At 39.7% G+C, this 71,057-nt stretch overlaps 6 protein-coding genes and 3 pseudogenes across 6 annotated transcripts; 4 read left to right on the top strand and 5 right to left on the bottom strand.

Moving 5' to 3' along the window:
• Positions 1-4,340: 4,340 nt before the first annotated feature.
• On the bottom strand, positions 4,341-11,886 carry LOC145492162 (alpha-(1,3)-fucosyltransferase fut-3-like). The gene is made up of 2 exons (XM_081471504.1): positions 8,179-11,886; positions 4,341-7,679 (listed from the first exon to the last, which is right to left on the bottom strand). Exon 1 carries the CDS (start codon positions 11,460-11,462, stop codon positions 10,266-10,268), a length of 1,197 nt encoding a protein of 398 aa, XP_081327630.1. The 5' UTR covers positions 11,463-11,886; the 3' UTR covers positions 4,341-7,679; positions 8,179-10,265.
• Positions 11,887-13,626: 1,740 nt separating this feature from the next.
• Positions 13,627-14,929, top strand: LOC145492580 (alpha-(1,3)-fucosyltransferase fut-3-like). Its single transcript, XM_081472013.1, has one exon. It carries the CDS (start codon positions 13,695-13,697, stop codon positions 14,883-14,885), a length of 1,191 nt encoding a protein of 396 aa, XP_081328139.1. The 5' UTR covers positions 13,627-13,694; the 3' UTR covers positions 14,886-14,929.
• Positions 14,930-17,281: 2,352 nt separating this feature from the next.
• On the bottom strand, positions 17,282-19,133 carry LOC145492810 (RYamide receptor-like; annotated as a pseudogene).
• Positions 19,134-25,373: 6,240 nt separating this feature from the next.
• On the bottom strand, positions 25,374-27,430 carry LOC145492784 (neuropeptide FF receptor 2-like; annotated as a pseudogene).
• A 3,678-nt stretch (positions 27,431-31,108) lies between these two features.
• Positions 31,109-32,862, bottom strand: LOC145493102 (RYamide receptor-like; annotated as a pseudogene).
• Positions 32,863-37,275: 4,413 nt separating this feature from the next.
• Positions 37,276-39,837, top strand: LOC145493203 (histamine H2 receptor-like). Its single transcript, XM_081472619.1, has one exon. The coding sequence runs from the start codon at positions 38,863-38,865 to the stop codon at positions 39,757-39,759; it is 897 nt and encodes a 298-aa protein (XP_081328745.1). The 5' UTR covers positions 37,276-38,862; the 3' UTR covers positions 39,760-39,837.
• A 1,870-nt stretch (positions 39,838-41,707) lies between these two features.
• LOC145493465 (adrenocorticotropic hormone receptor-like) lies at positions 41,708-43,068 on the top strand. Its single transcript, XM_081472937.1, has one exon. The coding sequence runs from the start codon at positions 41,838-41,840 to the stop codon at positions 42,858-42,860; it is 1,023 nt and encodes a 340-aa protein (XP_081329063.1). The 5' UTR covers positions 41,708-41,837; the 3' UTR covers positions 42,861-43,068.
• Positions 43,069-46,176: 3,108 nt separating this feature from the next.
• LOC145491860 (importin-5-like) lies at positions 46,177-64,922 on the top strand. Its single transcript, XM_081471143.1, has 27 exons — positions 46,177-46,885; positions 48,605-48,682; positions 48,875-49,064; positions 49,380-49,482; positions 50,083-50,179; positions 50,761-50,862; positions 51,440-51,565; positions 52,055-52,130; positions 52,297-52,341; positions 52,668-52,755; positions 53,351-53,457; positions 53,844-54,058; positions 54,718-54,891; positions 55,603-55,818; positions 56,277-56,360; positions 56,491-56,623; positions 57,024-57,091; positions 57,632-58,073; positions 58,542-58,597; positions 58,702-58,731; positions 58,812-58,907; positions 59,282-59,356; positions 59,804-59,881; positions 59,982-60,048; positions 60,599-60,827; positions 61,636-61,777; positions 62,253-64,922. The coding sequence occupies exons 1-27, from the start codon at positions 46,586-46,588 to the stop codon at positions 62,340-62,342; spliced, it is 3,507 nt and encodes a 1,168-aa protein (XP_081327269.1). The 5' UTR covers positions 46,177-46,585; the 3' UTR covers positions 62,343-64,922.
• Positions 64,923-66,805: 1,883 nt separating this feature from the next.
• On the bottom strand, positions 66,806-69,185 carry LOC145492783 (uncharacterized). The gene has a single exon (XM_081472168.1). It carries the CDS (start codon positions 69,183-69,185, stop codon positions 68,199-68,201), a length of 987 nt encoding a protein of 328 aa, XP_081328294.1. The 3' UTR covers positions 66,806-68,198.
• Between the last annotated feature and the right edge of the window lie 1,872 nt (positions 69,186-71,057).

Below are 71,057 nucleotides of genomic sequence, written 5' to 3'. Positions count from 1 at the left end.
CCTAGGGCCCAGTTCATACGTCGCATTTCTGCCGTGTCGAATTCAATTCAATTAAGTGCGGCAGAAATGTGACTGTAGATTCAAGGCTGGTTTTCACTAGCGACGGAGTCGTAGTCGGAGACGTAAGAGCGCTTATGACCTAGTGAAAATCGAAGAGCAGGATCTGGGTACGAGATCCGGCTGCCATAGTAACGCGCTAGAGTCATAAGCTCGACGGAATCGGAGTCGGAAGAATCAGAACGTTTCCATTTCTTCCGATTCCGTTTACGACTCCGTCGCTTATGATCCAGTGAAAACTAGACTGTTGGAGTCGGAAGCAGAAGCGGAAGAACCAACCAATCACAAGGCCCAGAATGGACCAAAAATCTTTTCGAGAACTCGCATTCAAGGCATTTAAGAATCATCAGCAGGTCAAATCGATTGACCGAAATTTATTTTTCTCGTTTTCTCATTTTAAAACGATGATGACAACTGTGAATGAACTCGACAACGATGAAACAAAGGTACCAAATGAATTTATTTTTCATAGTGTTTCAAACACGAACACGATGAGTGAATTGTTTCACAATCGATGTACTGTTAAAGAACAAAAGTTGATTATTTTTGGAAAAAACTGCTGTTTGGAAAGGTCTTGACGGAAAAACTCGGTAAACAGTTAATTTGCTAATTTTCGTAAATGATGTCATTTCAATTGGAATGGTTATCTTTATTTAGGCTCGTTGTAATGACCAGACGAAATGCTCAAATGTATTTTTACCTGATTACTTTTCCTGGAATAATTTATGGTTATTGATGGTATGTTTTATTCTTTATGCAAAGATATATTTTCTGTGATTTAAAAACACAGCAAGTGTTATTTCCTTAGTGGAGGTTGCAGGTGGACAATTTCAGCTCATGCTAAATATTTCCTAGCTAGTAACGCTCTAATTAAAACGAAAAGGGGTTATTCGCGGAAACCCGTTTAGAGGTTGGTTTTATTCAAATTAAAAGAACATGTAGAACGTACGTTAACACCTAGTTGAATTAATTTCTGTTATCAAAAACTACTGATTACTTAAATATTAAAATATGGAAAAGGCATAACTAGCACGGCCGCCCCTCTTCTTCAGTAAGTAAGCCTGAGTGAAATTAAAAAACAAACAAACAAACAAAAAAAAGAAAAAAAAAAAGTAAGCCTGAGTTGTTGTTTGATAACGATTGCACATTGACAACAACCTTTATTTGACTTTTCTACACATTGCTGTAACGTGTCTTTTAATTCAATTCTGTAAAGACCATTCTTGTAATTTTTACATTGCTCTCGTTGTTTTATTTTGGCCAGACATCTCTTGGAATCATAAAGAAAATGTGAAATGAAAACGATTTTGACTCTGGTATTCGGTCGAAGAAAAATATGGTAATAATTCTCGTGCGCAAGCCTAGTGCTGCTATGCGTGGGCTGCGCAAGTCCTTACGCAAACCTACAACCTTGGTCACAAGGGTTGGACAAAAATCATTCTACACACATTTTGCCCCTCCCCACCCCTGAGCAAAGTTAACAAAACACTTCCATCCTAACACAAGTTTGCATTTTACCATTTTCCAACATTGAATGGGGCAATGGGGTTGTTGACACTGATTCTGTTAGTATTACGATTATGATTTCATGAATTTGGCATTTTCCGGCAACACAATTTGTCCGTGATTGTAGATGTCAGTTTGCCGGTGTGACGCTTGATTGACAAGTATCGACGTGGTCAACAACAAAGAGCGAGACCATGCAGAGTCTTAGGTTTTGAGAAGTGTAAGCCGTTGAGAAGTGTGAGAGCTGTATAAGGTAACTTTGCACCAGAAGTGATAGAGAAGGAGCTTTTAAAAGAGCAGAAGGTGTGTTCGTCCATTGTAAAAGAGGTCGTTCCCCCCGACAATCACTCTTTTACTGATATAGTCTAGATATGTATGCTTATTATTAAAACTACAGAAACTACGGCTGCATACGTGTATGCAAACGAACAATTTCGTCTTTTAGTCTGTTATTTTGTAGTCCATGATATTCACCTCTGAAAATTATACTAAAGCAATTATTCGGGCTCAGTGAGCATTGGTGAGTATTCACCTAGCCTCGATTCGTCTCCGTGAATATTCACCAATGTTCACATCGCCTTCGGCGAATAATAGTTAAATACATACAGTATATGACTCATACATAATATCAGTGATCCTCTATTGTTTACCAAAATCCTGATTTCTATACCCGAGTACAGTCCAGTGGAACCTCGATTTTATAAAAACCGCTATATAATCAACTCCTTGGTATAACGAACGTTATTCTTCGGCTCGGCCAAAGTTGCAGTAAAATGATATCATAACGAACCTCGATATGACTAAAGCTTTGTTATAGCGAACACAATCCAGAAGCCCAAAAGTATAATATACCTCGATAAAACGAAGAAATGTCAACACATGACAAAAGATAAATACGAAACAGTTCAACAAGGATGAAAATACTTTAATCCTTTGATAGGACCGAGGCGTGACGGCCTCTTGGTTAGTGCGCTCGTCTCCGGATCGAGCGGTCCGGGTTCGAACCCTGGCTGGGGAAATTGTGCTGTGTTCTTGAGCAAAATACTTTACTCTCACAGTGTCTCTCTCCACCCAGGTGTATAAATGGGTACCGGCGAACTTAATACTGGGGGTAACCCTGCGATGGATTAGCATCCCATCCAGGGGCGAGTAGAAATACTCCAAGTAGCTTCATGCAACAGAAACCGGGATAAGCCCCGGTGATAACAATGGGGTGACAGGCCTACACAACTCCTATCCACGTGTAATAGCCGCTTTGAGAGTTTTGCTCGAACTAGTATATTTTTGAGGATCTGCCCCTTTAGTATGGTACGATAGGGGGATCTTTGAATATTTCGCTAAACAATAATCCTGTTTTTAGGAGGACATTTCACCAGAGTAGAGCCGTTAGAGGTCATAGGTCTACGTGGTTTCCGCTGTTATCCGCGTGTAATTTGTAGAGTTCGACTCCTCTGGTTTTTGCCACTTGCTAATTTTTATTGGCTCATCTGTATTGTGAGATATGTTTTAAACTCTCTAAATATTAGCTCTGGAGGGACAAAGTTTGAAACATTCCGTGAACATGTTGGTTACTTGCAATTTGCATTATTACGCCGGGCCCGGCTGTTTGATTAACTGTGGCAAGTTATGCTGCTTGTTATCACGGGTGTCATATTTATCTTTGTCCGGCTTCGCCAGAGATAGCTGTAGCTTTCCTTGTTGAAAGCTATGAGTCTGTCTTAGCGAGACGTTCTTATGCTTCTTGCATCGATTTCATCGAGCTTTTTGTCCTTCCAGTTTGTTCGTTCTGGAGCTGCAAATGTAGATGTTCACGCGCAAGTCTGTGGACTGTTATGCGTGTTGTTTATGATATTGTGTGGTTTTGCTCAGGCAAAAGCTCTGAATTTAGGAGTTCTTCCTATGATTGCTCGTCCAGCTCCACGTTGTGGTTGTCATTTGCTTTTATTTGCTATGTTGTCAGGTTTTCTTGAGGCTGTTAATAGTCCCTCTTTTGTTAGGAGGCTCGTAGCCTTGTAGATCAGGCAATACCGCGGTTTCTATCCTTCTGGATCTCATCAGTTGCCGATAACAGGGAGTGGTAGAGACCAATGCTCGGTAACACTCCGCACCTGGCATATTTTTTTTGGTATTATATACTTGTTCGGCGGATCGAGAATTCTTGATTGCGATTGGTAGTTTTGCCACCAGCGAATGGTGAGCATAGAGTCTTCGATCCTATGGTACACAGCTTGAAACTGTGTTTTCTATGATGGCTTTAACGCTTATTTTCTCCAGCATGTGGGATTTGAATTTAAGGATAAAGCGTAAGATGCGTTGTAATATATTAGCAAAAGGTCGGACAGATACACATTGCAAGATAAAAGAGTCTCTGCTAATAAGGGAATTAAAACCCGTCCTAAATGATAATGTAAGAAGCGAAAAGCTTTATCTTTATTAGTTTGCATTGTTTATATGCAAATTTTTCTCAGCTTCTGTCATTGTAATTGTTAAGTAGTTACTTATTCTAAATTGAAATTTAGTTGTTACTTCTATTCCTAACGGTCACTTCTGAAGATGTATGTTGAAACATACGAAACGTCAAGTAAATGAACTTTGTTTTTTAACATGTGTTTTATTGTCATGTTTATCACCGCAGTTTGCGTGTTACTTCTTATCGTGTTAAAAGTCGCCCTGCGCGCCAATTGTTACACGACATCGTTTTTAACTCGGCTCGTGTAACATCACCTTAAAAGATTTCTCACAAATTTATCAGTACAACCACCATAATCCTCCCTTGCAGGGGCTGGGGAAAAGGAGGTCTGCTGAAATATTTGTGAAAAGAAAAGTGTAATAAACGGGGTGAGGAGGACAATGAATCATTCCCAAGCAGTTAAAAGAAAAGCTTTATTTCTTTCCAAGAAAAAAATTATTGTCCATAGTTCTTGCATGATTACGTATAAAACAGAATCAGGGTGGCAAAGTTCAGTGTCTACATTATGGGGTTAAATTTGTAATAGAGTGGTTTCGTTTTGCCGTAAAAGTTGTCCAAGGACGAGCGAAAGAGCAAGTGTAATATAGGCCCCAGTTGTTTGAAGGCCGGATAACGTTATCCACTAGATAAATCGCTATCCAGTGAATTAAACCACGTTATCCACTGGATAGTGATTTAACTGGTGGATAGCGTTATCCATCTTTCGAACAACCCTATCCAGATTGTCAAACATACATACATACATAAAACTTTAACATTTAGGTAAGAGGAAACACCCCTCTACTAATTGGGGACACTTAATATAATTAAAAACCTACTAACAAAAAAGTATAGAAGGTCAAAGGGTCGTAAATAGGTTGAAATTTTATGTGTTGTGGAGGGTCACTTGAATTTTTTTTATTTTTGGCTCCTTCATTGTAACTTAACTGTGTATTGTTTGAAAATGAGGGTAAATTATTTGAATACTTTTGAACTTTTACACATGTTTAAAAACATGTGTAAATGTGAAATCCATGTAATATGGTTTGTGATTAATGCAATATATATATTTGACTTTGACCCCAGGAACCAAACAGAATAGCGCCTCAGTAAACTCTCTGTATTTGCTCGAGAAATTGGGACACAAAACTAATCGTTCCGATGTATTTTGGGACTAAAACGTCCAAGTTTTGTCTCAGAATCATTTCTTTCTCGTCACTGGAGTCAGAGTTAAGTTTCGATAAGGAAGACTCCGAAATAAACTTCGATCGAGCACGTTCGACAACTGTGAACTCACTGCTTAGAGCTTTGAGAGCAATTTACAATATTAATTCAAGCGACGAAGGGGAAGACTTCTTTGCGGACGAGCTGCTTGTATATTAGGAATGGAAAGCTAGATACGAAGTGGAGGAGCAGGCAAACGAAAAGCAGGAAAGAAAACTCAAGGACTGCTTTGGATGGTAATTTCGTCAACTAAACATAAGATTCCCACGCGTGTTTATAGCCCGTTTACATTTGTCCTTAGCGAGAATGTATTTTGTCAAGGTGTGATTGTTCTGTTAAATCCAGTCTGTGTTCTACTTTCAGTTGAATGCTTCATGTTTATAAGAGCGACGTACGTGTTGCAGTTTTCGAGACTTGATGACCTCCAAAACATTGGCTTCGATCGATTGAAAATCGTATTGTTTGGACCTGTATTTTTGAAGCTGCGGGAAGCAGTAACTCCAAATAACCGATGTAAATTGTTCTCAAAGTTTGCAGTGATATTCGTCGGATAAGCGAAAAGGATGTGTTCCCTAAGCGGTCCGCAGATAATGTAGTCTCCTCCGCAGCCGTTATTAGACCCCAATGATGCTTTAAGTGCACCTAACCCCAAAATTGTTTTTTCGCTAAAAGGAATCTGGACCTCTATTAAGCAGTCACCTCTATATTTAAGAGGTCGCAGTCACCATTTGCGAAGTCCCAACAGGACTTTTTCTATTGTCTTGACCTGTGTTAAATGGTCACACAGTGTCAATTACTTGCTCAAACAGTTTCAAATAATGTAACACACTAGTAGGGGAGAAGCGTTGCGTGACGACCCTAATAACGGCTGCGGAGGAGACTACAGATAATGTTACTCGGTCATATTTTCGACGCTATTGCACAGAATCTTTGTCGCACTGCTGATTTCCAAACCTTCGAAAAACTCTGTGAGTCTAACAATTTTGTTATCATGTAGTTCTAAAGGATTAATCTTCGACTTTCATCCAAATCGAAAGAGAAATAAGTGTTGGTTAGCGGCGTACAGTAGCGATCTATCTACATATCAGTATAACGCTTCTTGATCACGATCGGATCACACAACTTTGCCGGTTATGTTATAAATACTGCGGGATTGGAAGATATAGGTTGTCGGTAATATTTCTATACATTGCTGGTTAGCTTTAAGCAGAAAATTTATGAAAATAGCGTTCGAAAGTCTGCGGAACAAATTCCAGTGAGAGTTCTTCAATGGTTCTCACAGATTCAGCTCGCTTGTTTCGGTTCGACAAAATCAACCATCGTTTACGTCTTTATTGCACCATTAGCCGATCATCGTCAGTAAATTGTACAGTATATCTTTCTTTAAATCTGGGATATTGCTGCAATAGCCGATAGCACCTCTGAAAGGCGTTTCTGCGCACTTTCAAATGTGTGTTGCACCATCCTGAAGGAAATGAGAGGACATGAGATATCCAACCTTCCTGGGTAGACGTCACAACAGCCGCTAGACCCATTCTCCTCACTCGGTCGTGAAACAAAATGGCGGTGTTTTGGAGTTATTTTCGAGATTTCGTCGGGGCACTGAAAATCGAGGATTTAACGGAATCCAAAAAATTTTTCGCAGAACTATTTCAAGTAACAAGTAGATTCGTTTTAGCGAAAAAAAATTTTTGGGATTAGGCGCACTTTAACCATATTATTATTATGTTATGCAAAATGGTATTTTGGAACCTTTGGCCACAAAATATGAGGTTTCGTGAGAAAAGTTTAATGGGAGTGTAGCCTTCCACCATGCTCCCACGCAGATGCTCTTTGGGCTTGTCACCCAATCTTCCTCCCACGTGGGGCAGGAAGATTGCGTGACGAGTCCAGGTAGGTGGCTATTGGAAATGCATTTGAAACCTATATTCTTGATATTTAATGTTTGGTTATATGTGCTCAAGAAAAGAAACTCTACAGCAATGCAATGTTTAAACTTAAAGGACCCACTTGACTAAATGTAAACTAACTCTGCATCTTTTTTGTTGTGGTTAGCTAATATACAAATATGGTATTTGTTTCGTTGATCAAATAGGCGTTGCCTCTTAATTGACAGATTTATTTGATGACAAGAATCGTGATTGACATAAATTATATACATTAATTTAAAGGCGTTAGGTTATTGTGTTTCAAACCAGTTTTTCAGTAGAATCGAAGTGAGAAAGAAGTTATTTTAGTCTGTCTGTTAAACCCGCTTACCTGGAAAATCTGTTTGTTAAACCCGCTCACCTGGAGAATCTGTTAAAGACTCAGTGCTAACCCGTAAAGTGCGACTGCTGTAACTACTCGCCACAGAAGTAAGTTGAAATTCAAGTTTTCTGAATTTAGCTTTGAGATAAAGATTTATTTGTGTTTGTTCTGATTGCGAATTATAAATGTATTTCTTTTAGATTTAGCTCTTATTAACCAAGCTGGAGGTCTGTATGGGAGAATCTTGACCGAGGTCGTGAGTACAGATCTAGACCGAACGCAGTGACGTCTGTACACATGACCGACGTCAAGATTCTCCCATACAGACCGACTTAGCTCGGTTAATAAGATGTTTATTATATGGCAAAGATGAAAACTTTAATTCTTTTAATGTAACTGATTTGCTGACATTTTGCTTGCGAACGGCGATGAGCTTAACTTAAACCTGCCGAAATTTGCTCGTCCTCTTTACTTTTTTTTTGTCATCAGGCTTTTTGGCCCTTCCATAAATGATTGAGAAGAAAATAAAAGAAAATGGTGAACATTTTTGTATTTTAGTTTGTTACTTTGTCAACGCAAAATGAAACCGGTCTAGATGGGAAAATCTAGACCGCGGTCAATATCGATTTCAGCCGATCAAATTCGTGAATTCGGTAGTTCCCAGTCCTTGTGAGACACAGCCATATAATAACGAATAATAATTATTTATTATTAAACCTTTGCTTGATATTATGTGGTTTGTGGTGGTCTTTTGAGCTAGCCAGTTCCATGTGCAACAGTATTTATGGGCATTTTTCGTTTTTCCCATATCCCCTGTGCCTTCAAGTGCAATAATGACATTGCCATTAACATTCTGTAATTTCAGTAAAAATGATATCTTAATAACCAGAGATATGATACCCATCAGTCTCCATTTTTTGCCTGGTTGTACCAAGTTCTGAGCTTCTTGCTATGAAAGTTTATGCCCGAGAAATTGAGTCAGCAGGGTAAAGACACAAAATTGGTGAAAAAAGAGTATTATGGTTTAATCATTCCTTTTTCTAGATTTTTAGTGTTCATACCCCCAGAAATTGACTGGGCAAATCTCTGAAACAAGACCCAAATGCTCCGAGATACTTTAAGAGAAGTAATGAAGGGATGCACTTGCAAGCCATGCATGAAGATATTATAAGGGTGATATTGTTTACCTAACTTGACCCTACTTTGCCACCCTGATTGTGTTTTAGCAATTAACAAGTCCTCAAATGACAGCTTAAATATATTCAAACGACAGGATTTTGGTTTTTGTTAACCAGTCTTCACACCACAACATGATAAATTTATTGGAATGTGTCAAAATCACAAATCATGATGGAATGGCACAATAGCCGTCAAGCTATAAAACAATTTACAGTGGCCACTGAGGTAAACAACTTGGTAATTTATATTGTGGCACAATGGCCGCCAAGTTAATTTGCTGAACAAATTTTGGGGCACAATGGTGGCTGAGCTAGACAACTCTGTTCATTTATTTTGTGACAACAAGCCATGGTCATGTTGTGCAATGACTGCTGAAAACAGACTTCTCAATTCCTGTTTACTTTGATTCACCCAAAGCTGATTTGCTGACCAGTTGAGCCATACTGATTTCATTTACCAAGAGTATCTAGAAAGAATAGCCAGAACTTTTGAAATACAGTCGAACCTGTATTAAGTGGTACCATATTAATCGGTTACCCTCTATTAAGCGGTCAGTTTTCGAAGTCCCGAAAATTACCTCCCTAAATTACTGTAATTTTGACCTCTATTAAGTGGTCACCTCTATATTTAAGAGGTTGCGGTCACCATTTCCAAAGTCCCAACGGGACTTTTTCTATTGTCTTGACCTGTATTAAATGGTCACATGGTTTCAATTACTTGTTCATACAGTTTCAAATAATGTAACACAAGGTACAACAGATGATTACCTTGTTTATTTTCGCAAATCATTAGAACGCTGGAAATGAATGTTTCTAATTTGAGGTCAAATGTCTTTCCAGCACTGATTGTATTTGAAATGTTTTTCTTGCAACCTGTATTAGGTGGTCACCCTGTATTAAGCGGTTACTTCGCCTTTCCCCGAGGGTGACTGCTGAATACAGGTTTGACTGTACACTGAAATGCACAGCCCAATAGGCCACTTCTGAGTTACCTTGTGTCAAAACAAGTCTTCATGCAAAACCATTCATATGAAAATGTGTTCCCCCTAGAGGTTCATTTTCATGTAATTCAAACTCATTTTCATATGAAAGGTTTTAAATGAGGACTCGTTTTGAAACAGAGGCACAAGGTAACTCAGAAATGGCCCGTTTCTCAATTACATGACAGACAAATTTCAACATGAATATGATGCGTCTAAGTGAGGTCGGCATAATGAAAATAAAAAAATCTTTGGCCCCATCATTAGTGCACTCATCTCTGGATCGAGTGGTCTGGGTTCAAGCCCTGGCCGGGGACATTGCATTGTGTTCCTGGGCAAGACACTACTCCCACATTGCCTCTCTCCACCCAGGTGTATAAATGGAAGTCGGCAAATTGAATGCAGGGTATAACCCTGCGATGGGCTAGCATTCCATCCAGGGGGGAGAAGAAATACTCCTAGTTGCTTCATGCTACAGAAACTGGGAATAAGCTCCAGCCCAATGGGCCACTTGAACCATATGCAGACTTTACACAGGACACCCTCCATGTAAACTGGACACCAACACAAAATTAGAATGCCTTCTCCCTTTGCTCGAATGCAAAAAAATTTCTTGCTTTGTCACTCTTTATCAAGGAGTTCTGACAGTGTTTGCTCCCATTCTTTGCAGTCAACATCTTCATTCCAAAAAGTCTTGAATATATTATGGTAAACTTTGGGTTCAAGGCATTCATTATGCAGTGCTTCGCAGATATCACAAGCCGCATACCGAAATCTAAGCCTCTGTTGGTCTGCAAATTTCTGTTTCCAAGAAAAGTATTCGTTGTATGCAGTGTCATTTTTATCAAGGTACAGTAGGTATTCTGCCAAAGCTTTCACGGATGGAAAGTCTTGCACACTGATAAATGAGCCTGGTGGAACCACATCAGCACTGTAATAATCTTTGGCAAGTACAACAGGCACTGAATTCCTTCTTAGCGCTGTCCAGAATTTCTCGGTGATATAATCAGTACAAACTCCATTTTCAAACGCCAGAGTAAATTTGTAAGGCTTGAAAACACCATCACAGTTTCTTGATCTCGAACACTGGTTGTCTTGTCCATAGATACGTGAACATTCACCATAAATATCAACACTGATGTAGTTCAGAAGCTTTTTGACATACTTTTCTCGAATCCTGCCGCACCGGGAAACAGCCCACACCACAAGTTTATTTTTCTCTGCTGCATAATTGGTGAATTTTGATGGCTTTGCAGCAGATGGCAAACGAAAATAGTTGCCGAAAGGAAGATGAAAATCTGAGTCCCTTTTGAAAGTTATCGTCCAGTTAAAAAATCCTTCCGGTAATGAAATGTCAGACTCTAGCGGATCATTCATGATATTTTCCTGGCTTAGAAACGCCATTCGTTGAGTTGTGCATCGGTATTTGTGTATCGCGTGGAGTTCCTTAGTCCTGACAAATCGTGGAATATCTGGAGCGTGAAATATAATCAGATCACTTTTCCCTACATCGTCTACATTGTAGGTAATTTTACATTTCTTTGTGGGACAATCAGATAGATATAGTTTCGTGGTGGCAATGTCTGGCCATGGTTTGCGTCCAAACCAAGGGGTGTAAAATAAGATCGTCTTTGTGTCGTTATCGTGGCATCCTGCATTTCGCATCCTTGCCGTCACGTTACAAATCCAAGGCTCTAACTGTCTAAAATATGTTTCTTTCTTGAACAGTGTGATGGAGTACATCAGTAAAACAAGAAATAAATCTGCCAAGACAGTTGAGCGTATTGTCTGGTAGATTCTCAGCCTTCTGACACACATGCGGTGTTTGTTGGTCGAGTTCACAGTAAGGGATTTTAACGTCCTTCGACAGGATGATGCTTCATACAACCTCGTTCCCAGGATCTCTCTCTCCTCGGCATCATGTCGAATGTCTGCATTTCTGCGCCATTTTGAATGACGTCATATGCGCAAAGACATATGTTTTTTGAAAAAGGCATATTTTCAGACGCAGACTTTCGACTGCAGGCCAGGTATTAAAGTGTTACCATGTGTTAACAGAACAACCTTATTCAGGCTAAGAGTCTGCCCCCTAGTTGGGTTCGGCTGGTTCGGTCGAAACCCCTAAATTAAAAAAAAAAAATAGATAAAGGTCCGGTAACACGGGCAGCATTTTTCTTCAACTTGTCTCGCAACATTGTTGCATTGCAAGTTCCTCTGTTGCGCGTATTACCACGTTTGTGACCAGCTTGTCTCGCAGCAAAATACAGTGTTGCAAGTTGAGGCAACATGTTGCACAAAGTAGACTCAAGTTCTACTTTCTGCAACAAATTTTTGTTTTGCTTCTCGTATTACCACTGAAGCTACAACTTGTTTCGCAACAAATTTGAATTCAACGCTTCTAATTGGCTGTCACGAAGCGCGGGAAATAAAAAAATAACATGGTGGAGTGTGAAGACGAGCCTGAATTCGAAGTAGACCAGTAACTCTCGGAAAGTCATAAATTTGCCCTGTACAAAGACCTCGAGGGCTATCATAGTCTTTGGGACACCTCGTTTGTCCCTTCAAAACAAGCAGCAAAAAAAACAGAAGGCTTGGAAGAACTGTCGCAAAAATACAACTTTTCGCCTAGCTTCATACTGAGAGAACTTCGCTGGCACTGAAAATTAAGAATAAAATGACGGCCAGAAGTCGAAGTGGATGTTCGTCGAAACGCTAAATTATATGGAAGAAGGAGCCATCTCCATATATTTACACACGATTGACCAATTATACGTGTAGAATTGCGCAGACTTGCAACACTATACTTTGCTGCGAGACAAGTTGGTCACAAACTTGGTAATACGTGCAACAGAGGTTTTCAACTTGCAATGCAACAAGTTGCGAGACAAGTTGAAGAAAAATGTTGCCTGTATTACCGGACCTTAAAATAAAACGTAACATGCTAACTTGGCCTCAGAATGACGGAAATCTCATTTCCAAGGACCACAATTTCAAAAACTTTCCAGGGGAGAATGCCACCGGTACCCAGCCCTACAGGGGACCGCCTTTAGCAGTCCGTATCTCGAAACCCCTTCTCTGTATCCGCCCCAGGGTTAGCCTGAATATATTCTCCAGCTAGCCTCTTTAAGGTTAGCTCTCGATAAAATACGATTCAGTTATAACAATGTCTGCAGTATGTATTTTACCCTCCATTTGCAGTCTGCAGTGCACAGTCTGCGTTTAACACTGACCGAATTCCGATGCACCTACAATTAGCCTTCACAGAAACGAATGTTCCCCCAGTTAGTGGAACAAGAACCCCTTTTGATGGATTGCTCTTTTCGTTAACACAACAGAGAAATGTTTGCAATAACGAAGCCCACAGCTGAGGGGAAAGCTGCTTAGCCAAGGAACAAGAATTGTAGTAAGTACGAAGTAGCATAAGCCATAAAATATCAAACACGGGCTAAAATAAACAAAGAGCAATTTATTTCAGTTATCCTTCAAACTGTATTACATGTACAATACAACTTTCCACAATGCCATATCAAACCGCTATAAGCAAACTACAAATTTTCAGCTCATGGCAGTACATGGCATGTACTAAAGCTGCAAAACAAGGTACGAATGAATACAAGCGAAAGACGGAACAAATTTGGGCATTAGTGTGTACTATTTACGAATTCGTCCTCCACTTCATTCTTCAGGCAACGAGGCAGAAGTCCGATGAACAAATAGCATTTAAAAATTCTCATCAGCACGAAAAAAAGTATTTTATAAACTTAAGCTTATGTTCCGGCGTAAAAATAAACAAGCTACAAAAATTGCGGTTCAAAACCTTAGTGAACTTGGTAACTTGGGTGAATTTGGAAAAGCTGAAAATTTCCTCTCGGAAGCGCTGTCTTTTATCGCCTGAGAAAACTGAAAACAATGACGTGTTCGTTTTTGATTCGTTGTCCGCCATTTTGAAACTGGAAAGGCGGGAAGACGAACCGAAATCTACAGCACATGAGCAGCGGTTTTTCCGCGGTCGGTGACGTGTGCTAAAATTGGAGAGCGAAGCTCACAAATATGAAAAGAATCAGCAAACGGAAGACACTGGCAATTTTGGTTAGCTTAATTCTTCTTTTACTACTCTATCTCATCATCAAGTTCCAATATGAAAAGAATTTTCCACATTTCGAGCCTTGGAATTGCACTAACGCTACCGAGTCTGAACTGATGTCAAATGTTGAGTGCCATAATAACAACACAAAGATCATCTTGTTTTACACACCTTGGTTTGGACTGAAACCGTGGCCAGCCGATTTCGCTTCCACAGATCTGTTTCACGCCAACTGCCCAGAATGGAAATGTAAAATTACCTACAACTTTTACGATATGGGAAAGAGTGATCTGATTATTTTTCACGCTCCAGATATGCCACGATTCGTCAGTCCCAAAGAACTTCAACAAATTCACAAATATCGGTGTCCGAGTCAACGAATGGCCTTTCTTTCTAGTGAAAGTCCTCAGACTGAGCCTCTCGACGATATTGTAATACCGGATGGCTTTTTTAACTGGACGATAACTTTCAAAACGGACTCAGATTTTCATATCCCCTATGGAAGTTACGTTCGATTGTCATCGGCTGAAAATCCACCGACATTAATTGATTACGCAGCAAGCAAGAGCAAATTTGTGATGTGGGCTGTTTCACACTGCGGCACTATTCGAGAGAAGTATGTCAAAAAGCTTCTGAACTACATCAATGTTGATATTTATGGTGAATGTTCACGTATCTATGGACAAGACAACCAGTGTTCGAGATCAAGAAACTGTGATGGTGTTTTCAAGCCTTACAAATTTACTCTGGCGTTTGAAAATGGAGTTTGTACTGATTATATCACCGAGAAATTCTGGACATCACTAAGTAGGAATTCAGTACCTGTTGTACTTGCCAAGGATTATTACAGTGCTGATGTGGTTCCACCAGGTTCGTTTATTAGTGTGCAAGACTTTCCATCCGTGAAAGCCTTGGCAGAATACCTACTGTACCTTGATAAAAATAACACTGCATACAATGAATACTTCTCTTGGAAAAAGACATTTGCAGACCAACAGAGCGATTTTAATTTTGCAGCTTGTGATGTTTGCGATGCGCTGCACGATGAATGCCTTAAACCCAAAGTTTATTCTGATATGTTCAAGACGTTTTGGAATGAAGATGTTGATTGCAAAAAACGTGAACAAACGCTATCAAGACTTATTGAGAAAGAGTAGGAGAAATCAAAGATTATGACATGCGTTCGACACATTTAGTTTAATAGCTTGAATGATTTCATTCGCCGACTTTCAACTCCTGTCTAAAGCAAAAATCAACATTCTAGTATTTTCCTGTAGATTTGATTTCCTTGTTTTATGCATGGTTAGCAATTAGAGGTCCCATCACTGATAAAGAACTGATATTTGTTATTTAATATGTTTCAGGACAGCGTTAGCTCACAAGTTAATAGAACCATAAATATTTACATTTGCCTTCAAACTCCATGTGAAACGTTTATACTTTTACTGGTATTATTCTTAGCTGGAAGCTAGCATATTAGCTAAACGTGCGCGTTTATGATAAGCAAACTCTCGTCAAACTCGTAAGCTAATATCAGCCATGATCTCTTCAACGCCCAACTAAAATACAACAGTATTTACATTGCCGTTCCTTGGTTTATGCTTATTCTTATAGATCTTGGCTTCAGAGTACTTTTCCATCGTTTCCAAACAATTTCGAACTTGGCTGGATAAACACTGGCTGTTGCTTATCGTCACTGAAACTACACTATTTAGACTAACCCTAAACAGAGAGAGTTATTTTGCTGGCTGTTAGGTCCATATAGTGAAAAACAGCGACCGAGGTCTTGAAAATGCTGCCCCAGGCTAGGCCGCAGGCCAAGGGCAGCATTTTTAAGGCCGAGGTCACGGTCTTTCACTACACGTACCGACCCTAAGCCGGCAAATAACATTTTTTTTTCTTCGCTGCGGTAAATTGGTCTTTTAAAATTACAAACGGCTTTTTTTACGCAACTTTGTCATTGAATCGGCTTACGTGCCATCTACTAACGATTTGTAAAAAAATCTTCGCAAGCGAGTAACACCGATACTAGACAAAGAAAGATATATTAAAGAACAGATTTATTTCGAACTACTTTATGTTAGTTGCTTTTATTTCACCATTTAAGTTCTCCAAAATTGTTTTAGTTTCGTGCAAAGTTTGAAGTCTTACCGCAAAAACAATTTCTGTCAGTCGTTGCTATTAAAATCATTTGAAATCAGACTTTTCTACCGTAAATTGAATAGCAGAAAGCGAGGAAGTTCGTTAAGTGTATTGTGTATTCGTTAAGGTCGTTAAGTCTACGGTATTGTTGTAGCGGAGGTTTGACTGTATTCCGCAGAAATTTTCTTAAATACAGCAACGATCAGAAAGGTAAACTCGACTGCAATTGACTCATTTTTAGGGAGAGAGAAACACAGGATTATGCGCCATCGAAACCGCCAAGCTAGAAACAACCAAACAAACTCTTACAACTTCAAAACACTCAATTGAATTCACTTACAGTGATTTTCCTGGCCATTTAAAAGTGAGTAGAGATGAACTTGCGTTGATTAATCGTAGATGGAAGTGTAAAAAGTTCAAAAGATTAACGATTACCGCTAAGTTTTAGGAGCGAAATTTAGGAGCGGTCCGTACCTTGGGGTCCGGATGGGAAAATCCGGACCGTTGCAACGCGCGCGATTAGCCAATCAGATTCAAGTATTTAGAATTCTGGACCGCTGAGAAGCTGGAGAAACACTTAAGGTTTATTCTTTCTCTATTTTACTAAATTATTGCACAAACTGGCTAAGATATGAGTGTCTAAATACCCACTCCTGACTTCAGAAATCCCAGACGGGTGTAGAAATAACTGATCTTGTGACGCGAATTCTACTCACATGGACAGCAAGCCCGAGGCCATCTTTACAAGCATTTTCATCCTCTGCGGAAACATCCATGCAACTTTGACACTTTTGCGTGCTATTTACTAGTTCTCTTCACTGTGTCGAAATTACGGACTTACGAAAATACAGTCGAACCTCTACTAACGCGTCGTTGACCTCTGTTTCTGTTTGGTTCCTGTGCTATTGATATATTTTGATTGTGTTAGGTATGAATATAACAATGGTGTACCCCCGAAAAAAACAGGTGTCATACTACACCCCAACCAATGGTCAGTGGAATTATGTAGGCAGTTGTAAATAAAAATGTATTGTAGGTTGTTCGTGACATCGGCCTCCAGTTCTCTCTGCAACTAAAATACTCCATTCCCCCAGCTGTGTATTCTTGACCGCTATCATGAGTGGAACAGTTAACGCCAGCGCGCCTAGCCACGTCATGGCGATCGCGAAACGCACAACGTTTTTCAAATAAGAAATATAGTTGACTAACCTATGACTTAATTCCTTCAACTTAACACAATAGTTAATATCGTCTTCAGCTTCATTAATTTCAATCTTTATCTCACCGAGATCTGGATCTTAAAGAGTACTTAAGTGTAGTGCTATCCGTTGTTACTTCTTTGAGTTCGAAGTTACCATCGTACTTCGACTGAATATGATGCAAAAAATGTGAAAGAGTGCATCAGCGAAGTGTTTAGCTCAATACATGAACAAGATTCTAACCGGCTGCTATTTAATATTTTACAAATCCTTACACTTGTAAAAGAGCTCACCACAGTAGAATTGCTTTCAAACTGATGAAGGCTGATCATGGGATGAGAGCAAAGTTTTGAAAATCTCAGGAAATCTCTAATCATAACTGTCTCCAGTACACTAATTAAGTGAAAAGCGTTAAAATATGCTTTACCACCATCTCCTCATTACGGCTAACTTCTGGTTCTAACGAACAACGATATCTGTCGGTCTAAGTCAGTCAGGCCGTGGATCGTGTTTCTGTGTGTCTTTCTGTCTACCTGTCAGTTTGTCTGTCTCGCTGTCAGTCTGTCTGTCTGCCAGTTTGTCTGTCTGTCAGTTTGCCTGCCTCTATCAGTCTGTCAGTGTGTCTGTCTGCCAGTTTGTCTGTCTCTCTGTCAGTCTGTCTGTCTGCCTGTCTGTCTGCCCCTCTGTCAGTCAGTCGTCAAGTCATTCAACAAGCCAGCCAGTCAGCCAGTCAGTCTGCCTTCCTGCTTGTGCACACCAGCCTGTCTGTCTGTCTGTCTGTTTGTCTGTCAGTTTATCAGTCAATCATTCAGTCAACCAGTCATTCAGTAAACTAGGCAATCAGCCAGTCAGTCTTCTTGCCTCCCTGCGAGCCTGTCTTTCGGTTGGTCGGTCGGTCGGTTGCTTGGTTAGCTGGCCTGTCTGTTTGCTTTTAGCAGCCCAGATCTCTTGCCACAAACTGGTTAAAGGCGAGTGTCCCACTCAAGGTTGCTTGTTTCTCCACTCGCACGATGTCTTCCCTGACGCGAAGTGTATCCGCCAACAACAGCCACCTTGGAACGGCTTTGCTGACTTGTCCCCCTGCAGAGAATTCGATAAAACTCGCGGCGATAATTGCCTGAGAATATCACATAAAGAATTGGATTAATAGCGCTGTTACAATAACCAAACCACGGGATGACAAAGCTGACTTCCATGGGGATTTCGAGCATAAGGGTTTGCTTGTAAATTCTTATCATCTCCAAAGCTTGAAACGGAAGCCACGACAGAGCGAAAATGATAGCCACTGTTATCAACATTGTAGTCGCGCGTCTGTTCGAGTCCTGGACTTTTTTGTGTGCTGTCGGATTTTGATGTCCAGGGAGCTTTCTGCTGCAAAGACGTAACCCAGCCAGACAGTAGACTAGAGCGATGATTATCAGTGGAATGATGTAAGCAGTAACAAAAAGGGCTGTGATGTAGACTTTGGATGACATTGTTTGCCAATACTCTCGGCAAATCATACCGTCCCCTCCCTCCAGCTGTATATTCTTGGTGGCTATCATTAGTGGAAGCACTAACGCCAGCGCACCTAGCCACGTCATGGCGATCGCGAAACGGACAATGCTTCGAGTCATTATCGTTTTCATGGGAAGTAGGATGGCAAAACTGCGATCGAGGGAAATTGTCACTAGACTGAACACTGAGGCTGCAAGGGATCCCACCTGTGCAGCGTGAAAGAACTTACATAACACAGTGCCCATGAACGTGCCAAACCACTTATTCCACACGTAGACCCATTTGAGTACGTACGGGATATCTATGGTCATAAGCAGATCAGCAAAGGCCATGTTGGCGATGAGAGTGTTTGTTGAGCTGCGCATGTGGTTTACTGTGAACACGATGTAAATCACCAGAGTATTACCGATCATTGCCAGGATGATAACAATGACGGCAAGGATTGTGACTCCGATCTGAATGTTGCGCGGGACCTGGAATCCCACAGGAAGCGCATCTGTGGCATTATTCGTCATGTTAGCAGGCATGGAATATCCTGATAATAAAAATAGTAACCATCAGGGCTTCTGCCTTTTGATGGAGGTGTTTACTCTATTTCAAAAAGTAGTACACGGCTCTAACCCATGATCGTAGCTAACCAGAAATGGCTTTCTTTTGCATAAACATTTGAGAGGGGCTATAATTGTGCTACTGTTGACGTGGAAAAAAACTAGTTCCTTCTAAGCAACATAGCCAACAAGGAGTAAAAAAACGTGTCCTATTTCAGACCAAAATGGTAAAAATCTATACCTTTTTCAGACCAAAACAGCTCAAAATTCATTGAATAGCTTACTTGATGTCCTTAGAGGGTCATCAGATTTTAAAACTTTTAGAAGACTTTTGGCAAATGAGTTAATACTTTAGACAAACTAGCGTCCATGAATTCAGTTTCTTATGCTGTAAATAGTTCTTAATCCGTGATGACTTTATTTTTAACTGTAGATAGGTTTATATATCTTTAATTACAAATTTTTATTTATTTATTTATTTATTTTTCGTGGCATATCTGTAAAGTAGCCATTGCAGTTTTTTTTTAAACTAAGCTAAGCGTATGTTCCACTTTAAATAAAATATTGTATTGCATTAACCTTTGGGGTTGCACATACCTATATAGACTTCTTAGGAAAAGGATGTGAAGTGAAGTCCTTTTCAGAGAAGTCATGCTGTTATATTCTGCGGGCCCTGACATCGTTGGGGTGGGTCCCGTTACACGCAAGGCATTTTGGTCATCGGTGTTGTGTTATGCAAGACGCAATGAATGGAGAGATCACCGAACATGCTAATGTGCTCAGATCTACAATGAGCCAGTAACACGGTTATCAATGATACCCGTAATGGTTACATGCCCAAGGGTGGCAGGCCAAGAATGGAATGGGGCAGAAACAAACCTATTATAAAGCAATTATCGAATGGGCCTTTCCACCGGGTGAGCTCAAAACAATTATGCCAAAAAGGGTTTTTAAACACAAACTGAAACAGTTTCTACTAATCCATTTTTGAGATATTTTTTTTTGTGAAAAAATACCTCTTAGTCGACGGGTCTGGGCTATGTCGCCCCCTGTAAAAGTGAATCATGTGTGTAAAGATTTCATCCCGATTTACGAACGGCCAGCTTAGTTTTTCTATAAACAGGAGCAATGGTCTGAGCATGCGTATTGCAGTTTTGAGCATGCCTAGTGAATGTTATTTCCCAGGCTCTCGCTGGCCTGACTTAGTTATCGACAACTGTCACTCCAATGTGTGGCATGCCCGTCTCGGACATAATTAGTTGTCGATAAAAAAAATAGTTGCCGAACACTGGGCCTCCACAGACTAGACGATTAGTTGTCGACAACTATTTGTTGGGGACAACTAAAAGTGGTCGATTGCTTTTTGTGATCTATGAAGCATTTCACACACTACAAATATAAATAGTTAGTTATCGATGACTATGCAAAAAATCAGCTTTTTTCTTGAAAATCCACTGACCAGAGAATAGTTGTCGACAGCTAAAAGTGGTCGACGACCAAAAAACACAGCCTATGGGACAGGTTGTTGACAACTAAATGCGAAAATTTTACGTTGTCGACGACTAGCAGTTTCACTTCTGACAACGGATAGTTATCGACAACTTCACATCTGAGCGTTTTTTCTTGACTCTGGGATGAATCATTTTTAATTGTCGACACCTACAAATATCCACGTAGTCTCTGGTCAGTGGATTTTCAAGAAAAAAGCTGATTTTTTGCATAGTCATCGATAACTAACTATTTACATTTGTAGTGTGTGAAATGCTTCATCGATCACAAAAAGCAATCGACCACTTTTAGTTGTCCCCAACAAATAGTTGTCGACAACTAATCGTCTAGTCTGTGGAGGCCCTTAACCTCTCTACAACGGCAGCGGCCACTAAAACTCGTCCTAACTGCACAATAACCTCTCGGCAACGGCCAGTTAATCAACGACTGACCAATGGTTTATACAAAACCTTCATTTTTTTATGGTAAAAGATGACGAAACTTGATCCGTATTGCACGACGTTGGTCTCTGTTTTTGTATAGTTTCTTTTGTATTGATACATTTTAATTTATACATGCTAAAATAAGCATTTTTGACAAAAAATGGTTGCATCCTCTGTCCCCAAGGTGGCCGTTGTCGAGAGGTACCATTCTATGCTAGACTTAACATATTTTGGACCTCAATTTTTTTGAGGACCTTCCTGAAAACCACCACAAGGTGATCCGGGAGGCTTCCTCTTAAAATATAATCTATTATATTTAATATATTATTAGCATTCAGCTTGAAGTATGGTTTTCTCTCGAAATACAGGGAGAGTATGCCTGAGGCCCTCCTTGTCCATATCGCCTTTTTCCTCTTCGATTCGTGTTCGCAAACTAGAAGTTACGCGCTCGTCAGATGCCAAGAGAATGCCGACTTCCAGCTGTCTTATAATTCCTTACAGAGTCATAATCACACAACATGTGCGCAACATGTTCCCCGTTGAATTAAATATTCTGTCTTTCTTTGCAGCCCGTCTCTGAGAAGAGCTGTATTGAGGGCTTTTGGTAATTTTTTTTTGCCTTTCAGCCAGCGTGCATCAACTTCTCTAATTACAATACTCAGCTGTAAGCTTCTCACCCGCCACGAACGAAACTTTCACTGTTATAGAAGTGTATAACTTCTATAAGTTGAACAGATGTCTGCCCTAAGACAAGATCAAACAGAAGATGAAAGCAAATGGCAAAATTGTAAATTGTAATTTGTTGCAAGCCAATCAAAGGTAAGCCATCAGTCTCTGGCACGCGTTTCCCTGCACGAGCTTAATATATTCCTTGTCGCAAAACCTTTGGTTTATTCCGTTTTATAAATAAATTTAGGAAAAGAATCAGCTGGCAGCTAAACAGTTTCCTCATCTGATCTTCGACAGAGAATTTCATTCCAAAATAGTGCAAGTAATTTCTCATTTGTAACGATTTTTTTTTTAGAAAAGAGCCAGAAAAATTCAAACTGCTTGTTTTAATCTGATCCGTACTTACCTGGATTTATCGTTGCATTCATACTCGCCCACCGTACAAAAACACACCATGCACGAATTCAGCTGCGGTGGATAAATGCTCCTGCCTAAGAGAAAGACTGGATATATCTTATGAAATGAATAATTCAGACATATTTGTGCTCCAAAAGAAGAATAGAACACGAGAGCAGATAGTTTGCATATAAATTATGTTTTAATTTTGTTCGGAGCCAATCACAGACATATGCTCCGCTGGAGTGAGTTATTTTGTTGTCACGAACACTTTTTTCTGTATTTCATCTCCGGTCTTGTTTCCACCGCTTACGCCGTCAGAGGACATAAAACTAATAAGGACATGTTATCCGTCAAGAGAGAGATTGAAAATGATTGTTTGACAGCACTGGGGTGGATACCAGAAGGCCCACGGGCAAGAGAGAAAGAGAGAGACTGGAGACAACATGACTGAATAGAGATGGAGAAGAAGACTGAGAAACAAACCTAGCAAAATCCCCAATATTCCCCAATTTTCAAAACCGTGCGTGTTGTGAAAAAATATTTGAAGGATAATAAACACTCTCGGAAAACGTTTCGCTCTTCGGAACAGATAATGTCCGCGGCTAAATATCTGAGCATATTTTTGCGCAAAATGGAGGCTATTGTTTATCCCTACACCAATATGAATCTCTTAGAATAGTAATTCAGTGACCCCGCTTCACGAACATCTCATTATTACGACATCTTGTTGTCCCAGTTTACAACATTAAGTTTCTTATTCAAGACTGACCTGTCCAATAAGAACAGGCATTGGTGGTCCGTTGGCGGTTAGACTAATGAGGTTCCTATGTATTTGCAATGGTTGTATTTTTAACACACGGCTTTATTCAAAACCAATGGAAGAAGTTTGTCTCTGTCTGTTCTTTTGTCTTCCGCTGTGTGTCTGTCAGCGTGCCTGGTGTCTTTCTGTCTATCTGTCTGTCTGTCTGTCTGTCCCCCTGTCTGCTTGTTTGTCGGTGGTCCCTCAGTTAGCCAGTCTACGAGTTAGTCAGTTAGTCTATCAGTTAGCCAATCAGTCATTCATTTAGTCAGAGTCAGTCAGTCAGCCAGCCAGCCAGCCAGTCAGTCAGACAGTCAGTCAGTCAGTCAGTCATGCAGTTAGCATATCTGGCTGTCCATCTGTGTGTCTGCCTGCCTGCTCGCATGCTTCTGACTTTCTGTCTATACTAACTTTGTGATATCTGTAATTTTAATAAAAAAGTGTACTTTCATTAGGACGGCTTTCTTCCAAATCATCCGTGTTCAAATCGAAACTTGTCTATTTATTTGACTGTCTGTCTGTTTCATTGCCAATTTCCATGGACACTTAGGACTCGCTTCACAATCTGGCTACAGACGAGTTTCGCACCCAAAGCTACTTGCTTCTTCCTGGACTCGATGGCTTGTTTGATGCGTTGTATGTTCACTTACAACAGACGCTGTCTTGCGGTCTTGCTGACTTGCCCCTCTGCAGGGAACCATTTACATAAAGTGGGGAGCCAGAACACGATGACGTCACAAAGCATGATAAGCCATTGGCGCGGCTGGAAACTTCTTGATTTAATATGGGGAACATGTCTGAGCAAGTACGCTTTAGTACCAACTAGATAAACGCTGTTCGAAAAGAAAAATTTATCTATATTTTCAACCAGAAAAGACATCCAAAAAACGCCATAAACGCCTCTCTTTAGTTCTGTGTTTTCTCCGGGAGGTCACGTGCGTCTCGCGTTGGTCGCCCGTCACTTTACAGATTAGGAAGCTATAGTGTTTAAAAAACAAAAGGGCGCTTTCATGATCTATCCAAGTTATTCATTGCAATTTACATGCTATAGAAGAAAAACACTTTCTCGAGCTTTAGTTTATTCGAAACGTTATAAACCGTGAAAATGGCTTTTTTGAATGTGAACGATCTGCAAACTGCTTTTAACGCTCGTTGAACTTTTCGAAAATATTGATCGAAATAAAACCATGGTAATTCATCAGTCGCACGCGTGTCATGAGCTGAAACAATGTGAGTTAACTCGATGACAAGTTAAAGAAATGATATTAATAAAACCAGAAAGCTCAATCATGGTGAAATTCTGTCAGCCCAATCTCATTTCATAAACCTCGAGTTTCTTGTATACTTTTAAAACTTCACTTGTTTTAAAGCATTGGCGTTCTTAGAGCTTCAAGTATTGTTTGTCACAAGCACGCTGATTTATCGTGCGTGTTCATCACTATTCACTCCCTCACGCGTAGTCCTCGAATCTAAAGAGATTCAACAAAGTTATACGGATACCGGTATATCTTTAATCCCAACCCGCCACCGAGAATGAGGCGCGGTCTGGGGGGTCAAGCCGGGCGACCCACTATGTCGTAATACAGGCAACATCCACAGAACTCTCGCAAAATGTAAGCATGAAGCGGTTAAAATCAGGGTTTTATTGACTAGCGCCTATTCTTTCGTTATGTTTAACAAAGAACAAAAGGTAAACAATTACGGAGGCAGCGTGCCCGAGTAGTTTAGGGCGCTGGTGTTGTAATCCGGAGGTCCCGGGTTCAAGGTCTCCACCCTGCCACTAGCGGGTTTTGTTTCTCGGTAGTCCCGAGTTCAAATGCTCGGTCACGCTTTGTAAATAGCCAACTGGTCTGCCTCCTGCCAGTTGGGAATTTTAACGATGTTGAGTTTATTTGAAATAATTCAATTGTTTCCTTTGTTTCAGTGGCATGCCTGTAAACTAGCTAAGCTTAGTGCTTGTATAGCTAAGTGCATGACCACTATGAATAAGAATTACATTTACATTACATTTATACATGATTTACATTACATAGGCTTCAAGCCCTCTTGAGAACTACATAGAATTAAGAACAGCGAAAATCGGTGCAGTGGTCGTGTGTAAAGATAAGTAAAACATTTTTTTAACATCGTCACAATGTCCTGTTTAATGTAACTTAGATAACATCCAAGCCTATCACATATCTTGATTTAGCCCTTTACCTACTCACAGCTACTGTACAAGTTATAATGGGACATTTGATCTCGTTTAATTTCAAGCATTGTTCCCCTTTTACTCTGCAAAGTACAATGTGGTTTATAAGCTGAACTACAGTGTTTTCCAAATAAGAAATAAAATGCCCTCTGACTTAACTAACCGTTAATATCATCTTGGGGTTCATTGATTTCAATCTTTATCTCACCGATAACCATTGTTACTTGTTTGAGTTTGAAGTCACCACTTCGACTGAACATGATACGACAAAATTGGAAAGAGTACATCAGCGATGTGTTTAACTCAATAAATGAACACGATTCTAACTACTATTTAACATTTTACAAATCCTTACACTTTTAACGATCTTTAACCTAACCCTAACCCTAAAAAGAATTCCTTTTGAGCTAATTAAGATTGAATGGAGAGCAGAGTTTTGAATTGCTCATGGAATCTCTAATCATAACTGTCGCCAGCACACTAATTTAGTGACAAGTGTTAGCATATGCTTTACCACCATCTCCTTATTACGGCTACTTTCTGGATCTAACGAACAGTGATACCCGTCGGTCAATAAGTCAGTCAATCGGTGGGTCATGCTTCAGTAAGTCTCTTCCTGTCCGTCTGTCTGTCTGTCTGTTTGTCTGTCTGTATGTCTACCTGTCTATATGTCAATCAGTCGTCCATCAGTCATTCAGCCAACCAGCCAGTCAGTCTAGATCTACCTTCCTGCTTGCCCACACCAGCCTGTCTATCTGTTTGTCTGTCTGTTTGTCAGTTTGTAATTCAATTACTCAGGTAGCCAGTCATTCGGCAAACTAGCCGATTAGCTAATAAGTCTGTGTGCCTGCCTGCGAGCCTGTCTTTCGATCACTCGGTCGACTGGTCTGCCTGTTTGCTTTTAGCAGCCCAGGTCTCTTGCCACAAACTGGCTAAAGATAAGTGTCCAACTCAAGGTTGCTTGTTTCTCCACTGACACGATGTCGTCTTTGACGCTGAGTGTATCCATCATCAACAGCCACCTTGGAACGGCTTTGCTGACTTGTCCCCGTGCAGAGAATTCGATAAAACTCGCGGCGATAATTGCCTGAGAATATCACATAAAGAATTGGATTAATAGCGCTGTTACAATAACCAAACCATGGGATGACAAAACGGACTTTCATCGGAATTTCGAACAAAAGGGTTGGCTTGTAAATTCTTATCATCTCCAAAGCTTGAAACGGAAGCCACGAGAGAGCGAAAATGACAGCCACTGTTATCAACATTGTAGTCGCGCGTCCGCTCGAGTCCTGGACTTTTTTGTGTGCTGTCGAATTTTGATGTCAAGGGAGTTTTCTGCTGCAAAGACCTAACCCAGCCAGAGAGTAGACTACAGCGATGATTATCAGTGGAATGACGTAAGCAGTAACAAGAAGGACTGTCATGAAGTAGCCTTTGTATGACATCGTTTTCCAATACTCTCGGCAAATCATACCGTCCCCTCCCTCCAGCTGTATATTCTTGGTAGCTATCACAAGTGGAAGCATTAACGCCAGCGCTCCTAGCCACGTCATGGCGATCGCGAAACGCACAACGTTTCGAGTCATTATTTTTTTCATGGGAAATAGGATGGCAAAACTGCGATCGAGGGAAATCGTCACTAGACTGAACACTGAGGCTGCAAGGGATCCCACCTGTGCAGCGTGAAAGAACTTACATAACACAGTGCCCATGAACGTGCCAAACTACTTATCCCACACGTAGACCCATTTGAGTATGTAGGGAATATCCATGGTCATGAGAAGATCAGCAAAGGCCATGTTGGCGATGAGAGTGTCTGTTGAGCTGCGCATGTGGTTTACTGTGAACACGATGTAAATCACCAGAGTATTACCGATCATTGCCAGGATAAAAACAATGACGGCAAGGATTGTGACTCCGATCTGAATGTTGCGCGGGACCTGGAATCCCACAGGAAGCGCATCTGTGGCATTATTCGTCATGTTAGGAAGCATGAAAAATCCTAATCATGAAAAGAATAAACATTAGTAAGAGAAAATGAGCGCCTTGTCATCAGGGCCTTTGCCTCATTCTTTTTAATAAAAGAAAATAAAATAAGAACCTTTTCGGACAAGTAGACTCAGCTTGAAGTCTCTCCTTCTCTCATGTTCGCAACGTTACGCGCTTGTCAGATGCCAAGAAAATAAGCTGACTATACCAGTTTTCTAAAAATAATTGAGAAAACGTTTTTAGAGGGTAATAATCTAACAACATGAGCTAGGTTCTCCATTAACTTCCATTGAATTTTAAAAATATTGTGCTTTTGGTTTTGGAGAAGAGTTGTATCCAGGCCATCTGTTTATTTCTAATTGTCTTTCACTCAGCGCGCATTCCGTGTTGTAACTTCGTTTTCTTCGCAGCAAAATCAACAAAAGCTTCGCGTTAAAGAATTTCAACGTAAATCTTGATCCTTCTTTTGCGATTTGCCGGTTTCACTTTCTTTTTTATTCATATCGCTCCACAGTCTTGCTTCTACAACGTAAATCACCTAAGACCAAATTGTTAACCTGAATCTGGCTGTTTTCTATAAGAGTGATACACCTACACTGCTCTATGGAAAGTCCTGGAAGCTTAACTTAGACAATTTTTCGTAACAAGATCCAAGAAAACTGGCGACGAAAATTCTCTAAGAATATCACATAAATTGAGAGCAAAGTTGAAATGCACTTAATGTGTGCGGATGTGTCGATCGACTCGTACGCATTTGGTTGTCAGTCCAGCTTGCAAACTAAACAATTTAAAACGGCATTGTTTACAGAAGAAGTTAAAATGTAAAACGCAAGCAATTTTGGACCAGATGTTGGTGACAAACTTTACTGGTCTATAGCCTTTCGATTCGCTGTGACATTAATACTAAACGATCTAAACCTTGCAGACAACCTTAGTTCTAATGTATTTCAATCGATATTGGGTGAAAAAAAAAAAAAACGCGCACCATCAACTCAGGTGAAAAAGAGTTGTTGTTGAAAGCTTAAAAAACTGCAAAAATACAAAAACTAACTGTTTTAATTACTCCTTCCTGGCATTCTGAAGGCCGGCTGTACTCGAGCCCCACAAGGGCATAATTTCTTCGGTTTGTTTTCTCGCAAAATTACTGCACATAACTCACGGCAAGATCTACAAAGGTCATGGTGTCTCTAAGCGTCACAACTGTAGTAGATTAGCTCAAATGAAGGTATCCCATATATACTAGGACATAAGTGGTAGGTGAGCAGAAAAACTTGTATACGCTCGTTCCAATTGCACACCAGCAATTAGCGCTTTCATCTTTGTTGCAAATAAAGGGAAGAGGAGGAAAAAACTATTTTAATCTTGCATTTTATTACTTACCTTGGTTTGCCGTTGTGTTCATTCTCGTCCGCTTCACAAAGCAACACCTTAATTGCGATTCTGCGAGCGACAAAAATGCCCTGTCCAAAAGGAAAGATTACTCATGAATTGTGTAATTTGAATTGAACAGATGACTGCTCTGACATAAGATGGAACAGAAGATGATAGTAGATGGCAAACTTGTAAATTGTATTATAGATATATTTGCTCGGAACCAATTAAAGGTAAGTCGTCAGTAGCACGCGTGTCATGAGCTTAACATCGTTAAACAATGTGAGTTAACTCGAAGAAAGGTTAAAAAAAAGAAAAAGAAAATGTCTTTATAAAAACAGAAAGTTCACGCTTGGTGAAATTCTGTCAGCCCAATCTCATTTTAGAAACCTCGAGTGTTTTTGTATACTTTTAAAATTTGACTTGTTTTAAAGGATTGGCGTTCTTTATGAGCTTCAAGTATTGTTTGTCACGAGCAAGCTGATTCATCTTGCGTGTTTATCACTATTCACTCCCTCACGCACAGTCTTCGAATGTAAAAGAGATTCAACAGTGTTGAACGTTCAAAGCGGAAAAACGTAATAAGCATGCGCGAGTTTTGACTGTGCACCAGGCTCCAAGTTTGAAAAAATGGTGGGAATTTCGTCGATCGTATAAACAAAAAAGGTTACGAACTTTGTATGTTTTCCCAATATTCCCGATAAGCAGCAGCATTTTAACGTCACTAATGGAAAGCTGGAGTATTGTTTTCGTGGGAAATCAATTTTTTTTCGCACAAAATTAAGCTAAAGACGGTTTCCGAACCCTTTATTTCCCCATGGTATACAAGAAATTTCGTTGCCAAGACACATTTTATCCACCAACACTCTTTACAATTGCATCCATATAAGCAACGCGCTAAATATATAAGCAAGAGAGCCTCACAGCAGACAAGAGGAGACTTGTTTTCTTAACAGTGAAATGCCGAAAAACATTCATGCTTGCCCAAGTATAAATAAATCAACCGAGCGACATCCCTGCGTACCTTATTAAAGTCCGCCGCTCTTTCCAACCATTGCGAACAATTGCAGCTTGCATTATTACTTGAACCCGCAAGTAGGGCTAGGGATGCGCTGAAAGCTGCGCAGTGCGTTTTTCTGCTCTAAATGTTGAACGGCTACCGGCATATCGTTATCTCGACCCGCCACCGAAAATGAGGGGAGGCCTGGTGTCAAGCCAGCTAGGCGACCCACTATGGCTTAAGGACGTTCGCGCGAAAATCTTCTAGTCGATAGATCTTTTTAGAATTTTTATTGCAGTTTGATAATGAGTTCCTTGTGTCAGAAATGCAATTCGCCAAAAAAATTGGGGGTCACCGACTTCGTTTCAGAGATAAAGCGTGTGGAAAACTACCCTGATTTTGAAAAATTCGTGCACGTAATTCAGCATGGTCTACAGGGGTTTATAGTTAAAAATATCGAAAGCGATCTTAAGTAAGTAATGTAATCATGGTTTGTAGAAGTGGGTCTGTTGCGTAAATAATTCCACATGGTACCAACGTTTTCACAAAACTTACTCTTCAAGAGGCATTTGAAACCGCCGCATAGATAAACGAAGAGATAAAAAGAACGGAGTTCGATGGGGCATTTTTCAAAAAAATCAAACTTCTAGTCAATAGTTTTTCTTAATTTTTTCGCTAAACGTAGAAAATCGGTAGAGAAAATGATCCATCAAAAGAAAAATAGGCTTCACCAAACGTCCAAGATCGTTAAATCCAGGTAAGGCCATCTGCCTTATAGGGCGCGCTCGATGCATGACGTGGCATGTGAATTTGTGAGCGCAGTAGGGATGCTCAGAAACAATTAGCTCGAACGTCCTCATCGATGGAACTCTCGCAAAATGTAAGTATGAAGCGTTGATCACAATAAAGTCATTATTTATTATTTATTTATTTTTTTATTTATTTAATCAGGGTTTTATTGACTAGCGCGTACTCTTTCGTTATGCTTAACAAACAACAAAAGGTAAACAATTAAAGGCTTCGAGCCCCATTGAGAACTATATAGAATTAAGAACAGCGAAAATCACCGCAGTGCTTGGGTGTAAAGATAAGCAAAACATTTTCTAACATCGTCACAACTTAGATAATATTCAAGTTTATCACATATCTTGATTAGCCCCTTACCTACTCAGAGCTACCGTACAAGTTATAATGGGATTATTTGACCTCGTTTAATTTTGTGCGTTGTTACTTTTTAACTTTAGACTATAGAGTCTAACTGGATCATAAGTTGAACTAACAGCGATATTACCAGCAATTGATATCGCCTTGAGCCTCATTTATTTCATCTTTATCTGACCGAAATCTGAATTTTAAGGAATCCCTAAGTCAGCGTCCTAACAATTGTCACCCTTTAAGTTCGAAATTACCATCGAACTAGTACTTTGACTGAATATGATGCGAAAAAATTAGGAAGACTACATTAGCGAAGTGTTTAGTTCAATGCATGAGCAAGATTCTAACTACTATTTAATATTTTACAAATCCTGACACTTTTAACCCTAACCCTAACCCTAAACCCTAACCCTAAGTAAAATTTTTTCCGAATTAATTAAAATCGAGATGAAAGCAGTGTTTTGAATTGGTCATGGAATCTCTAATCGTAACTGTCTCCATTACCACACTAATTTAGTGACAAGCGTTAAAATATATGCTTTAAAACAATCTTCTTATTAGGCTACTTTCTGGATTTAACGAACAGCGATACCGCTTGGTCAATAAATCAATCAGTGGGTGGCTCATGTTTCCGTAAGTGTCTTCCTGCCCGTCTATCTGTCTGTCTGTCAATCAGTCAGTCGTCCATCAGTCATTCAGCCAACCATCCAACCAGCTAGTCAGTCTGCCTTCCTGCTTGCGCACACCAATCCGTTTGTCTGTCTGTCTGTATGTCTGTATGTCTGTCCGCCTGTCTGCCTGTCTATCTGTCAGGCAATCAGTCAGTCAGCCAGTCATTCAGCAAACTAGCCATTCAGCCAGTAAGTCTGCGTGCCTGCCTGCGAGTCTGTCTTTCCATCGGTCGGTCGGTTGCTACGTCGGCTGGCCTGTCTGTTTGCTCGCCACAAACTGGTTAAAGGCGAGTGTCCCACTCAAGGTTGCTTGTTTCTCCACTGGCACGATGTCGTCTTTGACGCGGAGTATATCCAGCATCAACAGCCGCCTTGGAACGGCCTTGCTGAGTTGTCCCCCTGCAGAGAATTCGATAAAACTCGCGGCGATAATTGCCTGAGAATATCACATAAAGAATTGGATTAATAGCGCTGTTACAATAACCAAACCATGGGATGACAAAACGGACTTTCATCGGAATTTCGAACAAAAGGGTTTGCTCGTAAATTCTTATCATCTCCAGAGCTTGAAACGGAAGCCACGAGAGAGCGAAAATGACAGCCACTGTTATCAACATTGTAGTCGCGCGTCTGCTCGAGTCCTGGACTTTTTTGTGTGCTGTCGGATTTTGATGTCCTGGGAGCTTTCTGTTGCAAAGACGTAACCCAGCCAGAGAGTAGACTAAGGCGATGATTATCAGTGGAATGACGTAAGCAGTAACAAAAAGGGCTGTGATGTAGACTTTTGGTGGCATGGTTTCTGGCCAGTACTCGTCGCAAATCATACCATCCCCTCCCTCCAGCTGTATATTCTTGGTGGCTATCATAAGTGGAAGCATTAACGCCAGCGCTCCTAGCCACGTCATGGCGATCGCGAAACGTACAACGTTTCGAGTCATTATTTTTTTCATGGGAAATAGGATGGCAAAACTGCGATCGAGGGAAATCGCCACTAGACTGAACACTGAGGCTGCCAGGGATCCCACCTGAGCAGCGTGAAGGAACTTGCATAACACAGTACCCATGAACGTGCCAAACCATTTATTCAACACGTAGGGCCATTTGAGTATGTACGGGATATCTATGGTCATGAGAAGATCGGCAAAGGCCATGTTGGCGATGAGAGTGTTTGTTGAGCTGCGCATGTGGTTTACTGTGAAGACGATGTAAATCACCAGAGTATTACCGATCATTGCCAGGATAAAAACAATGACGGCAAGGATTGTGACTCCGATCTGAATGTTGCGCGGGAACTGGAATCCCTCAGGAGGCGCTTCTGTAGAGTTACTCGTCATGTTAGCAGGCATGGAATATCCTATTGATGAACAGAATTATCATTATTATTTTGGTGGCCCTTTTGGATAAAGATACAGGCTTTTGGGCAAATTATACGGTTGTAACCGAATTGGTATGCCATTTTTTTAAATTTAACGTTTCTTCCAATAACCTCAGCAAAAGTTCGTTCCAGTTCACTCTTTTTATTTTTTTATTATAGTCACTCCCATGTGGTCACTTGACCCAAATGGCTACTTTTTCCTTCCAAAAACAAAAGATTATTTATTTTGAATATAAAATACCTAAAAATGATAAGCCTTTGGACTCTGCCAAAGTTAAGAACTGATTATGCTCTGATTTTCTATCCTCGCGTGAGAGAGTTGAGACTGAAATAAATTTGAATGTAAGCAAGTGTAAAGCCCTGGTCAAACGGACTCGCAAGTAGTCGCAAGAAGCCACAAGTTGAACTTGCGTAGAGACTTGCGTTGGGTGGCCAAACGGACTCGCAAGTTTCCTCGCAAGTATACGCAGGTCGCAAAACCCATTTCAAGGCAGACATATCCTGTATTTTATTGGCTAATAATAGGTTAAGGTGGCCGAACACCGTTTTCGCGCGCGCACAAGGATTGCAAAAAACAAACATGGTGTCAATATAGCGATCGTTTTATTTACTCAACACCCGCACTATCTGTGTTATTTTTCTCTATAATTGAACGCAGTGCATTGATGGCTTGAGTCTTTTATTACAAAGATACGTTAGAAAAGGTAACGATGAAAAGAACCCAGCAATTCTCAGCTTTTTCTTTGTTACCGAAAGAACCCAGTTAAATGCAGTGCATGCGTAGTAAGTCAAAAGTTGCGATTGAATGAAAAATTGTTCTCTCGGAAATACGCCTATTTCTCGAGAACCACTCATTAGAATTTCACGAAATTTGGCAGAAAAATACTTTAGGAAATAAGTAACTGGAGTATTGAAAATAACTGAACTTTAACAAAGGAAATTCTAGATATTCCAGTCAACGTTAAACAAGAGATAATTAAAGATCTCTGATAAATTATTAGCAAAATGGTGTTAACTTGAGAGAATCGTTACAAGCTTGTTGCATGCAAATTATAAAGAAAATCTAATGACTAGAGTTTCCTCAAATAAACAAAACCGATTTTAAAGGCCTGTTTATATTTATTCACGTTGCCATGGCAACGGCACATACGTCAGCTTAACCATAAAAAAACCAAAGTTTGTGTTGTCGACTTGCTTGCTGCCATTTTTGGCGACCGAGGGATCAAGGGTTTTAGAGAAAAAGGTGAATGAAACACGGGTATTAAAAACTGTGTTCAGCCACCTTAAATGGACGTCACTCAACTTGCGTTGACCTGGGTTGGGTGACCAAACGGTGAAAAATTTGCGTCGACTTGCGTGCAAATTTGATCTCGACTAAAGTAAGCACAAGTCATTGCAAGTCAACGCAAGTGCGCGCAAGGCCTGGCCAAACGGAGTCGCAAGTAGACGCAAGTTGAGAACTTGCGTCTACTTGCGAGTCCGTTTGACCAGGGCTTTACTATGGGTAACCGTTCTTATGGAGCAATATGTCATAATAGTTGCTGTATTATTTGCACTATTTGGTTATTTATTTACACAGTATTCCCAATTAGCGCAACAGTGCTAAATATGTCCGACACATTTTTAATATCTCATGATATTTCGAGTCATTTTCTGGTTACCTCTAAATTAAAGGAGATCTCAAAATAATAAGTTCTTAAGATACAATAACACCAAACTTGTAATAAAACCCAAAAAGTTCGAAAAATTTATGAGTGTTTATTTACCCTAAATTCACGAGAAAAATCATGCAATTACTTGCTGATAATATACATGCAATTTAATTTCAACTTTCTGCACTCAATTTCAACGCTTTGCACTCAACTTTCTGCACTGTTTGGTTTTAATTGACGCGCTCTTAGCCAATCAGCATGCCGATATTATCAATGTCATTATTAGTGGTGTAATATTTGCTGCTCTCGTGCAACCAGCTTCCATTTCAGCGCAATTTGAGTGCGATAGTTTATTATTAAGTGTGATAAAACGAACAGATAATGTAGTTTGTATCAGAGTATGTATACCCGCTTTGTTTTTTCTCGTAATTAGTTTGAAACCACAAGCTTTATCACGTTGAAATTTCGACCGATTTGCATTCAAATCCTTGTCAAAAGTCGCAGCAGGTTTACAAGCACGAATTTGAGTTGGAAATCTAGGCGAGACAAAATTGAGTGGAAATTATGACAAACACTGCGCCAAAAATCGCTTGAAAGAATGGGTACTTTAACGAGTTTATGAGAACGTGGTTGAAGATATCGTTGGGTCTCCTCGTGATAGAAAATAAGCAGAATGCTCCAAGCAATAAAATTTGGCACAAAGAGAACACAAAGAGGAAACACTTGTATGCAAATATGATTCGCTATGAATGATTTGGTAGATTTCCTGTGGTGTCTTCAGTAGAAAGTTTAGATATTTACCGGCATAAAATTAACCAATTTAGGAATTTACAGTTGAAGCGCAGTGTGTTCCCTCATGACTCAAATTAACAAAAACAAACCCAAGAAGTTTCAGTACAGAATACTAAGTGGTGATAGACCTCTTGACAGATTGTCAGTTAACCTGAGTCACACTGGCTAACCACATCTATTTAATAAAAGAAGCTTTAAGACAACACATTTGACACAACGATCAGTTCAACTCCATAGTCTGAAACATGTTACTTACGTGTCAGAAAAAAGAAGCGTGTTTATCAGGTATGTAATCCCAGGTGATGTTGTTGAAGACTAATAAAACACTCACAGTCTGTTAACAATCTGTATCTACAGAAATAAGCTATCTCCAAAGTCCTTTCGACCTTGTGAAGATTTCACTTGAAGAGATTTTCGCAAAACCTATGGTTTATTCCCTTTTATAAATAAAATTAGGAAAACAAGTCGCTGGCATTTTCCCTACTGACTGGTAAAATGGCAGATGGCAAAGCTGTTCTGATCCGATCTGTACTTACCTGGATTTACCGTTGCATTCATACTCGCCCACCGTACAAAAACACACTATGCACGAATTCAGCTGCGGTGGATAAATGTTCCTGTCTACGAGAAAGGGTGGGTATATCTTATGAAATAAATAATTCAGAAAGATTTGTGCTCCAAAAGAAGACTAAAATATGAGAGCAGATGGTTTGCTCGTAAATTCAGTTTTAATTTTGTTCGGAGCCAATCAAAGGCAGAACATGCCTCGTTTTGTTGTTGTCCTGTGTTTCATCTCCAGCCTTGTTTTGACCAGTTATGGCTCGGCATGCAGTCAAAACCTTTTCCTAGCTATTCATCCCTTCCATTTTGCTCGTAGTCAAAGACTTAAATTTAAATGCAATTATTTTTCACACAGCTAAACTATAGTTAGAATTAAAATAAGGGAACTGGAAGAAAGGTAAGGTATAAAGTGATTTTTGGTAGTTGACAATTGAAGTTAGATACTTTTCGTTGTAATTCATGCTAAGTCTTTTCAGCTGACATATATATTAACATGTGACCATTGTAGTGTTACGATTACTTTCTGTTTCAATTTGCAGTTAACAGTTTCCGCAGGAAGCTCTATTCACTAGACAATCTGTGGGACTCTTAGTTCACAGACCAGTTTTCTATGGCAAATGAAATTTGACTACGATTAACAAATAAAGAAGTCTCGACTGTGCTCTGTTCTGTTCAGTAAAGCACGCAGGAAACGGTAGAGCACGAAAGACATTTAGGGGGAAATACGAGACGTTTCTTTATTTGATTTGATTTCCCTACACATTCAGCTAATATTTGCAAACCAAACTTTATTTTTCAAACAATGAAAAGTTGCGCAATCTCAGAAGGCACGCTAAAATAGGCCAATCACAATCCTTGTTAGAACCGGTTCAAATAAATTGATTGGCTAACGAGACAACAGCTGTCAATCACAAACTGGACTTCAGATAAACTTTCGAGTTTCGAGTGGCTTTCGAGATAAGATAAGATAAATATAAGATAAACATAAGATAAGAACTTTTTTAACGTAATAGAAGAGAAGAACGATCTCTTGAAAGTTCGCATTTTAGTTTTATTTAAGAATAAGGATCAAAACGTACGTTTCTTGCCTTTTGGAATCCGGCCGCATTGTGGCTCATGAAAACATGCACTTTTCCAATGGAGATTATCAAGTCTACGAAGTCAAAGCTTGTGAATGAAAATGCAAAATGCTCAGCTGTATTTGAAAGGAGCCACAGTTATTTACGGCTCGCAGCAAGATTACAGGAACTAGCGTCAAAGTTGGAAAGACTATACTGCTCTCACTGGTTCTATTCCGAGTAGAGGAGAGAATGTCAGAGCAAGCTTTTAGCTGGTCACTCGTTGGATGAGCGTGGTATTTGTTGAGGTTCACTTCACTGAGATGAGTGTAGATCGCTATTTATTTAGCGAACGAGCATAACTACACTCCATGCAAGTTAAGTGTTGTTTGAGCATTTTTACAAACATAAAAGCTTCCCATCATAAACAGAGAAGGCTCAATTGGTGTTTTCTGTCGTTGTTTACTTCTTAAATATAATTTCTGCCTTCGTAACAAATATAATGTCTTTAATCAAAACATTCACTAGATTAAGAATTTATTTATTTCGTTACGTGATTACCGTTTTGTCGGAATCTAGAAAAACTTGTTATATAAGTACAGTTTTAACACTGTTGTTGTTAGTAATGGCCTCAATGAAGCTATGTTTGTTGCAGACAAATAGTTCGTTTCCATTGCGTTTGTCAGAATCATAAGGGACGTTTGATTTGCGTAAAATTTGTCAAAATGCCAAAGCGAAATACCCAAAATTTTGAAATTTAGCCAGTCAGTTAGTTATTCAGTCAATATTTTAGTTTCATTTTCTCCAAAAGTTACAATTTTACTATATTAAAGCAGAATCGCAATAGCTGTAAATTGAGTGGATCACGGCTCAAGAAAGCCTAGCTATTGCTGTGAATCCCACAGATAATTAACACTTATTCCACTAGCGGCGTCGGAGATGAGATGATAGATAGCCCATGAGGCACCTGGAGTGGTGCGACACACTCGCGGCGAAGACTTTTCTCTCGCGCGTCTTCTCGCACTCGGGTATCGCTCCTACCTTTATCACTCAAGCAAGCGCCTGCTAGGCAAGCTTGATTACCGAAGACTGAAAAAGCACCACTGTTGTACAGGACATACCTACAGCTTCATTGATAACTGAGCAATTATAAATTCTCCTCACCTCAGTGGCTGTTTAACCATCAAGTGACATAGTAAGGAGAATTTGGGGTAAGACACGTGCCTCGATATAAATTGACCCCAAAATGACTAATTGCAGCGTCGCTGTTATTGTTTGATTTTATTCCAAATGACTTTTTAATAAGTTGGCCGTTGCCGCAAAGAGCTACGAGTTCAATTAAAAATAAGAACAGGTGGAAGAGTTTTGAGAATAAATTATAACAATAGGTTTTCCTTGGTGACAATTGTTAAACTCACATTTCACTGACTGAAACACTCACTTGAACACATTTCTGTTTCTTCCAGTAGTATTTTAACAATTGTCGGAGTTTTGAATGTCCTCGGCGAACGCAGTTTGTTAAAGTGCGTCGGATAGCATATTTTCTCCTTAAGTATTAATACTCTTTGTAGAGCTCGAAATTAAAGCTACCGATAATTAACAAATATATATATCCATTCGCTCCGTCAGTATTTGGGATTAATTATGGCGACTGTGTTTCTGCTAACATATTTCAGTCCAGTGTACACCATTCGACACAAAATGTGCAGGTTTCGGATCTTCTCGTAAATTGGTTGCTTCTCGCAATATTGTTGTGCGACTTGTGCTAATTCAGTTGTTCATGTTTTTCTTTTTTGCAGACATTTTGCATTAAATATTTGTTTATTTTGAACCGTGTGTTTTCTGTTTGAAAGGCCGACACATTACAACATGACAGCAGGCACTTTTTTCCATATAAGGTAAAGAAGCCATGGCTATTCGCTGCTTACAGTAGCGTGTAAACCAATCAGAAAACTAGAAATGAAATGAAATAATAGTGGCAGAGAAACGGTTAAATTAAAATTCGTAACGTTCTATTTTACAGGATGGGAGTCTTTTCAGCTGCAAAGTCTTGTTTCCGAGGCTTTCTACTTGCCTGACAAACTGGACGTGTTACCGGCAACTAAGAACAGTGACGCCAAAAGCCAAGAACAATGGCGGCTGGAAACTATATCGGCATAGCTGTTTTCCTTTCAGCCCTAAATATGTTTCTGTCCATCACCGCGATTTTGGGAAACATACTAATTCTGTTTGCTCTTTATAAAGTGTCTTCTCTTCACTCCCCGACAAAACTTCTGTTTCGATGTCTCGCAGTCACGGATCTGTTCATTGGTCTTACAACGCAACCACTCTTTGCTGTCGCTATTATGTCTGACGTACCAAACGTGAGCTTTAATCGGCTTTGTTTATACTACGTTGGTAGAGTAAACTCCTCTTCAAGTTATATTTTATGTGTGGTATCGGTCCTCACATCGACTGCAATAAGTGTGGACAGACTGCTTGCGCTGTTGATGGGACTAAGATACAGACACGTTGTAACATCAAGGCGTGTTTGTATGTTCACAACTTGGTTTTGGTTCATTGGTGTGTCGTGCGGGGGTTTGTACGTTTGGAGAAATGATATTGCTTGGTCTGTAGTCCTAGTCTTGGTCATTATTTCTTTAGTAACCTCGGCTTTCTCTTACATCAAGATCTATCTAAGGCTTCGCTCCCAGCAAAGACAGTTACACAGTCAACGAGAACAAGACCATGTACACCGAGAACAATTCAAAAGCGGAAGGACTGAACGCTACAATAGGACCGTGGCTAGCATTTGGTGGGTGCAGTTAGCCATAGTGGCTTGCTATATACCGTTTGTTATTGTGGCCACGCTCAGAATTCATGGAGGAATCGATGGAGATGGTTTGCAAATGGCACGACGCCTTGTGGTGACTTTTACCTATTTCAACTCATCGCTGAACCCAATTCTTTACTGTTGGAGGATCGCAGAAGTGAGGCAAGTAGTGAAAGACGTAATCTGCAGACCGTTAAACTGTTGTAAATCAAACTAGAGTTTACAACCGAGACTGAGAAGCAGAAATGTACGGCAGAATAAAAACCGTTCACGAACCGTTGAACTTATGGGAAAAGAACACGGTCACATACCAAACACATTTCATTATATTGAGTAGCAACTTAAATCCATCATTACTTTCTAGAACTAATCTCCAGTTATTATAACTAATTTGTTTCGTTAAGGATAATGTTGAAAATCCGAATAAATCAAGACAAGCGTTTATGATTAGTTAACTAATGAGCGAAAAAAAATAACAAGAAATGTGTTTTACAGCCAAGCCTGAAAAGGATAAACAGGTAAAAGAGGGAGAGCTTTTCAAAGTTCTTCTAATCGCCATTCAAATTCCTTCTACTGCAGTTTTTGGAGTCTCAAACAGACCTCGCAAAACTGAACTTGACTTATTCAAGCCAGATGGAAAAACTGCTGATAATCTGGTTTATGGTTAAAAAGCTGAAAAGATGGAAAGTGGATAATTTCGCAGAGTTTACCAATTGGGTCAGAGAATCATGTTAATAATCTAAGACTTCTCATTCACTAACATGTACACCACTCTCTTCTTCATAGTTAAACATATCATCAATCAGATTTTCAGAGAAGATTGAGACAGTAATACAGTAAAGAACACTGTGGGCTCATTTACAAAATTACGTCTTGTTACTGACGTAAGCCAGCCCTCGATCTCTCTTGGCTCCGGGGCGGATACAGTTTCATGAACCAATCAGAAAAAGCCAGAAAACGGGTGACAAGCAGTGACAAGCGCGGGAAATCTTGTAACCGGTGGCAAACGCGGGGAAACTGAAACACAGTAGCAGACACACGAAGAGTCACGTGACTCAAATCATGATTAGATCAGCTGCGTTTCGGATGCTGTTGCATATTATTTTGGTACAATTGTGCTGTGAAGTAAAACACGACATTCGTACAGAGTCTAGAATTAACCACTGGAAAATCACATGTTAGGGTTTCCTGATGTTACTGATACGAAGAATTATTGTCTTTTCATCAGATCACGAACGTTTCAATAACATATTTTACTTCACTTCACTTTGTATTAAATTAGGAATTTTCGGTTCAGTCACTCGAGTTGTCACGGTAGATTTTTAATTACAGGCATAGATAAAGATTGAAGTCTTAAAATACGGTTGAAAAAGTCCTATATCTTTTCCGACTTCCTTCAACACTCCTTAGAAAATGATGACAGACACCTGACGAAAAAAATTTGAGAAATGTTTATATAAATATCTATTTTAGTCTCTGCTGTCGCAATTACCGCAGGCTTTATGACAAGCATTATGACAGGTTTGACAGAAAAGCTTCCTGGAGTGAAGGATCCCGCTGAAATTGGAAAAAACATGATGCAGAAAATTAAAAAATGCTGACAAATTTTAATTAACTAATTAGTGTCATTAGTTCAGACTTCTCTTCTCGGGCAGTGTTTGACAAGACATCAACATCACTGGTGATAGAAAAGTTTTGCGTTGCACTATATTTCAGGAAAACAAGCTAAGTGTGGACGTGAGTAAGATTTGTTATTTCTAGCATATGCTGTTTAACCGGCAGAAGAAATATTCGGAAGTACAGCCGTCTGCAAACACTGCACAACATTGTGTGCCTGGGAAAAATACCCGGTGTCCTCCACTTTGAAACTTTGATGTTTTGGCTTTTCATATTATCTATTTGACCGTTTGTGTTCGCAGTTCATTATTATTTCATTGTTTTTACCTTGCCACATTATGTTACAGTTTTAGGATTTTACTAGTCTATATAAGACCTATATTACCGTGTACGGTTATTTTGACTATACTTTACCTGCAGCAGTTTAATTTGAAATCGAATTCTGGCTTAGATTCTAATTCGAGAAATTGAAATTAAATTTGCAGCACTAATCTGATTTTTTTGTTTACTAAGGCAAACAATTACATATAATCGCAACGACATTTTTATAACATTTCGTTTCCTGTTTTTGTCATTTTTGCAGTATTTAAGCACACTGAAGTGAATATCTAGAGAATCTTGGAAGAACAAAACAGCGTCACGGTCATACTGCAACCAGCATAGGTCTTAGACCAGAAAATGAACTCTTCAACCGCACAGTTTGAATCTAACGGGACTTCTTCTAGCTTTAGCCTTGATTATGGGCGCCTAGCTTTAATGTTAGGCGATTTTTCCGTGGCGTTTACAGCTAGTGTCGCCAACTCTCTCTTGCTGGTGATAATCTACAAAAATCCTCATCGGAACTTGCGTTCGCCAAGCACTAATCTGGTGATAAATATGGCTGTGGCAGATTTCCTGACTGGATTTCTGTCGGGCTTCCTAGTAACAGCATACGACGGGCTTCTGTTTATGGGTAGGACGGCAAAATCGCTTGAGAAATATCTTTTGGTGAACATCGTTATCGCTGTCACCAGTATAATGGTAGGCTGTTGTAATGTTGTAGCCATGGCGTGTGATCGATGGCTGGCTGTCACTGCAGCGTTGAACTACCGCAGAATTGTTACAGCAAGACGAGTCAACTCGCTCATAGGTCTGTTTTGGATCTACGCCATCGGTTTTGTGGGTCTCGGCTTTTCCCGAGCCATTCCAAAGGATGTTTACGAGTTGTTGTATTGTCATCTTCACGTATCGCTGCCGCTAATTGTTCTCCCGTTGTTGTACTGGAAAACATTTCGCGCGCTAGAAGCACACTCGCGAAGGATGACAAACGTGGGTCCTGGAAACCAAAGAATGAACTCTAAAACAGTCTGCGCAGAAATAAAGACTACGAAGGCATTTGTCATCGTTCTCTGCTTGTTTTATGTGAGTTTTCTCCCTTATGTTGTGGTAGTCAACTTGAGCAATTTTTGTCCAGTTTGCGTTGTTTCGAAAGGTTTTCAAGTTTTTCTTCACATTGCCTATAGATTTCTAATCCTAAATTGTTCCCTGGACCCGTTTGTCTACGCTTGGAGGATTCCAAAATACAGAAGAGCTGTTCGTACAGTCTTTAATAGGTGCTGCAGATTCAGGAGAAGGAATGCCATCGATCCAGATGTCACGAGCATTAGCATGTGTGGAAACCCTGGGCTAGAGACAACGCATGCGGCGGAAACTCAAACTTAACTTGAGTCAAACAACGCAGTTGAGACACGTTTTCCTTGCATAATATCTTGCTATCCTCTAAATACAGCGAGAGCTGTTATGACTTAGCTACCTTTGTGAGAAACTTTAGGGTGAATCTAGCATTGCATCGATATTTTATCAACAGGAGAAGTCTTTCTCGTTTTTTGAGTTCAAGAATGATGCATTGCTGAGTTAATTTTAAACACAATTTTTATGCCTTCAAACTGAAGGTTACAAAAGCGCGGGTGAGATACCCTTTTCGGTAGATCGATAAGGCATGAAGCGACTCACATCAAAGGCTATATATGGGTCATGTATATCAAACAGATAAAACTCGCTGTCGCTAATTTTCAGCATGGAACTCAAAAGAGGCGTAGCTTTTTCATTGTGGCAATTGGTCACACAGACCTCTTATCCATAAAACAGATCGCGAAATAATTTAGCGGCTCAAATGGAGCTTCCCCGTGAATTGACCATTGACGGAAACTCAGGCTATTACGCGGTTTCTGATTGGATCTATCAATTTTCCATGTATCAAACTACGTAATTGGCCCTTTGTATATGACGTCATCTAAACTAAAAGCTTCGCAACTGCTCATCTTTACAAAGTGCCACCTGCTTGTTATTTTTTACAAGTTTGTTTAAATTCATATCTGAGCATAATATTTGATTTCATACAGGCAATAATGTTCTTTGTTTTGGTGATTAGAGATGTCTGCCTGCCCGTCTCTAGCTTGTTTTTCAAACAGTGTCAAAAAGAACGCAAAACCAATATGAAATTATGACAATTAAAAATGTTCGAAGCACTCTGGAGTATAAAAACTAAACAAGTTTTTGGCACAACTTGCGATACCTTAGTTAATAATGACCTTCGTGATGCCTTGGTGTGCCAAACCATTTTGGACTGGCATGATGTATAACACTGAGGTATTCTTTCATAAACTGTACTCTCATTATCTGAAAGATCAGTTGCCGCATGTTTTTGTTGTTGTTGATGTCTCCACTTCCTTCGGCCGTCAAATGGTTTGAGAGGCGTTTTACTGTTTTAAATTTGATACTGACTGTCTGTTAAAACTCAAACAAATATCAAGAAAACCAAAGAAAACGTTTAGAGCATATAACGAATAATGTTATTATTATTATTATTTTGGAATCAATTTCAAGGGTTGAGAAAAACTGAACCCCTGCAACGCAATTGCAGTCTCACGCGGTCGATCTTTTCAACGACGTTTGCACAAGCCTAAGCATAAGTTTGCGTGATTTAAAATTCAGATTAGGTTCACTGTACTTAGGATCTCGTGAATATGTCAGAGTTTGTTTGAAGTCTCTATAGTACGTAGGTTCTAGGGGCCGCCAAAGACGACGGTCTTTGGTATAAAATGACTTCGGAATATTAGTGCACCTTGAAGATATAGGATGCTAACACATCATAGTGTAGTCAAACATCACTTACAGTCGGTCAGAGCGTATTATCTATATAGGCCACAGTGGTGGATCCAGGCCTTTGGCTTGGGGAGGGGGGAAGGGGGTGTTTTACTTGCCCTGCCGGCTTTTTTTCCTTCTGTGATATTTTTTTTAGGGGGGCCCTCCCCTAGATCCGCCACTGGGCCAATATTTACTGAGGCCAAGTAAGTCGTGACGTCATCAAATTAAAATATCCAACTAATTGCTTGTCAGCTGTTCAAATGTCAGTGCGAATAATTTGGGAAACAAACTTTAAGACATCTGTAGTCTAGCTCAATTCGAGAATTCGAAAATGACCTGAAAGACAGTTTATGATCTAGACTGATAGCCTCTTTTCCGCATGTTAATTTGTTCAAAACACAAAACTTGTCTGTGTAATATAATATTAGTAATATCCACAATTAAAATGATCATCATTGACATTGCAAAAACTGTTTGTTTGCATGAACACAAAAACTTGAGCAATTTTTATCAGAGTGGTTAGAATACACCAAACCTTGACTGCTTCGATGCTGAAATTAATATGTTATTTGGAGAAATAGATCGATAGATTTTATCTGATTCTACGCAGCCTTTCGGGATCTTAGTCGAGGTAGAGTTCACGTTCATCAATATGTATTTTTAATGTTGTCGGAATTGCTTTGTAGATAGATAAAATTTTCATGATCAGTCTTTATCTTGGCAAAATATTGCTTTTCGCCAGGTGTTTTCGCGATAGCTCTCTGACAAGACGCTCAGCTGTGATATGAAACAAAGTATTGTATTAATCTTCAGGCAAGGAGCACAAAACACTTACAGTGTATCACCAACATCCAAACTGAAAATAAGAACTTTGTAGGATTTAGACACTGGCCGGGCGAACATGGAATAGACTCCTAACGCAAAAAAGCCAGAGTGCAATGCCTCGTGGCCACAAACGGAGGAGAGGCATTAAACTACAACAACAGAATCTCGGCTTCCGCTAACTTCGCTTATTTTTTTCAGTAATAACTGGAAAATCCCGGGATTTGGTCGCTCCCACTGGAGGGAGGAAGGCGGGGGGGGGGGGGGGTGGAGGAGAAATGGAGAAACGGGATTTCCCACGAGAAAGGGATGCAGATGGCCTTCTTTTAAGCGGGCACCACATAGCGTGTTCTGAACGCCAATATCGCTCGCCTCCTGTCACGGTATTTAAAAGGGCTGCATCTGAAGAATTTACGTACATGCAAACATTCGATGACAACACTTTTATTATTTTAATTATATGACTATAGCTCTTTATTATTTGTTCAAAATGACCCGGGCCCTTAGCCGGGTTTTCACTGAGAATTTTAGGAGCTTCCCTACCCCTATAACTTCGGACTCCCCCAAGGGGGTTGCTCTATGTCCTGTCCTTGGTGATCCCCTAGGGTGGATTCAGTATGACCTAGTAATTAGTCCAGTATCGGGATCCACTCAATCTTTCGTAGCCTGCGAAAACACCCGTCCTTATTTGGCGCCAACGCCACTCGGGACGGGAGCGAACTGAGAAGGACGATTGTTTTCGGAGGCTTAATCTTTCGTTGAATTCACTTCTTTAACTTTTCGCTGCCCAGGAGATAAAGAAAAGTCAATTCAGAAAGTTTCAACTACAATGAGCCAGGCTATACGAATTGATCTCGCTAGAGTTCTTGCCCGACATAACCATTAGCTAAGACTATCAAATATTTAAGCAAGCAACCGCATACGATGATCCAGCTGGGATATGTTGGATCAACAGTGATCTAATCGGCTTCACATGGAAAATGAAGAATATACGAAACAGAGACCAATACAACGTATGATGATTTTTTAAGGTGTATTATATTTCCGCTGGCAAAACACTGAGCCTTCGTCAGATACAATCATCTACGTTGCGTCAGTCGCTGGTTCGATATTCTTCGTAACTACAAACCTCAGCGCGGTCGCCTGGTCTCTTGGGCTTGCTTCAGGACCAATAACTAGAAGAATAGTTTTAAGTGTAGTGATAGACATCACATCTTTTCTAGATATTTTCCAAACAAGGAAGACAAATACGTCTGAAGACGAGGATCAGTGAACTTTGTTTAAGAAAAGCAATGGAGGAAGAAAATTTGTCAATAGTTCACATACTGTGGCTATTTGTGTTGCCGAGGGGCTTAAAGTGTTGGGTAAGTTACGTAGGAGTGGGATTTGAGAGTGGTGTACAGCAGTGTACAACCCAGATCTGTCCAGAACCTTTTTGGCGCCAAAAAAATCAAATTAATTGACCATATAATGACCATATGGTGCTCTATATCTCTACAAAGACCACTACTCCGCGTCACCGGGTCTTTAATGATGACGATGTTGTTGGATTTCCGGAGAAATCAACAAAAGTATTGTTGACTGTCGCGCCAAAATTTGAAAATCTCACAAGCGGATCCACTTCCCGCCAAAAAATTTCTATGAGCAAAATCAGGCGCATGCGTACACACCGAAGGTTGGGCAATATGGTGGCCGTAATGGCGAACGAGCAGCAGCAATTCGAATCTCTTGTTACCCAGCTGATGTCCCCTGATAACAATATCAGGAATCAGGCAGAGGTAGGAAAATCTTTATTTTTCTCATTAGAATCCTTTCATTGCTTTATCTGCCCGAGAAACTACATTGAGGCCTGTTGCCGGGAAAATGTCTTCGAGAAGTACAGATCGCCGGCAGGATTCGATTGACTCTTCATGCCATGTGCATGTTAAAATTTGAAGTTTTGCTTGACGTTTTCAAGGCCCTGCATTTCCCATCGCTTCGCAAAAAACTCTTCTTCTTCTTGTTGCCTTAAGCGGCGTTATAGTGTCGAAAGAACGGGTTGTTTTGATGATATTTTCACCCACGTTTTCAGTGTTATCATTCGAGAACCTTCTGCTGTGCATAACGCATCGAGTATGGGGGTTTACAGAGAATGAATTTTTCCGGGATTACTTAAGGTCACTCCAGTGATTTAGGGTTGCATTAAAGTCGGTTTACAGTAACCTTAAACCCTTAAATCCCACTTGAGTTTGTATGCCATAATAAAACAACGGTCGATATTACCAACTGCTTATTAAGCTTACATACAGCACTGAGGTAATAATTATTTATTTCCGAGTTCGATTTAATGCGATGTGAATGAGTTTATAATTATTTTGCAAACCAATTGAGAAATGCAAGATTCCGTTTACGAGCAGGAAAAGCACTTTATGAATCTTTTTTTTTTTAAACAAACTGCCTTGGTGTTAATCAAAAAAGGAAAAAGTTACAAACGTAATTTGAAACAAACACGTAATGAGCAAGTCGGCACTGACTGTTACATTGTGTCATTACAAATGTTCCGGTGATACTTGCTAGCAAGTAATGTCAATACGCTATTGTCTAAAGAAATGACCATGTTGAAATCAGTTTTCTACATTTTACCTCAGCTGCGAGCTAGGATTTCTGTTACACAGTTGAAGTGATTTTTATGCACTTCTCTGTAGTTTATTTGCATCAATTGGCTATATATGGGCTATATAGGTATGTGCCACTGTGGAGGGTATGGTTTTCAAGCAGTTTACTCCAGCATAGGGTATATAAATCAGAGCGTTTGGGTCTAGAATAGGGTATCATTTTCCCCAAAATTTCATCTAGACTAAGGAAACCAGGAATTGGCACTCAAAAATATAAAAAATCAAATCGGTAAGTTTAAATTTATGCTAATCAGCCACAATAGCGTCGATAGATGGGGGGATTTATGGAGTTTACTCTAGTATAGGTTAGCAGAATTCAGCTGAACTAGCTCTGGTATAGGCTAAGGGTTCCAGGGTCCCAGAGGCACACCCCCATCCAGAAATTCCCAAAGTAACTCCCCTGGGCTTAATTCCTAAACACATGCCTTCTGTGGGGGACGTTCTGTTTCTCTTTTGGCATGGCTGTATTCAAAATATATACTGTGATAAATGCTGTCATTACATCTGAATATATACTCTGTTCAAAACAAAAACAAAAAAAACAACAACAGCAAAAAAAACACCTTAAGTTATGCCCTGTCTGCTGGACTTTCCTCCAGTTATAATGTTTGTGCAAATAAGGTAATTCCACAGGCCTTGAAGATAGTTTCCCAAACAATGGGTACCCAAACGATATGAATCATGGGTCTTTGCTATTTTTTTATATTTTTTGTGAGTAGAGCAGGCTGTGTCTATGACATTATTAGAGGCCTTATGTGATGATGATGATGATGATGATGATGATTTATTAACAATTATTCAATTTTTATTTATTATAATCATGTTTTCTTTACATCCTAACAGGCACATTATGATACAATTGATGAGCCAACAAAAATCAAATTCCTTATTCAGATGATTAGAACGTCAGGAATCCCCGAGGTAAGAAATGATTTAAGGTCATAAAGTTCATAGGATTTGTATGAAATTTAATGGCTACTCTTCTTTGAAAATTTTCTTACAAATCCTCTTATTATTTTTACTTGGAAATAGAAAAGAAAAGAATGTTCCTGTTACATTTTAGTCTGTAAACTGTACTTGTGGTAACTCATATTAAGACTGATTTCTTTAAAGGTTCGCCAAATGTCAGCTGTACTCTTGCGTAGGATTTTCTCAAGCTCAGTGGATTTTTACGACAAACTTGACCCAGCATTTCAGCAAGAGATGAAAAATGATTTGCTCAAGGCAATTGGTGATGAAGAGGTGCAAACAATCCGCAAAAAAGTTTGTGATGCTGTTGCTGAATTATCTAGAAGTCTTCTTGGTAGGTTCCAAGCAACATGGTGAAAATTCATGTCCCGTTTTGGTAGCATTTTCATGTCTAACAAAATAAGTTGTGCATTGGTCATCAGTGAGTAACTGAAAGCCCTATTTGGTAATTTTGAGTTCAAATTGAATCATTTAAATAATTTTTTGACGTAAAGTAACTGATAGTTGCTGTGACTATTGCCATTCAACTTTTAAATGATATGATTGAATAAATACTGGTTAGATTACTTTTAATTAAGCTGAGATGGTTAATATTATGTATTTTTAACTTGTAGATTTTGTTTCAAAAATAATTTTATTTGTCAAATAGATGAGGAAGGGTATAATCATTGGCAAGAACTCTTGAAATTTCTCTTTGGATGCTGCAATTCACCAAAACCAGAGCTGAAGGAAAGTGCCCTTCATATTTTTGTGTAAGTTTGTTCGTGTTGTAATATTTCTCAGTCAATGTCTGTGAACTAGACATGGTGTCTCATCTAAGGGAATTATCAGTTTTCCTTTTCACATGGTCAGAATTGCAAAATAACAGTTGATCATCAATATTGGACCATAGCCAACCAAAATTAATTGCCTGTGCCTGCTAAATGTCAAGTGTTGACAGTAATAAATGTTGCCTTTTTCATTATCATGGTTGTGCTCTTTTTACAGTACATCAGAGACAAAATAAAGTTCCATCATCTGTATATATGTACAGTGTAGACCAACTTGGGCACAATTTTAGTGAGCTTCTGATTGTACAACTTCTTTGAATCAGTACATGTACATGTACGTGTAGGTCTTGACTAGTGTAGCAAGAGAGTCGTGGTATGTGATGTCTGGCCATGTTTTGTTTTCTGTCTTGCCAAACCAAAATAGTGATTTTGTTGGGTGTACATTATGTCACTTTATGGTTGGCACATTTCAAAACAGTAGAGAGGCTATTAAATGGCGCTCCAAGTTTTTGACTTTTTTTCTCTATTAACTTGACTGGTGCACATGTAAGTACTGAGTATAAAAGTAATGTTTTGTTGCAGATCTTTTCCTGGAATTTTTGGAACACAACAAGAGCATTATATGCAGGTTATCAAACAGATGTTGTGGCAGTGTCTTCAGGATCAGTCTAGTCAACAGGTAAACTTGAGCCCACCAGTTAGCTCCTCTTCCACTTGATTGTATCACAGTTTTCAACTTGCTGCAGGAGGTTTATAGGAGAAGACCCTGGAGCAATGTGTCACCCAGGCTTTTTTTAACAAGAAAATTTGTTTTTAAACAAAGCACTAAACATTTACTGTACTGGTGAATTAGAGCACTGAAAATCAATGCGGAGTTTCACACTTGTGTACATGGGGGGTTGAAAGATAGCTTTTTACAATAACATTGTCTACTGACAGACTACTGAATGCAACAATCTCGTTGGAAATGCCCCAAAATGCCCCAATTGAATTTTTGCTCTTTGCTGGTTTCTGGAAAAATCCCAACAAATCCTTAAGTGTTCTGTAAATTGTCTTAAACACATTGCATTGTAAGCTGTATCATTTTTGTGGTCAGCCTTCAACCAACATGCATAACTGGGCAAGAATGTTCTGTAGAATTTTATTATTTACAAGTTTATGGACCTGCTGTAAAGACTATTTTGTATGTTGCAATGATCAGGCTGCTAGGTTAACCTGCATTATTTGAAATTTATGGTGCTGTTGTTTCCTTTGTTACAGGTTCGTTTTATGTCAGCACGTGCATCCGTTGCCTTTATTACAGATCAAGTTGAAGAAGTCAAACAAAGGCAATTTGCTGATTTAGTCCCAGGTATAGTGCAGGTAAGAATGGTAGAATAATGTTAAAGATCCTTTATTGGTAGGGGTGAGTTAAGGATGTTACCAAGGTACATGAAGCACACAGCACAGCAGTAAGGTGCTGTTAATTTCTTGCTCGCTGTTCATTAAACTCACCAACATGAGATGAGCTTGAGGAATATGGTGCCTGAAAGGATGGTGGACCCATAAGCAATCTTAGCCGAGCATGTAGGGTATCTATGACAACCCTGTGAGTGGCAACCACTTGGCACTGTCACACTGAACAAACAATTGAGAAGGAGAGTGGTGGGCTGGGAGAAAAGTCTATGAGCAGTGAAAAACATGCAGAATGGAGTGAAATCCAAAACAGAGCTGTAAACTACAAGGAGCCCCTGCACCAACACTTGGGCCAACCCCTGCACATCAACCCTGTGGGAGACTGCTGGCCAGCAATATAGTCTTAAAAAGCCTAAATTACATTAAGCCACATAATTTTAAAAAACACGGGAAATGAGTGTTAGTCTGTTTCCTTACAGGTACTTTTTGGAACCATGTATTAGCAATCTAGGTTAATTGTCTCTTTTTTTCTCTTTTACATCAGGCTGTTCGGGAAAGTGTCCAAGCAAATGCTGATGACTCCGTGTTAAAATGTCTGATAGACTTAGCCGACACTTGTCCCAAGCTTCTCAGGACAAATTTGGAACAAATTTTAGACTTGATGTTGGAGGTATGTTTTTCACAACACCTGGTGAATCTATTTTGTAATTGTGCAAGGCTGGTGATAGTCCAGCTGTCGAACACTGGGTTTTGGATCTGGGAGTCTGGAGGTCAAACCCTGTCATCATATTCTGGTCTGACAACTCAAGTCTGTTCTTTGTCATTCTCAACAAAGTATTCAGACTAGGAATAAAACATGTTCATTATTGAAATTAACCTCTTTAATTGGCGTAGGCCTGCAGTGAGATTAAGGTTACATGTACAAACTCGCACAAATTGTATCAGCTAAGCATGTGTAATTAAATGGCTTTCACTGGCTCTTGAAAGCAGCCGATGAAGGCATGATTGCAATGAAGTGCCTGCCTGATTCAATCATAGTAAAAAACAACAGAAAGATTACTTTTGTTTTTACAAGTCTTTCCTGTTTTTCATTCATACTTGTGCAATAAGAGTGCATAAGAGTGTACATGTCTGTTTATGAGCAAATTCACCTTTGCAGATTGTTCGTAACACAAGTCTTGTTGAAAGCTGGAGACATTTATCTTTAGAGTGTGTGGTGACACTAGCTGAGACAGGTTAGTGAGTTGTGTACACCATCGAGATCAAAGCCAAAAATTATTGTGAAATTTGACTTGCATGTAGTAAGTACAGAGTGGACATTTCTTTAACTGTACCCCCTTAATTTATCCAGGTTCAATTTTGTTCAAGTTTAAACCATTAATTTTTTTATATTCATTGTAGCACCAGCCATGCTGAGGAAATGTCAGAAATACATCCCTGTAATAGGTAAGCTGGCCATTTTTCTGAGATTCTTATGTATATTAATCATTTTAAATTTCTGTGATAAACAGGAAAATAAAATTGTGTGGTTCCAGAAAACATCCATAGCCACCTCAAGGAGGGTTATTGGTAATTCCAAGGGTGAAGGAGATCTCAAAAGCCAAAATCTTGAAAGGAAAGTACATGTATGAACCAAAAAACCCTCAGTGGGAGGGGTATTTTTTGGAACAAAGCAATTAGTTGTTTCTGTACAGTTACAGTGGCATTTTTTTAAAGATTTTCTGCAGCTTTACAGTGCTCATGACATTTTAATTGTTTGTGACAAATCACAGTTCCTGAGATGCTGGCAATGATGGTTGACTTGGAAGATGATCCAGAGTGGAGTATCTCTGATGAGCTTGATGATGAAGACTCTGAGAGGTAGTCACTGTTTGTTTTTTCATCCTTAAATGTTAAAGTACTCTTCAAAGGAAACTCATGCTTTTAGGAAGAAGAATGAAAAAATGCTATGCTTTTAGGATGTGTCAAGGCAGTGGGCATCTGCAGTCAGAATGCCGAGATTCGTAGTTTCAGCATATATTTTGAAGCCCTTTATTTTCTGCAAAGCCACACATCTGCTTTTACTGGCCTTTTTATGACTGTATGGACATGTGATCTCAACATTTAGCACTTGATTTACAGTACAGTACTAATCAAAACAGTCTCAAACACAATGCTCAGACTATGGCAAATTCTTTGTACAGGTGTATATCCTGTTGTTGTGCTACAGTATGTTCAAAGAAGTGTGATGACTTCCTGAAGGTTGTCATGTTTCACTCATTATGTCTGAAGAACTTCTTTATTCAAGATGATGCACACTGACTTACACTTTGAAATTGTTGGGGTTAGAATGGCCAATTAAACCCAACCCTTCAAGGTGCAGAATTTTATGTACTTGTACTAAGGTTCTCTTGCTCCTACCGGACCCAAGGCTTTTATGATGTAGTTTACTGACGGTAATAATGTTTGTTCACAGTAACTCTGTAGCAGGGGAAAGCTCCCTTGATAGGCTGGCTTGTGGTCTGGGTGGAAAAACAGTCTTGCCTCATATTATTGTTACAGTACCACAGATGTTACAGAATGGTAAGTTCTCGACTAAATTTACATTTGCGTACAAAGTTTATCATTGATAATATTAGGGAATTGGTAATCTAAGGGACATGATACGTGCTTGTACATGTTATTTATTGCTAATCTCAAAGACAAATTAAAGACAAGCAGGGCAGGTTCAGTTGAGTACACTTACAAAACATATAAGTGCTTGCCTTCCACCATTGTGACATGGGTTTGATTCAGTCACGAGTGCTAGGAGGATTTGGTCTGTTGTTGGTTCACGCCCCGTATCTGGTTTCTTTGCCTCCTGCAACACCAATGCTTCAAAAATTTAATTTAATCCGGTCGTAAGGACCACAATTTGTGACTAGTAATTTTTGTATAAAGAGTTGTAAGTAATTTTTTTTTTTTCCCAGCTGACTGGAGATATCGTCATGCTGGGCTGATGGCCATCTCTGCAGTTGGTGAAGGTTGCTATAAGCAGATGGAAGCATTACTCCCTGACATAGTTAACACCGTCTTGCCTTTCCTGACGGACACCCACCCCCGAGTACGATATGCTGCCTGCAATGCAGTGGGACAGTTGTCAACTGATTTTGCTCCAGGATTCCAAAAAAAGTTTCATAACAGAGTAAGTGTTAAGACTGAAGGATACTCAGTGATTTTGAAAAAACTGTATTGATCATGCTGACAGAGTTTGCTTAAAGGTTTTCTTAATAGCCATGTGCTAGTGAATAAGTTTTCCTTCCAGAGGAGACGGGCCAGGGAGACAAGCAGAAAAGTGCAAATAGATTGCAAGTTGTAAGGGATGCATGCAAGTAAATGTTCATCTCTTGGGCTTGCCACTGAATCTCAATTGTTATATTGTACTCTGCATCCACACTGTACACTTGTACAAGATCAGGAGAGCTCTTGTCATGTCCCGACCAGTTTTAAGGCCACAAACGAACTTTAAATTGGTACTCTTACACTACCCTTATTAGCTGGTTGCGCTCTTTCCAAGTTACTCCTGCCACTTGCTTTTTAATGATAAGAGGCCTTTGTGCCGTGTGCAGAGGTTTTAGTAACGTTTTTAGCAGGAGGGCAATTGATTTTCACAAGCGAGCAAGGCTATTTGATCTGAACTTCTTTATAAGAAGATGGTCAAACCAATTCTCACAGGTGGTCAATTTGCTCGGTGCCAGGCCCTTCAATGACGCCCCTGGCCGTACGTTATAATTTTTATCGTATTTCTATGTATACATGGACACTGGCATGATGACTGTAAATTATATCATTTAACCTTCACAGGTAATCCCTGGGCTTCTTGTTGTTTTGGATGACACAGCCAATCCTCGTGTCCAGGCCCATGCTGCTGCCGCTCTTGTGAATTTCTCTGACGACTGCCCAAAAACTATTCTAGCAACTTATCTGGATAATATCCTGGCCAAACTTGAAGCTGTGCTGGCTTCCAAGCTGAGAGAGGTGGGTACAGTTATTACGAAAATCAATAAGAAGTGCAAGGTACATTGAACGCATTGTCAGAGGTGCAGCAGGCTAATGAGAAGCATGTGAACCCTGGGTCAGCTGGTTTTCAGGCTCATATTCGTGCTGGGGATATTTTCAATTGTTCTTGGACAAGACACTTTACTCTCACAGTGCCTCTTCCCTCAGGTGTATAAATTATTACAGGAGCATTGCTGGGGAAGCCTGACAGAATACTTAGGGTGAACTCTGCAATAGGCTTGCGCTAGCATCAGATGATCAAGTGGGAGCAGTAATAGATTGCATTGATAGTTGCTTCATAGTGTGCTAACTTTAAGAATCAACCTGGCAAGCCTTCTAAGCTTATAGAGCGACATGATTTCAAGATTCACTGTAATCCATAACCATTGCCACCTTTGTTGGTCATTTTCATGTCATAACAGGTTCCTGTCATTTCTTTTTTGGGTATAATTTTATGATTCTGAAAAATAATTGGTCTAAGGGCCATGACCTGGAAGACCTGTTATGGCTGAGCATGATCCTGCAGGTGAAATTTCCTTTTGTTGATAGAATTCACCCAGGATGTAACAACTTTGTTACAGGTGAGAACATCAGAGCTACAGTACAGGTGACTGAAAACTTAATAACACCCCTGAATTTGTTATTGTGTTATTGTATGTGTTGATTCTGTGTTCTGTTTGTGTTTGATAGCTTGAACGTGGCGGTAAACTCGTTCTGGAGCAGGTGGTCACCACCATTGCTACAGTGGCAGATACGGCAGAAGAGAAATTTCTTCATTATTATGATCGGTTCATGCCAAACCTGAAGTACATCATGCAGAACGCTCTATCATCTGATTACCGCATGCTGCGGGGAAAAACCATTGAGTGCATCAGTTTAATTGGTTTGGCTGTAGGAAAAGAGAAAGTAAGTGTCGTTCTGCAAAGTACTTTGTACTTTAGTCGCTATTTTCTCTCTAGATATCCTTGCGAGATGCATGAAGCTCCTGTGTTCAGGGTCTCTCCCCAGTTTTCTAGCTCGTTCCAGACCCTTTTAGGGGCGTCGCATTTCGCTTGGGAAATTGGCGCTTTCCTCTCTTGCCGAAAATAGAGAACGTCTGATCGTAGTTAAGATTGCTTTTGCTTTACAACCAATCAGAGAAAAGTCCAGATTCAGGACTACGACAGACTACTCGTGAAGTAAGTGTATTGGGCGTTCTTTCTCCCCTTAAAAGCTTTCCCCGTTTGCCGTAAAAAAAGAACGCCTGATCAGAGGTTCGATTGTTTTGCAATCTAGTACATGTATTTCCAAAATACACTTCTTTCTTATTAAGCTGTACATGCTGTTGACGGCCATTGAAACCTTTTCTTTGTACTGCTTGCCAGTTTTTGCCTGATGCTAGTGAAGTGATGCAGTTATTACTGAAGACTCAGACTGAGATGGAAGAGCTGGAGGCTGATGATCCTCAGGTCTGTTATTTTTTATCACTGTTCGTTACCTTGTAAGGAAAAAAGAGAGAAAGTGTTTACAATTACATTGGCTTTTATTTATACATAGAAACATCATTACGACTCAATTGTGATTTTAACCTATTATCAGATTTCCTACATGATCTCAGCCTGGGCCAGAATGTGCAAGATTTTTGGCACAGAGTTCACTCAGTACCTTCCCCTCGTGATGCCCTCAGTGATGAAAGCTGCATCCATCAAGCCTGAAGTAGCAGTCATTGATGGTTTGTGTCAAAAGTATTTTTCAATCAATTTTGAAATTTCCTCTATAGAGATGAAGAACACAAAAGGTAACCTCGATCCCAGGGTCGCTCATCTTGAAGATAAGAGACCCTGGCTGTGGGAACGAGGTTGCACAAATGGTGTTTTTGCTAAACCTTGGTTTGAGTGTTTTCTCGATATTTTGTTTAGCAGTCGGATAATTTCTCAAGCGCTTGCGAACAGCTTGAAAGTTGTTACTCAACTCAACTGTAACAAAGCAGTGATTTCCATGTTTGGCCTTCATAACTTGATGCTCTTGTCAAAACTCAAAAGTTGTTTCTAATCATTTTTCTTGTGCTTCCGTTTAGTAAGTTCTAAAGTGATTGTTTGTGCATGCGTAACGTGTGGTGTTTGTTCTTACAGCTGATGATCCAAAGAGCGGACAGTATTCTGAAGATGAAGGATGGCAGTTTATCACGCTTGGTGATCAGGTAAGATACATTTGTTTTGAAGGAGAATATTGCAAATAATCTTCGCTACACCTTCCTGTCTTCTTTCGAGTTAAATTGTACATTTGCTCCTCAGCTCTGAGACACAGATTTCACTGAGAGTTTTGTCTGCAAAGCACTTTCACATTTTATTACCGAGCTTAAAATTCAGCATCTTTATTCACTTATCACTACTCACGATGACTTCGACAGTGCTGATCCCAGTAGTATGCAGAACGCCTGTCACATATGAACTCAGTTAGATGACCTTGCTCTTCATGAGTTCTCGTAGTTCAGTGGATAGAGCGCCCTCCTGGTGTTCGGAAGGTCATGGGTTCGATTCCTGTCGGACACTCGTGTCATGTTGATCAATTCACCTTTCACCAATCTCATTCTTTGCTTTCATTGCTAAACTACTGTCATGACAGGTGCTTGTTTACTATAATGTTCCTTTCCCCGTATCAGTGTCAAAAGTAATCACGCCAGCTGTTAATTCGTGTAAACTGGGTGACTGTTCTCATCCCTTTTTTTTTTTTACCACAGCAAAAGTTCGGCATCAAGACCGCTGGTCTGGAAGACAAGAGCACTGCATGTCAGATGCTTGTGTGCTACGCCAGAGAACTAAAAGAAGGGTTCGCTCCTTACACAGAACAAGTCGTCAAACTAATGGTCCCCCTGTTGAAATTCTACTTCCACGATCTAGTGCGCACAGCTGCTGCAGAATCTTTGCCGTATCTGCTGGAGTGTGCAAAGATTAAAGGGGACGGATACCTTCGGCAGATGTGGGCCTTCATGTGCCCGGAAGTGTTGAAAGCCATGAGCGCGGAACCGGAACCGGAAGTTCAAATTTTGATCATGGACGCTCTGGCACGGTGTATAGAGACTTTAGGCGTGGGCTGTATGACTCCTGATTATTTCACTGAGCTTGGCACCATGCTGCATGATATTATAGACACTCATAAAAACAGACAGGTCGAAAGACAGCGTGAGTATTATGGGATGGCAGGAATCGCTGTTGTTAATTGTACAGTACATTAAGCTGAGTCCGCATTTTTCTTTTTATCACCGGGTCAGTTATGTTGCTGCATGTACGCCACACGAAGTATCCTCACTGTAACAAAACGAGTAAAAGTTCATTTCTGTTTGTGTCGGAGTGCTCTTGGTAGAAACCTTGTGACTGGGTACATTTGTGTAAATTTCGCATTTTGGATGAATGGAGTTTTCATGACTTTTTTCTTTGGTCAACAATAAACATTTCCAAACAAAGAGGATTTTTACAATTGTCATTCCTAAAGGTTAATGGTAACTGAATGGTCCAAATCTTCAAGGTTGTGAGCCAATCAACTTATTCTTCTGGCGTGTCGTTCGCTCGAAAGCCGTTCAGATAATTCTACGTATTGATTTAGTGCTTCTGTGGTTTGTTGAGCTGTTTGTGTATCGTTATTATTTGCAGAGAGAAGAAAAGAAGAAGATTACGACGAAGAAGTAGAAGAAGACTTGCAAGACGAGGTACAGTTGCACTTGGCTTGTATTATATTACGTACGGTTTTTTTTTTTTTCCAGAGAATCGAATGTTTGTCTTAAGTAACAATTTTTTTTTATCTTTATTTCAGCACGAGACGGATGTGCACATCTTAAGCAAGGTGAGGACATGGACTGAATTTCAGCCGTGCAACTAAATTAATGGTTTGGTTTTATTAACCATTCTGTGATGTTTTGACAGGTTTCCGATATTATGCACGCGTTGTTCGGCACCCATAAAGAAGCAGCTTTGCCTTTCTTCGAGCAGCTTCTTCCCGATTTTCACTCGTTAATACTGGTAAGTGGAATCTCGTGTAGTTATCATTGATGCTCTAACATTACTACTAAACTCGCGTGTTTTGTCACGTTCATTCAGCGGTCAAACGCACCGCGCGTGCACAGTTCTTGCCGTCGTTTTCGCCTAAATTTAACTGCCGCCGAAACGAAACCAAAAGTGGAGTTGAAGCTTTGCGTTGACGGTGGTGAACTACAAGATGCGTTGACTTCACCTGTTTACAAACTGTTTTCCCGCCGTTTAGTTTGCAATCCAATCAAATCGTTGTACATTGGCGGGTGTCGCTTACAAGAGTCAGTGACTTTTTGGTGTTTAATTTTGTATGAAGCATTCATTTGATTAACCCTTACTGGTGAATTATAATTTATTCGTTCCAGGCTCCCGGCGGATCCGCTCAAGACAAACAGTGGTCTCTGTGTGTCTTTGATGATGTCATAGAACACACTGGGTCTGTAAGTATCATCAATGTTTATGTGACCGTTATCTGTGGATTCCATTCTGCCCGAGGACAGGGGTCAAGAGTACGTCGTTTATAAACTTTAATAGGTTACCTCGGGGCTGTAGAGAATCGTTTGGTTTTTGGAAGAACAACGAAGTGTCACAACGAAGGCACCACTTTGGTCAAACTGAACATCAATGTGGTCCGACATGTACAGCTTTATTTTTGTGATTATTTATACAGGCTTGTTTGTTTCTTTTGCTGTAGTCTCTCTGTAACGCCGAGACAAACGTTTTTAATGCCTCAAGTGGGATTGTTACCTCGGCAGTATAGGAAGATAGGAATTAGGAAGATCAGCGAAACCATCCAAGAAATCTGTTGGGTTTTCTTCGCCTCTCGCTCTGTCAAGAATTGATTGGTGTCATGGCGGATTTTGAGAAACCTTTGTTTTGTTTTTCAGGCATCATTTAAGTACCAGGACTATTTTCTGCGACCGATAATGAATTATGTGTTAGACAGAAATGCTGATGTTAGACAGGTTTGTTTAATTCTGGCCATTTCATATCGCGTGATAAATTTTCAGCCATTCTGTTATGTCACGGCTTTGCCATATGATGTAAAACGATTCTGTTTTGCAGGCTGCGTGCTACGGATGTGGGGTGATGGCACAGTATGGAGGAGAGGAATACATCACGGCTTGTACAGGTCTGTTGGAAGCAGGGAGTTTTCGAAAAAAGCTGGGAACTTTGGCGGAAACTTAATTACGCGTTTTCGAAAGATCGATTTGGAAATGGGAGACGGGGGCAGGGGAGGGGGGGTGGGCAATTTTTAAGTTTGAGTTCTTGTAATTATTAAAGAGGTATATATTACGGTTTGTACAGGTCTGTTGGAGGGAAGGAATTTTTGTAAAGAATAGGGAATTCAAACGAAAACGTAATTTCGCGTATTTGGAGTGCCGATCTGGAAATGGGAGGGCGGGGGTTGGTGGGTGATTTCATTAAGTTTGAGTTCTAGTGCCAATTAAAGAGGAATAGATCACGGCTTGTACAGGTCTGTTGGAAGGAGGGAATTTTTGTGAAGAGCAGAAAATTTTAGCGAAAATGTAATTTCGCGTTTTCGGAAGGTCGATGTGGAAATGGGAGGGCACGGGAGGGTGGGTGGCTTTATTTGAGTTCTAGTGTTAGTGAGGGAGGCTTTAAAAGAAGTAATTCTATCTTATTTATTGTTAAAATAAACTGTTTATCTTTTTTTCCAGATGTAGTCCCATTGCTTTTCCAAGTCATCAACGCCGAAGATTCCAGAAGTCGAGAAAATGTGAATGCGACAGAAAACGCCATTTCCGCCGTGGCAAAAATATGTAAATACAACCGTGGAAACATCGCGCTCAGTGAAGTAATCCCGGCATTCCTTGCGACACTGCCGATAACGGAAGACAAAGAAGAAGCACCTCACGTGTATGGATACGTCTGTGATTTGATCGAAGAGTGAGTACATTGATTGACATCTAATTTCCCCTTACAAGGTCGGTACAGGGTCAAGTAGAGAGGTTGTGAGAATGACGACAATCATCAACTGTGGTTATCCATGCGGGCCGGGTTTTTCAAAGCCTGATAAAGCTAACGCGTGATGAGCGAGAATTTTGATTTCAGTTTAGTAACCTTTCGGTGAGGTTTACCGTTTATATTGTTTGTCCTTCAGTTTTGGGTTTTAATAATCATAAACTATACAATACGTAAGTAAAGAAAAACATTTTTGTACAAGAAAAATTAATACTTCGGTTAACTTTTAATCCTGGGTTAGCGTTAACCGGCTTCCTATAACCCGGCCCTGGTCATGATGTGCCACTAAATTTTCACAATCGGCATTAACAGAAATGTATGGTGATAAGTAATGAGAATTTATACTTCGAAATTGGGGCTAAAAGTTCTAGTTAAAAGTCTTAGGTAAATATGTGGCTGTGGGGTAGATTGTGGTAGAGAAGGTAAAAATACTAGCGAACGGATTACAGGCAAAATCACAACTGTGCTAATTTGAGACACTGAATTAAGGAAACAACGATTGTGAATTGACGGAAAAAGGAAGTGCTCCGTTCTATCGTCCACGCTCTGAAAGCCTGAAGAAGGATAAAGGAGATAAAACTATTGAAGATTAGCAATTAGGCATATGCAGTGAACTTTTCACTTTACAAGTAAGGTATCAAGCGATCGTGCTTTGTTTAAGACTACCTACAAGAACAACCACAAACATTACAACAACAGTATTAAATACTGTAAACTTTGCGTTTTTGAACAGAAACAATCCTCTCGTTCTGGGTACGAATAACAGCAATTTGCCGCGAATACTTCAAATCTTTGGTGACTTGTTTGTGAATGACGTTCTAAGCGATGACGAGGCCGCCAGGAAAAGAGTTCTTGCAATTATACGACAAATACAAGTAAGTTCACACCATGCAATCTACTTGGTAATTGGATTATGTGCTCGAGAGTTTCATGAGGTGGTAGTTGAAGAGGCTAAAAAGCCGAATCAACTGTCACCTCATAGAAAGCGAGAGCAAATGATGTAATTGTTGCAGGAGAATTCTGACTGAAATTCCTTCAAATACTGTAATGGTTTCCAATTATTTTCTTTACGTGAAGTAGTACTAAACTTCATGAACACTTAAGCAAAAACGTTTGCGGGCTGAATTGCAGCTGTAGCCAGACGTATACTCGCGCTCAGATCGCCTAAGATCGTACCATGTGATCAGTTTTAACCAATGACGACAACGGAAAATGTTGTGGTAAACTATAATGCCTGACAGTGTGTGATGGTTCGGCCAATCAGATTGCAGTATATCCATTAGTTTACCAGTAAAATTCTACTAATCATACCTTTTATGTCAATTGCGTTGGTTTTATTTCTTTTATCAGAGCGCTGCTGACATGTGGAAGGCTTGTCTCGGACAACTCAGCGAGCTCCAACAGGAAGCTTTGAAACAAGCGCTTGAGGTTGAAAGCTGACTGAAACCGCAACCTTAAACGCGTGCGAGATACCCAGGTGTGCAGATTTCTCACAAAAACCGAGAGAGAACCGCGTCCCACCAGCAGAGATTTCTTGAGCTCTTTGCATGAAATGCACCATATTCTGTTGACCCCCTGCCATGAATACTGAAAGGTTATGATTTTGTATCGAGTGAAAACAAAACAACACGACAAAATACACCGAGGTGGACAGTGTAGAACGGTGACAACTCATCTTGTTTTTCTATATTTGGATGGCGACTGTGGACGATGAAATCAGGAAAAAAGATACCAGAGAACTAGAGGAAGTGTAATGGAGAGAAGTGCAGATAGGACTGAGATTCCAATAACAAGAAGGAAAAAGAAAAAAACAATAACAAGAGAATAGAAACCGAGAAATAGATGTGTGGAAGTAATTCTAATTGTAATAATTTAAAGCGACTTAGGCATAGAATGTTGTTCCTTCCTTTTTAACCCTTTCAGACTCAAGCTTGGAAGATCAATTCTCCTTACCAAGCGCCTTACATTTCTTTTAATCTAGTTTTGGGAATTTGGCGGTGTATCAGGACAATATCCCATTTGATTAGCTTTTTCTTCAATTCAAAGGAATGTCTGCTGTTAAAAAAAAAACAAAAAAACAATAGAGTTGATACTGGTAAGAGAAGTTAGATATCCATCAGTCTTGGAGCCCAAAAGGTTAAATAAGAATGTTTCAGTAAATATGAAAATATCTAATGCATTTTTCTGTCGTAGCTTAACCGAAGGTCTGAGAATAGACAGTACTGTGAAGTGTAACCTCACCTCTGCATGGAAGCGAGGTTTGGGTTGACCATGTGATGATGGAGATTAGAAACTAGTTAGAATGATAACAGAACAATTTACATTTGAAAAGTAACAAGGTTTGTATCATAACAAAGTCAACTCTAGCCTCGCTTCTGTCTAAAGGCCTGGCCACCAAGCACGGAACTGTAAAATGTTCTCGCCTATAAAAGTCGTAATAATATCGATAAAGAAGACCTCTGTCAGAAGATGTGAAGAAAAGGGAACCTCAAAACTATAGCCTACCAATGGAGAAAAATACGAAAGACGATCTAAGACTAATTAAGTTCTGAACAACGAACACGACAAGGGTTGTAGGCCACATTCTGTTTCCAAGACTTCTCCGTTGAAGTTTCCCCGCCTCTTCCAATTTTCAAGAGTAAAGCCCTCGGAAAGAGATTGTACACGCCCAAGCAGAGCAAAACATCGATAACGTGGTCAACCAATATGAATAAACTTCATTGCTCTTAGGTTAAGAAATTGAAAAACCATTCTTGTTGTCGAAGTCAAATGACGTCATTATGCAAATCACGCGATATCACCTACATTATCTACCACCTCGAGCAGTTCTACTCTTCTGAAGTAAATTGCTTTTCGATCGAAGTCAATAGTGTACAATAACAATGTAACAATGAAAATGATTACAGTCGGATTCTTGCTGTTCGCAGCCATCAAGTCTTCAGCTGCCCTAGGTGAGGCAAGAAAACTCGATAATGGTGAAGTAGTTCTTACAAACTAGCAGAAACTCAATTACAACTGGTACATTTGCACGTAAATTATATTTCCTAAAAAAAAGCCTCCCTTATGTTTCAAAACTGTAAAGCCTTTAGGGTTGACCAGAGGCAAGTAAAGCTTTTGATAAGGAGGTCTTGGTGATGAGCAATTGTACAAAGCGAAACACTTTGGAAATCGATAAATTCAAACTTACTTTTTAGCTCTACAAAATCGTCTCCAGCTCACATTTGTGAATCAAATTAACCCCCACTTTCTCGAAGTTCTTTCCGCGCGCACGTCTTCCTATCGGCGACCTGTTCGCTGTTTCTCTGTCCAACATTTCAAAACTTCCCATCGATTCTTCAAACTTCTTTTCCCATTTCAAAGGATACTGCGCAGAATTCCTCTTTCGCAAGTATACAGCTGTTAGAAGTAATCCAAAAAGAACCACAGCCACGATACAGCCAAGAGGGATAAAGGCAATGATTCCTCCATGAAGCAGCTGGTCGTTATTTTGTGGCAGCTCGGTCCGTGTTGTAGAGTTGATACTATCAACCAGTGTTGCCGAGGCACTGCTTTCTTCATTTGATGATTTTCGTTTTTGTCCTTGAACACAGCAAAACGTCGATAGCGTAACACATGTTATCAACTTAATGGCGAAGAAAAAAGTGCTCTTTGAACCCATTAACGATCTTTAAACTGTTTTCTTTCGATCCTAATTGAAGAGGTTCTCCATCTTTGCCAAAACCCAAAAAGATCAGCCAAGACTGTTCGAGCACACTAGGTGTTTTCATCTATTTATATTAATTTTCATTCCCTTCATTTATCTCTTTGCGTGAGTCAAATCCCCGAGGCAGCAATTAACCTCTTTTAAAAAACTTTACTGCTAGACAGTTATCAGTGAACGGAAGAAAACATTTCTTTGACGTAGTTTACTTCCCGCGAGATTTAATTTCATGGGTCCGCTAACTGTGATAAAATTTTCTGAGATTCAAATGTCTTGTTGACATTTTTTGATCGTTCCACCGACGTAGTTCCCTTCTTGAGGACCTTTGCGCTATCAAGTTCTACCAGACAGAAATGAGGCATTGTGCACGGTACTGAACCGTTTGAGGTTTGATAAGAAGCCTAAACCAATATATTTATTTTTGCAACAAAAACACTTAGAATGCAATCACAACCAAAACAAAGGTGGTGACTTTCCTCCATCTTGGATTTTAACACCGAAAAACTGCTGATTCGATGTTGAGCAATGATTGGTCGAAGGGAAGGCCACGATAAGCCACTGCGCGTAGCAACCTCGTTTCCAGTGTCTTTCATCTTCTCACCCCCTAGGCCCTGGAGCGAGTGAGACTCCGGGGGGCGGGAAGATGAGAGTGCCGAGCCTATCAGCGCGTAGCTACTAGTTTACGTTACAAAGAGCCGAAAGCTAGTGCTCAGTCTTCCCGTAGTGGCATGGTGAATAACGACACGGGACTTGCATGGAAGAAGTTTTTGTAGCTTCAAATCAATAAAAATTAATAAAATACAAAATAAAGTTGTTTTTGTCTCGCTTCTTGCCTAAAATATAGGTCAATTGAAGAAGCAAAAGAACGTGCGTTCCACTCCTTCCTAGGTTCTACAATCGGCCTCGAAGAGAAGAGCGGCTAGGGTTGGGAACGAGCGCAAACCGGCTGTGTCGGGATTTGACCTCAGTCAAACATCTCAGGTAGTTTTCCCTTTTTTCGGAGGATTTCATTCACGATAAAGTAAGAAGTACGAGCAAGGTTATAGATAGCCAGCGTAGGAAGCGTTCCCGAACGAAGAGCTTTTCCGCATTCTGGCTGCGAGAGCAAAAACTCGACGAAGCAGGGGGTGGTGGGGCGAGAGAGCGAACGGGTTTTTCAAAATCGAGGGGTTTGCGGGCAAGTGTTCCCTCTCTCGCCCCACCACCCCCTGCTTCGACGCTGTCAGAATGCGGAAAAGTTCTTTGTATGGGAACGCTTGCTTCGCAGGCTAAGATATAGAAAATAGCTGTCGAGTGTAAATATGTTTTTATTACTCTCAGATAAATGAGTTTCTTTGTTCTTTAAATGCTCCGCACCCGAGCAAAATTAATTTGACAAACGGCACCGAAACTCCACGCTCACAGACCCATTACGTTTTCAAACACACACAACTCTTTGAGTAAAGTTCCAAAAATTTAGTGAGTCAGCTGGATACGGGTTAAGAATCGAACTTTAAGCGATGAAAATGAAAACCTAATCTTTGAAGTACTTTGAAGTACTTTGAAGCAAATTTCTGTCGTTTGAACACTGTTAATGTTGCGATGGGCTCCTCTTGGTTTCGAAAGTTTCGAAATTTATGACGAAGTGAAAACCTCATTCTCTGATGGCTTTTGAGCGAAGCCGACGAGACATCTGATAACGAGAATAGCCCTTGTGATTTAAAGCGATTCACTTTAATTCCCACAGCCAAAAGATGCGAGGAAGAAAAGACATTTCCTACGTTATAGTTAATATGGTTCATTTCAATACATTCATCACTGTCATTTTAAAACGAGACTCTATAAATAACATCGTGCTGTTTTCATTCACGCTTACCTCAAGTTGGTGCCTCGGCATGGAAGCTATCCTTGCTATTAAAAAAAAGAAAAAAAATTGGCAAAGCACTGATTTTCTGCTTACATCTTGTAATAGGTAAGTAAGCCGGTTTTTGAGCCTCGCAAGCTGAGCTTTTCCTTGGAAGGGCATATAATGCCATTGCATTAATTTGTCTCGGCGGGCCATTAAGTTACGTGCACCCACTTAGACTATAGGAACTATATGGAAGAGAGGTTCTTTCATCATTTATAAGCGAACCGTAAAGTATGGTAATCTTGTGATAACGCCCTACAGTAATTAGCTTGTAAGACGTCATTGTTATCTGACTCGAGCGAAGTCAGGTATTCGTAAAATAGCACAAATTAACAAGCCAAAAATTTCCTTTGATGGTTTACTTGTGGGGTAAAGAACTACGAATTATTTCAGCGGCCGAGAGTTTTACTGCGAGTGACGACTATGCGACTAAAATATTTTTGATTTCACGCAGTGTTCAGTTTGAAACACAGCACGTAGAATAAAGTCTAAGTTATACAGCTTACGCGAAGTCGAGCTGTATGCTTGTCTAGCTCGAAACTATTTTTACTGTAGCTTCGCCGACCGTTTGATATGTTTAAGTCCACTATTATGCTGTAATATTTTGCCATCGCGCTACTGAGATAACCAGCCGCCATGAGGACTACTGTCTTCATCATACTGCACTTATTTGTTTACTGTACCTTACCCTGAATTACTCGGCTGACAAACATCACTCATACAGTATAAGCTGGTTTATTCGCTAGCTTCCCAATCTAATACTTTCATTACTTTATAATGCAAAACTTACATCGCTATAACATGATAACATTTAAATAATTACTTACACGACATAATGAAACCATCGTTGCTTCCCTAACAGCATTTCATTCGATTTGCATATATGTTGTTAAATATGATTGAGGACTAATTCATCACTTTATCCAAGAAATTACCTAATATACCTCTGTTTTGGTTCATTGGTGCTCTGTAAAAGTCGACGTCTACGGTTAAGGAAATTCTGTGTTAACTGTGATTTGTAATTATAAGTCTAATACTGAACTATGTTTCGTTTTGCACTCTCATAAATACATCATAATCAAAATAAGGCATCACTTTGAAATTTGGACAACCGCCATCAAACCGACTTCTAACTATGAACTGAGGGAAGTTCTAACGCTTTGACACGATTTTTGATAGATAGATCAATAGGCTAAGCTACAGAATACAGCGCCACTTCAGTTCAACTATCGGCCATCAAGTCGAGCCGGCTCGTTTGGCTCGTTTGCTCCCTTGTTCATAGGAAAGCCAAAAGCCAAACGAGCCAAACGAGCCACTAAATATATAGACCTTCAAAAGTGTTCCTGTATTGTGTAGTTGCTCACCTTTATTTACACAAGATAATATTTTAAGCTACAAGCTTGTGGGTCGTGTAAACATAAAATAAAAATAAAATAAATTTACACATTAGGCTAATATGAATTGAATACTTCTGGATTACCATTCTCAGAACAAAGTAAAATGCAATTTTGCGGTATACTAACAGGTCTCTGGCAATTTAAAATAAAATATTACACTCACTAAAACTTAGCTCTGAATATTTAAATGATTGCACAAAGGTTGCAGCTGCAAAAGGTTTTACTTCATAGCATCTATAGTCACAAAAAAGCGAAAGCGATCAAACGCACACAGAGCAGTTCTCGCTTTTGTTTTTTGGCTATTGGTCACCTCACTGAATCTGATGTAAATTGCCGTTTAGGTCTGGTACAAACATGAGCTGCTCGTCTTCTTCCCACTCGTCAGGTATATGAAACGCGAAGGCAACATGCTCCCATCTACAATACTGGGGGTAATCACAAGGTTGCGGATGCCGACAAAGACGTTTTATCGAAGTTCCTGTTGCTTGAGGTTTCCAAATCCAGTTGCCATCGTCGTCCCGTGTTACAACTGCTTTGTTGTCTACGTCGCCCTCCGGTTTTAAGACAGACGGGTACGCACTGAACATGCCATCGCCATTTGTTTTGCTACAAACAAGAACTGCATGCATTACCTCCACCTTGTAACCGAACGTTCCCAGTATTTTAAACTGCACCTCCTCTTTAAATAATTTGCCGTAATAGCCACATAACTTCTCAATGTCATACTGAAAGTAGAAGCTTCCATAGCGCCGTGAATGTGGCCGGAAAGCATTAGAGGCAGCGAACTGCTCCTTTAACTGTATCATCTCATCTTGATCAGAAAGGAAAGGTTTTATCGCTTGTTCCAGGGTGTTTTTCACCGTTGCTATGTTGTCATCATCAAATTTAGGGCTCCACCACGAGAACTTCGCTTTGACATCGTGTCCTTCTTTGTCTACATTAATTTTCTTTATTCCACCCCTGAAGCCTTCAAACTCAACAATCTCCTTAGCATTTGCTTTTGTTGTGAAGTGAGCTAGACTGCGGATGGATACATTTGTTCCTTGCTGTTTGGCTTCCTTTAGATCGTGCCATAGTTCCTGATACAAATCCAATTGGGTGTTCTCGTCGATAGGATGATCGAAAATACACTCGTAATCAGAGATGTAGTCGTAGCGATGTACATCCCGATCTTTGAGGTACATGTCATTCCATTCCTTCTGCCATTGATTTTGCCTGATATGTCTTTTAGGGCAAATTTTCTCCACGCTTTTTGCGTCATTTGCCCTTCCCTCAAGCCACTGTATCTGATCGGCCATGATAATTATTTTGTTTACTGCGGCGAGTCAGTTCCCTGAAAGATGCTCTTGCTATCGAACGAAGCGAAAGTCAAATTTTAGGTCCGCAATGTTTATGGCGTGCGATCTTGATTTTGATTGGCTATAAGCAATTGAATACCAGCTGTAGTTTGTAAACATTTCCTCTTGCATTTTTAGCTTTCTGCTTGGCTGGTGTTTTCATCTATTTATATTATAGTAATTTTCATACCCTTTATTTGTCCCTTTGCGAGAGACGAACCCCCGAAGCGGCAATTAACCTCTTTCCAAAAAGTAAACCGCTAGCGTTTATCAGTGAACGGAAGAAAACATTTATTTGACATACCGTGTAGCATGAAATTTTTGTGGGACTTTCATGTTGCAGATTAGCAAAGAGCATCGATTCTATTATGGACTGTAATTTTTTTTTTTTTTTGTAATTTTTATTTTTTTCAACATTTTGGGTTATAATACATACAATACAACACAAGACATAACACTAGTTACAATACTTACAATACGTCATAACTACAATAGATTACATACAACAAATTATAATTACTAATCGTAGCCTAATTATACCTAAAGAATATACAATGCGTTGTTTACAATAGTGCAGCTACCCAAATACAGAAAAAAAAAAAAAAAAAAAAAAAAAAGAAAGTAAGTTAGTGACATGCTGAGAAGGAGAAATTACAAATTAAGCTCAACTATTATTAAGAGATGGCATTAGTTTTTCCCACTTTTTGTAATGTTTATAAAGTTGGTTATTTTTGGTAGCTATTTTTTTTTCAATGTAATAAACGGTTTTTGTCTTTGCTAAAAATATTGTTAATGTTGGTTTAATTTTATTTAATTTACATTTATAAATAAAAAACTTTCCTAGCAGTATCAAGTGATTCAGGATAATAAAGTCTTCGTTGTTGTTGAACACTCCAAACAATATATTTTCAAATGTCAAAGTGTCCAAAGATACATTCTGGTTTGAAAGCCAAGAAGAAAAAGCCCGCCAGAAGTCTTTTGTTGTATCACAATAAAAGAGCAAATGTTCGAGGGACTCGACCTCTTTCAAACAAAAGGTGCACATTGGTGATTCAGTCATTTTAAAACGGAATAACCTCTCATTTGTGAAAATTATATCGTTTAATAATTTATATTGGAACTCTCTAATTTTTGTTTCAAGTGTGACAGTGAATGGTAAAGAATAAATTTTTTTCCAGTCTTCTATAACCTCTGGATATTTGTCCTTCAACTTCCTTTTGGCGGTTGGAGGAGTTTGTTTCTTTGTTTTAAATCCTTTATACAAAAGTTTTGAAGAGGCTTTTAACAGATCCGATTTGGTTTCGTCGATATAAATATACACTGTATCCAAATGCTGTTGAGGATATAGTTGCTGATGTTGAATATGTGATTCTTTGATAATTAATCTCCATTCTTTTGGTATGGCATCTACAATTCCTATTAATTTGAAGTACTGGATTGGAGATAGATTCGCTTCCAACACTTTAGGGCTTTCAAGAAATTTACCCGTATCGGATAACAAGTCACCAATTTTAACAATTCCTTTAGTAAACAAATGTTTTTCAAAAAGAGATTTTCCGTGTATCACAATATTCCTATTATTCCAAATAATTTGGTCTACAACATCCTCATAGGTGGCTACCTTGGATTTCTTTAAATTACGAAATGCCTCTAGACACTCTTTGTAGAATATTGGAAGATGAACCGGTAGTTTACTAGTTTCAAAATCACAGAACAGGATAAGTTTTCCACCTATATTTCCAAAAAAGAAATCATCTAAAATAGTTTTCCAAGTGCTGTTGCTCTCTCCTAGATACTTTTTTAAGATCATCACTCTTTGAGCCGATATCATGG

Source organism: Orbicella franksi, chromosome 7 (assembly GCF_964199315.1).
Source record: "Orbicella franksi chromosome 7, jaOrbFran1.1, whole genome shotgun sequence".
In the NCBI taxonomy this organism is placed as follows: Eukaryota; Metazoa; Cnidaria; class Anthozoa; order Scleractinia; family Merulinidae; genus Orbicella; species Orbicella franksi.
Note: the sequence above shows the minus strand (reverse complement) of the source record. Positions and strands in the feature narration are given on the sequence as shown.

What these genes read in the sequence shown, in the direction of transcription:
- LOC145491860 (XM_081471143.1), top strand. Translation starts at nt 46,586, where the DNA reads ATGGTGCTCTATATCTCTACAAAGACCACTACTCCGCGTCACCGGGTC. An exon ending in ATTATCTAGAAGTCTTCTTG is followed by an intron (nt 49,065 to 49,379) that starts GTAGGTTCCAAG and finishes TTTGTCAAATAG; the next exon opens with ATGAGGAAGGGTATAATCAT. An exon ending in ATTTTCACTCGTTAATACTG is followed by an intron (nt 58,908 to 59,281) that starts GTAAGTGGAATC and finishes TATTCGTTCCAG; the next exon opens with GCTCCCGGCGGATCCGCTCA.
- LOC145492162 (XM_081471504.1), bottom strand. Translation starts at nt 11,462, where the DNA reads ATGTGTGTCAGAAGGCTGAGAATCTACCAGACAATACGCTCAACTGTC.
- LOC145492783 (XM_081472168.1), bottom strand. Translation starts at nt 69,185, where the DNA reads ATGGCCGATCAGATACAGTGGCTTGAGGGAAGGGCAAATGACGCAAAA.
- LOC145493465 (XM_081472937.1), top strand. Translation starts at nt 41,838, where the DNA reads ATGAACTCTTCAACCGCACAGTTTGAATCTAACGGGACTTCTTCTAGC.
- LOC145493203 (XM_081472619.1), top strand. Translation starts at nt 38,863, where the DNA reads ATGGCGGCTGGAAACTATATCGGCATAGCTGTTTTCCTTTCAGCCCTA.
- LOC145492580 (XM_081472013.1), top strand. Translation starts at nt 13,695, where the DNA reads ATGAAAAGAATCAGCAAACGGAAGACACTGGCAATTTTGGTTAGCTTA.